Source organism: Leptopilina heterotoma, unplaced genomic scaffold (assembly GCF_015476425.1).
Source record: "Leptopilina heterotoma isolate Lh14 unplaced genomic scaffold, ASM1547642v1 Lhet_247, whole genome shotgun sequence".
In the NCBI taxonomy this organism is placed as follows: Eukaryota; Metazoa; Arthropoda; class Insecta; order Hymenoptera; family Figitidae; genus Leptopilina; species Leptopilina heterotoma.
Window position 1 is genome coordinate 1,188,894 of NW_025110963.1, and position 72,089 is coordinate 1,260,982.

At 33.2% G+C, this 72,089-nt stretch overlaps 6 protein-coding genes across 6 annotated transcripts; all 6 read left to right on the forward strand.

Annotated features, from left to right (window-relative positions):
- The first annotated feature begins 40,283 nt into the window (after positions 1-40,283).
- Positions 40,284-42,106, forward strand: LOC122503199. The gene is made up of 2 exons (XM_043613656.1): positions 40,284-41,605; positions 41,994-42,106. Exon 1 carries the CDS (start codon positions 40,336-40,338, stop codon positions 41,581-41,583), a length of 1,248 nt encoding a protein of 415 aa, XP_043469591.1. The 5' UTR covers positions 40,284-40,335; the 3' UTR covers positions 41,584-41,605; positions 41,994-42,106.
- Positions 42,050-43,306, forward strand: LOC122503206. The gene is made up of 2 exons (XM_043613664.1): positions 42,050-42,585; positions 42,667-43,306. Exons 1-2 carry the CDS (start codon positions 42,050-42,052, stop codon positions 43,304-43,306), a joined length of 1,176 nt encoding a protein of 391 aa, XP_043469599.1.
- A 75-nt stretch (positions 43,307-43,381) lies between these two features.
- Positions 43,382-43,780, forward strand: LOC122503207. The gene has a single exon (XM_043613665.1). The coding sequence runs from the start codon at positions 43,382-43,384 to the stop codon at positions 43,778-43,780; it is 399 nt and encodes a 132-aa protein (XP_043469600.1).
- Positions 43,781-44,245: 465 nt separating this feature from the next.
- LOC122503208 lies at positions 44,246-45,430 on the forward strand. The gene is made up of 2 exons (XM_043613666.1): positions 44,246-45,130; positions 45,194-45,430. Exons 1-2 carry the CDS (start codon positions 44,246-44,248, stop codon positions 45,428-45,430), a joined length of 1,122 nt encoding a protein of 373 aa, XP_043469601.1.
- A 17,515-nt stretch (positions 45,431-62,945) lies between these two features.
- On the forward strand, positions 62,946-63,362 carry LOC122503209. The gene has a single exon (XM_043613667.1). It carries the CDS (start codon positions 62,946-62,948, stop codon positions 63,360-63,362), a length of 417 nt encoding a protein of 138 aa, XP_043469602.1.
- Positions 63,363-68,212: 4,850 nt separating this feature from the next.
- LOC122503210 lies at positions 68,213-68,887 on the forward strand. The gene has a single exon (XM_043613668.1). The coding sequence runs from the start codon at positions 68,213-68,215 to the stop codon at positions 68,885-68,887; it is 675 nt and encodes a 224-aa protein (XP_043469603.1).
- The last annotated feature ends 3,202 nt before the right edge of the window (positions 68,888-72,089 follow it).

Genomic DNA, 72,089 nt, shown 5'->3' on the forward strand with positions numbered 1-72,089 from the left:
ACACGCAACAAATTTAACCGTCATAGGTGGCGCCACATTCTATGTCGTTTAACATTGGTTAATTTAACACGCAACAAAAATCACACCAACTTTTTTCTAGTGTAAAACCTTTGCAGCCTCTACGCGGCACATTCTGGGGTCATGATTCGTTTTATCAGCTAATGCAAAGGATATAGAATAGAGTACAAAATTTGATCAAAATCGGGATAAAAAAAAAATTACGTCCCTCATTTTGAATTCATAATTTTTTTATTTTGAAAGACAAATTTAAATTCAGCGACCCAAAATATGCCTAGATACTGAAATTGATAAAAATCCAAATGAATTTTAAAAATTATGTCCACTATTTTGAATTTTTAAAAATGAAGGTCAAATTTGAATTTCGCTACCTGAAAAACCCCTAGATACTGAAATTAATAAAAATCCAAATGAATTTCAAAAAGTATGTCCGCCAATTTGGATCCTGCATTTTGAAGTTTTAAAAATGATGGTCAAACTCGAATTCAGCATCCTGAAAAACCCTTAGGTACTGAAATTGATAAAAATCCAAATGAATTTCAAAAATGATATCCGCCATTTTGAATTTTTCAAAATTAAGGTCAAATTCGAATTCACCAACTCCAAAAACCTTTATACACTAAATGTGACTTAGATTGAAAATAAATTTTCATAAATTTTACTTGTTTTTAAATTGTTATATTATTTAAAAATAATAAATAATAATTTATTTATTACTTAATTTAGGATCATTGCAATCAATAGTGTGTTAATAATGATATAAAACAATTTATTTTATAATTTACATAAAAAATTGCATTTATTTTGCGCTAAGAAGTTTACTACCCAACGGTCGTTAACAGGCATCGGGTAAACAGAAAAATAATTTTTAAACTTCAAACATATTTTTTTACAAAATTTTCTTGAAAAATCTACATCATATCATGTTTTATATTTTTTAAAGAATAGTTTTTTGTAGGAAAAAATTATTTCATATTGAAATTTTTGTGTATAACTTTGCCGACCTGCAATTTCTAAGAAAAAATTACACGTTAATGTCTTCAAGTAATTCCCATTCTGTAGAAAATAACCTTTAAAGTAAGCTTAAGATCATTAAAAGTGTTCATGTTTTCAGAAATTATTTAAATTTTTATAAAACATTGACAATAATGATTTTTTAAAAATATCTTACACAGAAATAGAATTGTTAAATCTCAATACTCAATAATCTAATTCTTTTCACTTACAGTACAATTCAACACTTCTTATTTTGGAAATTTCATATTTTAGACATTTTGGGCTTTGGGAATTTTGTATTGTAGAAAAATAATTTTTAGATTGTGTATGGATTAAAAAATTCAATTTTAAAGTTCTAAATGTTCTTCGCATGCTTCATAGTGATAGAACACTACTGCGCATGCGTTATAGTAATAGAACACTACTGCTCATGCGTAATAATGATAGAACACTACTGCGTATGCGTTATAGTGATAGAACACTACTGCGCATGCCTGACATTGACAGAACACTTCTGCGCATGCGTTATAGTGATAAAACACTACTGCGCATGCCTGACATTGATAGAATACTACTGCGCATGCCTGACATTCACAGAACACTACTGCGCATGCTTGACATTCACAGAACACTACTGCGCATGCCTGACATTCACAGAACACTACTGCGCATGCGTACCATTGATAGAATACTACTGCGCATGCGTATATGTATGTACAATGAGTATGTATATATACGATACGATGAATAAATGATAAAAGTCGAACGACTGAACGATGAAGTACGGAGTTACACGACCGACGGACGACAAAACGACAACGAATATGTTAATATTATAGGAGATAATATTATTAAGTAACTAATAGTATTAGTTTATTCATTTGAAGCATTTAAAAGTTTAAAAAGCGAGTTGAAACTTTTTTTTAAGAAATTGTTTAAAATTTTCGACAAAACAAAGTATCGAAGCTTAATATGAATTACATGTCACACTACACTAAGAAAACTGGATATTAAAAATCTTAATATACTAGATATTAAGAAAAGATGCTAATGCATATCATCCAGATGTTATGGTTTAATATCCCAGATGTTAAAAAGTATAATCTATAAATGTGAGGTTATGTTTGAACAGTCTTTTTCTAATATCTTAGATATTAAATTTGAACATGTAAGATGTTTACATATTTCACTGTCACATATATTGACCATTAATATCTAGATAATAAAGCTTAATATCCATTTTTCTCAGTGTATTTATTATGAAAAAGTATTAAACAATTGGTGCTATTAATCCATTGTACCGTTGACACAAATGGAAATTAACTCTTGTTCCTGTTCTCAAATTGAGTAAGGTAATTTCTGTTTTTTTTTTCTAATGAAAGAAGCCATTCTCGAATGGAACACCAGTCTTGAGATTATATTAGGGGTTACCATTCTCCTCACACTGAAAAAAATGATAATGTCAATTTTGACATACATGTATGGTTAGGATGTATGGCTGAAACAGCAATACTGTATTGCTGTTCTTAAAATACAGTATTGGTGTTCTTCACATACATATTACTGTCTCTCACATACATATGGCTGTTCTACACTGCGTATGGCTGAAACAGCAATACTGTATGGCAGTTCCATATCCACCAATATAATATGTGAGAATTGGCTATATTTATATGGCAGTACCAAAAAAATTTTTTTTTTCAGTGATACATATATAGGATCCAAAATTGGTAAATACTAGGAAAAAATCTTCAACATTTGATAATTAACCTTTAAACTGCTATGCCGGTCTGATAGACCGCTACAAAAATTTTCTTTGCTTCCCAATGGGAAATTTACAACTGGCGGAGTACTGCGCCAGCACTGGCAGGACTGGCAGCTACGCTGACAGACAGCACTGGCATAACTCTGGGATGATAACGCTGGCGAAGTACTGCCTGCCAGTGCTGACAGACAGCGCTGGCGCAGCACTGGACCAGTGCTGGCTGAGAATATTGCCGAAATAAATACCGTATTGTTATTAATTAGTCGTAAATTAATAATTATAAATAATTTAACAACAAAATGGTAAATAATATTAATAAATAGTTATTATTTATAAAATATTTCTTTTCTTAAAGAAATTGTATTAAAGATGGAGACTAACAATGGATATAGTAAATGAAGTAGAAAAAAATTGTTTATAACATTTAAAAATTAAATAATAAACAATTACAGTAAGTGTGCATTAGATTTTCACATTTCAGTACCTAACGATTGGAATCTAGAAATATCGCAAACCTATGAAAATAAACAAAATTGCTGACGAGGGGAATCGAACCTACGGACTAACAGACTAACGCTCTAACCACTATGCTAACGACACATATGTGTACAGTAAAGTATTAATATCTCAGTATCATTCAGACATACAATTATTGAGTCAAAGATGAGAAAAAATAGGGATACGTTAGAAATAATAAATTGAAATAAAATAAATTAAAGTAAATTTTTAATAGGGTCAAACCATTTTATTTCGCCTAATGTATTTTTGACCTTTATAAAAAATTTCAATATTTCGGGAAAATATTCTTATATGTTTTGGGATTACGAAATGCACAATGATTTGTAAAAAATAATTTCATTTCATATAAAAAAAGATATTATAAATGGAGAGTACATGAAAAAAGGTTACATTGACAGGCATTACAAAATATTTAAAAAAGGAGTAATCTCTTTAAGAAATATAAAAAGAGCGATTGATATTTATTTTAAAAGACTGAATTTGTGATTTAAATTTGATAAAAGTATCAAATAATTTATAATAAACTGTAAAATATGTTATTTAAGTTTCTGTATGAAATGTCAAAAATCGATCATATTTAACAATTTTTTTTGACAAAGCAATTCAATTTTAGTAAATCAGAATTATTTAAATAATAAGTATTTTAAATACACTTTAATATTATTTAAATACTTTTTTGATTATCATCTGAGAAATATAAAAAAATTTACCTTAAAAATTAACCATTCTTCATTTTATCGGGATTTTGAATGTTTGTAACTTCGTTGGAGAAAAACCGATTCATGCCAAATTTTTGGAGCATGTAGATAGAAGCAATATCTTCCTGCTGCTAAAATTTCGCGATGGGTTTTGCACTAGTCTTCAAAAGAAATTGATTTAAAAAAAGTGTTTATTTTGAAGGTTATTGACAAGTATTATAGCTGACTTGAAGTTGGTTTGTTTTAAACTGACTTTAAAAAAATCGTTTTATTTTGAATTTGACTTTTATCGCAAGTAGCAAACCAACTTCAAGTTAGTTAAAATACTTGTCTGTAACCTTCAAAACAAACAATTTTTTTAAATCAATTTCTTTTGAAGACTAGTGCAAAACCCATCGCGAAATTTTAGCATCAGGAAGATATTGCTTCAATCTACATGCTCCAAAAATTTGGCATGAATCGGTTTTTCTCCAACGAAGTTACAAACATTCAAAATCCCTATAAAATGAAGAATGGTAAATTCTTAAGGTAAATTTTTTTATATTTCTTAGTTGATAATCAAAAAAGTATATAAATAATATTAAAGTGTATTTAAAATACTTATTATTTAAATAATTCTGATTTACGAAAATTAAATTACTTTGTCAAAAAAAAAATTGTTAAATATGATCGATTTTTGACATTTCATACAGAAACTTAAATAACATATTTTACAGTTTATTATAAATTATTTGATATTTTTATCAAGTTCAAATCACAAATTCAGTCTTCAAAAATAAATATTAATCGCTCTTTTTATATTTCTTAAAGAGATGACTCCTTTTTTAAATATTTTGTAATGCCTGGTCAATGTAACCTTTTTCATGTACTCTCAATTTATAATATCTTTTTTTATATGAAATTAAGTTATTTTTTACAAATCATTGTGCATTTCGTAATCCCAAAACATGTAAGAATATTTTTCAGAAGTATTGAAATTTTTTATAAAGGTCAAAAATACATTAGACGAAATAAAATGGTTTGACCCAATAATTAAATTAAATTACTTTACTTATTGCATTTAACATTTTACGTAATTCTTAAATTACGTGGTAATTTTTTAATAATTTTTTATTCATAGTAAGAAGTATAATAGTATTTTAATAGGAACCAAATTATTATTGAGATTAAAGTTTAAATTTTGTTTATAATTTTAATTTGTTTAAATAATTTATTATTTACAAAATTAGACAATTATGTTAAATTGTTATTATTAAATTTAATAAAAATAAAAAATGAACAACTGAAAAATAAAATATTAATTTTTTTCAATAAATTTATATTTATAAACATTCATAAACTTTTTTTATAATTTTTTTCAACTTTATGTCAAAAAAGCAATGTTGGCAAAAAGCGTTGTGAACAATAATTTTTCTATACTCAGCCAGCACTTACCGCCGTGGCTTGTCCAAGCTTTGGCGAAACAAAAATTCTGTACACGGAGAAAAATGGAAAAATGATTTATGCAGTCAGTGTAGTACTCCTTTATAGAATAATATGTGACAGGTACACACTATAGTATTAGAAGTTTCACAGCTGAACACTTTGGGACTCAACACAAGTAATCCCATTCATCAGCTTTTAAACAAGACTGTTTATATAGTCTAAGAGGGAATAAGAGTATAAAAAATTGGAATGAGAAATTTCTTTCTCATGTAATTGTTAAAAGAACGCGGCAGTGTACAAAACACAAGTCAATAATAGAAGCGAATATTGAACAACTAGTACTCAGTCCAGTTCTTTCGAAAAATGAACGCCGTGCACATAAAGTAGATACCTACTCGAAAACCACAAGTTATTCTGTCTCTCTTACACTAATGGTCGTTCACTTATCTTACCGTTTCACTTACTCTTACTACTCTCAACTATTATGCAGTGCAGTTAAGTTAATTAAATTATTAAATATTGCTGTGAGAATAATTAATTATACATTTCATTCAAGGTCAATTCACTATTTTGTACACGGAAAAAAAAGAATAATCAAATTTACCATGAGGAGTGTCAAACTTGAAAAAGGTTAAGAAAAAATTAATGTTTTTTATTTATTTATTATTAAATTCTAATAACCGTATAAAATTTAAACTATTTGACAATATTATTAATTCAATATTATGAATATTGTTGACATCCATACTTACATTAATTACAAAGTAAAATCCACGCATGATCTAATTTATTTCATTGGTAAGGGATGTTTCTTAAATAAGAAATTTTCCCCATCGATTGCGTAGCCGAAAGGCTTAATGTAAAAGCGTGCGATTTATAATTATGCGTATATAAGAATAAAACTTGTGAATTAATGAATATGAATATATAAAGAGTGCATTTAACATATTTTTCTTCTTTTTAATGATTGGTTATTGTTTTTTTAATATAAAATTGACGAAGTAAATAAAAGGAAACACTCGTTTCGCGTCGCGTCGGCCATTTATTTTGACAGGTTCCGCGCCTGCGTTCCTTTATTGTGAAAATTTCGAAGTAGAGGACTGAGTCCAGTTTCTCCACTATGCACACTGCAGCGCGCCTTATAATCTTCGCCTGTGTTTCAATGCTCTTTACAGTGACATTTGGAACTAAGGCCCTCTACACACTATACGCAATACCCTAAGATGCTTGATGAAAAAAATTAATGTACTTTTACTGGACTGAGTCCTGTTTTTTCAATATTGACTCCCAGTTTTTCAAACTCTATTTTTCTCAGTGTACTGCGTTAGCACTAATTGTCGAGGCTCGGCTAGACTACGCCGAACAATTATCTGAGTACTAAGCCAGTGGTGAACATCGGCACTACACTGGCATTTCCCATTGGGTTATAACTTTTTTTCAAAGTATTATAAGAATTTGAGCTTTTCAGTAGCTTCATATTTTATAAAAATCTGTTAGGTGACAACTTTTCAAAATTTTTTTTTTAAATTCGTTAAATTTTGTATTGTAACATATGTAAAAATAAAAATAATTAAATCAAAATAATATGGAAATTACTTTTTTATGTTAAAAATTAAAAAATATTTACAACAGTTGTCTTTAGAAAATTATAAACTACTAAAAGTTTAAGATAAAGATAAAGATGTTGCCCAATTTTTATGGCTCCAATTGCTGTTAATTCGTTTTATGGATTATATAATATAGTCGACTTTGGAGGGGACCATATGTTATGTGTATGTAATCGTTGATTCTCAAGGTTCTCCTTCCTTAGTTCTTTTATAGACATATTCGAGAGCAGTAAATGGTGAACTGAATTTCGCATGAGACTAAACGAGGATGAGCATGTGAGTTGAAAACGCGCTATAGTCCTTGAAACATTCTCAAACTCGAAAACCCACTTAGCGTTCGGGACTCGAAGATTAGAGGGTAGACCTCCACAAAACCCGTGGGTCTGCTATCTATTCTGAGAGACAGAGAGAGACAGTGAGCGGCGCAAGGAGTCAGAGAGGTATAGGCCGCCGATAAGAGGGCGGCTGGATGGCTTTTAGAGTGTCGCGACAGACTAACAGACAAGCCAGAAGATTTGCAGAAGAGAAATTCAGGAAAAAACAAGAAATAAAAAAGGAACAAGTAGATAACATTGAATCATAAAACAGATCAGAAAATATATATATTGCATATGCGGCTCTAAATAAATATATCTCGGAAACCTTTTTTTATCACTTCTCTGGAAAAACAACAAAAGGTTGAAAATTTTTAGCATTCCTTCGTTAAATTTAATTTTCCGTTTATTTTACAAATAAGTTAACTATTAACTATAATAATCTGATAATTCTGCCTTTCATTCATTCTGTCCGCAGTTTAAAGTTAGTTTTTGTGTATCTTTTTGATTTTTTTTCTTTAAAAAATATTGTTTGACAAATCGAAAATATGCATGGTACTTTTTCATGATTTATATAATAACATAATTACAGAATTTAGAAAATTTTTTAAAAATTATGATTAACAAATAAAAAATATACCCATTTTGTTTATTACCCAGTGGGAAATTTCCAACCGGCGCGGATCCTCGCCTGTACCGACGCCGGAGTAGTGGTACTGGCTGGGAACCGCCTGCCTACCGCCCGAGGACTGGTATTCTACCAAAAGATGACTTGGCCAGGAGCTGGCTGGCCATCCGTCTCGGAACTAGCATTCTACCGCCCGCTGACCGGCCGGGAGAAGCCGTTCCGTGTATAATTCAACCGGCTGGGACCCGGCACTGTACCGACTGCGGATCTTTCATTTCTTAGCCAGATGTGCGCTGGCAATGCTGGCATTCTACCGCCTGACAACCGGCTCGGATCAAAATGATAATTTCAACAAATATCAATAAAAAATAATAATTAATTGCAAAAGATAAATACTGATAACAATTTATTGATAGTTCACTTTACACATTTTTTTATACACTTAACGGTATTTTTTTATATTCACATTTGAAAAATCCTAACGCTTGGGGGTACGAACCTACGCCTAACCGAATATTTACGCACCGAAATCTCGCATGCTAACCACTATGCTACGCTCGCATGGAACTCTCAAATCTTAAATGCTTTCAAGTCTCACTAGCTAAAATGAAAATTGTAAAATTACTACGCGGCAATAAACAATTTTCAAATACGGACTGATGTTATACCGGTATTTATGAATATTTTAATATTTCGTTTAAAAAGGAACTTGTTAAAATTGTTATTTTATTATTATATTTTTTAATATTTTATTACGTAATTATTAATAATTGAATGAAATTTGAATGCACAACACATTTTTTTAATTATTTAATTTGCAGAAAAGTGTCAATAAATAATTACTTAATATATTGTTTAAATTAAAAAGAGATTATTAATTAATTAACAATAAATAAATAAATTAATAATCTGTTTTTTATATATTTATTTAATGTGTTATTTATTGTAGGTATTATTATATATTGAACACATTTTCTTTCAAGTTAATATTATTATTTATTAAAAATTATTTATTTAATTGCACATTAATAAAGTTGGATTTTTATAAATATAATGAAAAAATTAAGTTTCTTATATTCTTCCTTTGCATCAATACAATTAATTTATTTATTGGTTAAATAATAATAATAATAATAATAATAATATTATTATGATAAATGCAATTAGTTATTGTAATAATTAATTAGCTATGATATATATAATAAAATTAATTTATGATTATACTGATAATGTGAACTATAACAATAAATGACGAGATCCGCAGTCGGATCCGCCCCAGCACCGAGCCAGTACAGACCTAACATCCGTCATTCTTCCGACGCCCTTAGAAAAATGAAATCCGCAGGCGGAACAAATCCAGTACCACGCCAGTACTGACGAAAGTAGAAAGGCGGATCCAAAATTCTGAGCCTAATCTGTTCCGCGCCGGTTGAATTTTGGGATCCGAATCGGTACAAAACATCGGTACTGGCGGTCCGCACGGGCGCGGATCCCAGGCGGTTGTAAACTCCGACATTCGTCCGACTTTTCCTCCTGGGATGTTTTTGTTTGCTGATGATTGCAAGATTAAGTGGATTAAAATGTATATTTTTGGTAGAGATGTGCAAAAAGCTTGAAATGTCGATGCGAGCCAAACCTAAGCCGGCTCGATGTATCATGTACTCGACATTTCCGAGCACTTGAGTAACTTCAAGAAATCGAATAATTCGAGTTCTCGGGTAAATTCGAGGACTCGATTAAATCTGAGCACTAGAGTGAATTCGAGTACTCGAAACTATTCGAGCTTTTTACACAGCTCGGCTCGGCTCGAAAAATGAAAAGCTCGAAAAAGCTCAATCAAGCTTCAAGCTTTTTGCACAACTCTAATTTTTGATCTTGATGATTAAAATTGTGAAGTTATTTTTAATTATACTAACTCTCTTAGCAGAAACATGATTTGCAGAAGCAGCTAAAATATTTTTAAAGTATTATTATAAAGTTGTTGATAACAACGGATTTTTATACAAGTTATAACATTTTACAAAATCAATAACAAATTCTTTAACACAGTTAAGGGAGCGTTCACAAATGATGTCACGCAATTTTTCGGGATTTTAGACCCCCCCTACACTGTCACGCTACTTCATGCAATTTCACTTGCAAAAATACATTGTGTCACGTTTAGTAGAGACCCCTTCCCTGACCCCAAAAACGTGACATCATTTGTGAAAGCTCCCTAAGCTGACTGACCCAAAAACTTAAAAAAAAAGTAGTGTCTGACGAAAATAGCTAGTTTACGAACTTAGCTTTCATTTTTGCACCAACTTTAAGTGTGTTAAATTTAAAAACGATCGGATAAGTTTTTCAAGAGTTATCGTGGGAACAAAATTTTTGATCTACAGACAGACAGACAGACAGACAGACAGACGGACTCGCCGGACCATGTTTTTTGGGTTCAGGGGACCCCAAAACGTCCAGATTTCATGAAATTAGCAAAAGTCAATTTTCGACCAAAACTAATACTTTCTCATATGATGAGAATGTAAAAATCGAATTTGAAAAATTTTGGTATTACAATACTTCCTCTATGAGGAAGTAATTTAAAATTTCAAAAAACAGTTAAAACTGTTCCTTTGTTCTATTGTAAACTACAAATTTTTATAAAAGTTTTAAGATATTAGAAAACCAATAAAATTTTTTTAACACAGTAAAGCTAGACGGGTCCAAAAACTTAAAAAAAAAAAAAAAAAGTTTTTTAAAAAAATGTTATAGAGAAAAGTTGTTTGTATTTTTCTAATCTAAAATAAAATAAAGTTAAAAATTCTGAAATTTAAAAAAATTGAGTTTTCAAAATTTTGAAACTACCGTAGTTTTTGTAGTTTTCAACGAAAATGGCTGGTTAACGAACTTAGCCTTCATTTTTACACCAAGTTTAAGTGTGTTGAATTTAAAAACGATCCGATAAGTTTTTCAAGAGTTATCGTGGGAACAACATATTACCGTCTACAGACGGACAGACAGACACACAGACAGACGCACTCGCCGGACTATGTTTTTCGGACTCAGGGCACCTCAAAACGTAAAGATTTCATAAAATTAGCAAAAGTCAAAATTCGACCAAAACTAATACCTTCTCATGTGATGAGAATGTAAAAAATTAGTTTTTTGACAGTTTTTAAAAAATAACTCGAAAAGTTTTGGGTTTAGCAAAAAGTTGTCAACAGCAAAGTTGTAGCTGATGCAAAACCGGGAAAAAAAGTCTGTGGTAGCAAAATCGCATATGCAATAATGTCGGAGATAATGGAGTCGGAATATTGAATTTTTTTCAAAAAAGTGCATAAAAAATATAAATAGAGAGTGGTTTTTCCGAAAATTACGACTTTTTTGTGTACAATTATGTTTTTCGAGTATTTTAGTGTGAGAATATGTCAAAATCAATTAACTGACTTTTATTCCTTTCAAAAAATTCGATTTTCAGTGTTATTTTAAGATTTTTTTTAGTTTTTTTGACCATTTAAGAGACTATAACTTCGAAAATTAAGTTTCTATGAAAAAATGTCGTAGAGAAAAGTTGTTTGTATTTTTCTAATCTAAAATAATATAAAGTTAAAAATTCTGAAATTTGAAAAAATTGATTTTTCAAAATTTTGAAACTACCGTAGTTTTTGTAGTTTTCAACGAAAATGGCTGGTTAACGAACTTAACCTTCATTTTTACACCAACTTTAAGTGTGTTAAATTTAAAGACGATCAGATAAGATTTTCAAAAGTTATTGTGCCTACAACATTTTGGTCTACAGACGGACATACATACAGACAGACGGACAGACAGACAGACACACAGACAGACGGACTCGCCGGACCATGTTTTTCGGGTTCAGGGGACCTCAAAACGTAAAGATTTCATAAAATTAGCAAAAGTCAATTTTCGACTAAAACTAATACTTTCTCATGTTATGAGAATGTAAAAATGTTTATAAATTCTATTTGTCAATAATTACAATTTTTAATTGGAAATTAAATGGAAAATTTTTGAATTTTTAGAAAATAGAGGAAAAAAATTATACACAAAAAAATGTTCTGTTACATTTATTTACGAATTTCTGTAAATGTAAAATTATTTGAAAACAAATTTAGGACTCTTTTGTGATCTAAGTATTGTAATAGTGTAGTGTATTTGTGGTTTGTAGGATCAATAATTTAAAATGAAAAAACTAATTTTAAGTTTTTAGACGTTTTGATCCTAGTTTGGATCCTCATCAATAATTTTATTAATTCTGCAAAGTACATATCTTTATTTTTTAATATATAATGGTTATGAATTAATTGTATATGTTACGGTCATTGTCGATTATTGGGCATTGTCGACAATGCCCGGGCAAAGTCGACAATGCCCGGTCAATATCTAAAAATATTCATATCATTTAACTTTTCGGGCAATGTCGACATAGTAAAAATCCTTAATAAGTACCGGAATTCAAAGAAATCAAATTAAGCTCAATAGATGGCGCTTTACGCCAATAACTATGGATAATTATTTATTTAATTAATGTTTAAGGGAACCCGTACTCCATCCGGCGAGCAAATAAAAACCCTATCATTACAAAGTTTTAAAAAAAATTTTTTCTTTTTTTTTTATTAATTTATACACGGAAAAAAATTTCCTGTGAAAATTACAAGATTTCCTGTGCCATCGATGAACGGCGGTTGTAGTATCCACAAACGGCTGAGATTGGGAAATACACAAACCAGAATGAGTCTTGTAACAAACTTCAGTTTATGATTCAACAGCTTAAACAGTCACGCAGCAGACGACAAGCAGACGTTCACTTGAATTTTCTTGCGCATGCGTGGATTTCTTGGTGTTATAACAGATTGGTTTGTGGTACACACAAACCAGCTTGTTGGAAACACAAAACTCGCCTGCATAAAGCACAACTTAACCTATTTGTAAATTTTACGAAAAAGTTTGTGTTTTCTATAAGAAATTTTTTTCCGTGTAGAATCTTATTTATTTTAATTAATTACTAAATTATTATTATTGTTTATACCTATTTAAATTTATATTTTATGTGGTGGATTCCACGTCAGTTCAACAAACTTATTTTCATGACTTGTTGAGATTTGGCTGTACTTTTGTAAATTTATTACTTTTACAGTGATAAATAACTCCACAAAATATTTTTTCAAAATTTTAAAAATTACCAAAAATATGTCATTTTCAAAATTTTTGTCTTTTTTTTAAGTGCTATAACTTTGGTTCTAATTAACCGATTTTGGATTTTAAAAAAAGGATTTCTTTGGTTTTAAGTATATTTTAAGTTAAAATTAATATAAAAAAAAATTCAAAAAATTTTTTTTTTTGAAATTTTGAAAAATTAAAAATCCGTTTTTTAAAAACCATTATCTTTGATTTTTTTCTAAATTTTACTAAATGTTATGGCAAATGCGCTTTACATGTCCTGTAAGTTTCATCTTAGGATCTCAAAGGGATTCGGAGTAAAAAAATTAAACGTAACCACAAATTACGAACATATGGGGCAAAACTCCTCAAATGCCCAGGTAAAAAAATGATTTTTCTCTAAACTTTGCTAAAATGTTACTATTATTAGTAGAAGTGTAAATATTAATTTTTTTTGAATTTGATAAAATATTTTTTGAGTTATGGAGTTTCAAAATTTTGATTTTTTTGAAAATATCTTTTTTTCTATTTAATATATTTATAAGTAAAATTAATCAAATTTAAAGTATGAATAGTGATTTTTAAAGGGGTTTTCACGGGCTATAAGCTGGTGATAAAAAAAAAGTTGTTTTCTGTCAATTTGACCTTGAAATTCAAGGTCGAATTCTTAATTTCAATATACAGTAGAACCCGGTTAATACGATCCCGTTTAATACGATTTCCCGCTTAAGACGCTCATTTATGGTGGTCCCTGCAATTAAAGACATACATTTTATATCCCACCTGATACGTTTTCCCGCATAAAACGCATTCTTAGTACGGTCCCTACAGAATCGTATTAACCAAGTTCTACTGTATCTCAAAATTGGAGTTTTTTATTTTTTCGTAACCTATCCCAATCGAAAGCTTACCTTTTTTTATATGAGCCATGTAAAAATCAGAGTGGGACCATGGAACTTTTTTAAGAAATTTATTATAAATCATCATATTCTATGTAAAATAATGATAAATTATCATTTTCCTCAAAAATTCTCATGGTCCCACTCTGATTTTTACATGGCTTATAAAAAAAGGTGACCAGCTTATAGCCCGTGAAAACCCCTTTAAAAATCACTATTTATACTTTAAATTTGATTAATTTTACTTATAAATATATTAAATAGAAAAAAGATATTTTCAAAAAAATCAAAATTTTGAAACTTCATAACTCAAAAAATATTTTATCAAATTCAAAAAAAATTAATATTTACACTTCTACTAATAATAGTAACATTGTAGCAAAGTTTAGAGAAAATTCATTTTTGTAACTGGGCAGTTGAGGAATTTTGCCCCATATGTTCGTAATTTGTGGTTACGTTTTATTTTTTTACTCCGAATCCCTTTGAGATCCCAAGATGAAACTTACAGGACATGTAAAGCGCATTTGCCATAACACTTAGTAAAATTTAGAAAAAAATCGAAGATAATGTTTTTTTAAAAACGGATTTTTAATTTTTCAAAATTTAAAAAAAAAAAAATTTTTTGAATTTTTTTTTTATATTAATTTTAACTTAAAATATACTTAAAACCAAAGAAATCCTTTTTTTAAAATCCAAAATCGGTTAATTAGAACCAAAGTTATAGCACTTTAAAAAAAAGACAAAAATTTTGAAAATGCCTTAGTTTTAGTAATTTTTAAAATTTTGAAAAAATATTTGGTGGAGTTGTTTATCACTATAAAAGTAAGAAATTTACAAAAGTACAGCCAAATCCCAACAAGTCATGAAAATAAGTGTGTTGAATTGACGTGGAATCCACCATGTAACACTGTTGAGAATTATACACTAAACACTTAGAATTAAGACGGAAAAATATCGCACGCACGGGGGATCGAACCCTAGACCTCGAGGACGCAAGTCGAATACACTAACCGCACAGCCGCGCAAGCTTGGAAGTGATTTTACTTAAACTTCCTTTTGAATTATGGGAATGATATATACAGTGCTATAATAATGAATTCACTGTATATTATATTTATTTAAAGAAAAATTATTGTAAATATATGTTTTATATATTATATACATTTTAACAAGATATATATATATATATATATATATATATATATATATATATATATATATATATATATATATATATATATATATATATATATATATATATATATATATATATATATGGGTGATTCTCCTGAAAGGGACCCTTTTTTGGTTGAATTTCCAAAAAATCAAATTATTCTTTTTTTGTTACTTTTCTTTCATAAATAAGTTTAAAAAATGTTTAAAGATAAAAATATAAGTTGCGCAAAATTAATTTTCAGAAATAAGACCTCCAGGAACATTTTACTATCATGTGTTCTAGAGGTTAAGTATAATTAATTATAACTTTTAAATTAATTATTTTGTAAAAAAAACTCGGTAGGAATATTTTTTTTATATAATAAATTGTTATGTTTTAATTTATTGCACTTTTTGATTGTATATTTTATTTTTATTAAATTAATAATTTAATTTGAGGGTTAAATATTTCAAAACAATGATAAAAAATTAAAAACAAAAGAAAACGGCTATCAAATATAAAAAAGGCTTCGGAGATGAATTGATAATTTAATGAAAAAATTCTCATTTTTTCTAATTTTAAAAATATTACAATTTTTTAAACAATATTTTTAGTTTTAATCATCAAATATTTTCACATCGATTACATATTATGTTTAAAACGTTAAAAAATATGATGTTATTATATAGAAAATGAGGCTTCGGAGATGAATTTAATTTTTACTCTCATTGATAATACTATTTTAATTAATAATTTAAATAACTTTTTTTACCTTCTTTTAAACAAATGTAAGTAAAAAATAATCCTTATATTCTGAACTTTAATTTGATATATATCATAAATATGTTGAAATTGTTTAAATACGTTAAAATATAATTATAAAATATACATTCTGTTTAACCAAAATTCGATGACAAAATTAAATATGTTTTTTAAATAGGAAGAAATTTAAATATAAGCAATAGAAGATTATATAAAGATAGATAAATCTTCGTAGATTATAAATAAATTTTTCAAAAAATTTAAACTTGATAAAATATTAATGAAAAATTAATTTAAATAATGAACCTCATGTTGGAGACACGTGAAGTGGTCCCTTTCAGGAGAATCACCCATATATATATATTAATTAATAGGTATAGTATAAAAATATGATAAAAATTATTAATTTAATTATTTATTAATTATTACTTATTTATTATTTTTAAATTATTTAATTATTTATTAAAATAATAATAAAAAATATATATTTATACATTTTTAAAAAATAAAAACAATTTATTATTAATAATACATAATAGTAAAAATAATTAATAAATAATAATTTATTATTATGATATACCTATTAATTAATAATAATTAATAATATATTAATTAAGTGTCTGATCTTATTGTTGATGAATAATGTTTTTAAAAATCTTGGAAAATATTTTAATAGTTAATAAATCAAACGATGTTGTTACTAATAGTGGCCGGTTTAATGCCATTATAACAAATTTTGTTTGTTTTTTAACTCCTTCGCAGTACTGATTTGGTGTTATGCCAGTTTTCTGCCAGTACTGATTTTAATACTTTTTTAACTCCGACGTATTACTGATTCGGTTTTGGAGTCAGTATACTCCCAGTCCTGATCGGGTTCCGAAAGTCAGTACCGACGGTCAGTACTGAGTCAGTACCATGCCGGTGTTTAACTCCGTCCTAGCTCCGGACATTTCTACTTGGGTTGTACAATTGTTAGTGTATTAAAGTAAAAATGTATCACAAATTTATCTGTATTTAATTCTAAATTGTTTATCAAAGATTTAGTTCTGAGTAAGTTTTTAGTTTAGTTCATATTTTGGGGCGCAGAGCGGCGGATGATTATCTGCATAACGTAAACTAAAGATCGAACAAAGAAGTTCGGTATAAGCTAATACTGTCCACTTTTTGTCATTACGTAATAAGCCCCTTTGTATGAGCAGTTGGTCTGCCGAAAAAGTAAGTAGAGTAAAGATCTAATGTATCTTCCAAGTGTTAATTAAAATAAAGACTTTCTTTAATTTAAATAATTTCACGCATTGTTATTTAAACTTTACAGAGTTTCTATTACATTTTGAACAATAGAGAGTGAGAGAGCGATAGAGAGAGTGACTTCAAATTTGTAATCAGCTACTCCAAAAACCCCAGAGTACACAGAAAATACACGGTTTGTAAAAACATCCGCACATATGTGCAGTTAAAAAAATTGAATAGTTTGTTTTATGTATTTAAAATTACTACTACACGTTATGATTGTGAATGACTTAACAATAGTGAAATAGTATAAACTACTGCTAAAAATAGTTATTTTTAGAATTTCTGTAGTACACTGAACAAAAAGTGCTGTTGAATCAAATATCTCCATGCTATTGAATTCCCCGTCATTGATTCAATGACACATTTATTAATCGAAAAGTATATTGCTTAAAATGAAAAAATGAAACTGTTTAAATTAAAAGTACGGTACTGTAGAATTAATGATATTGTGCAAATTGTTTCTATAGTTCATCTATATATAGCAACAGAATAATTTATTGCTTCTTTGACATTATTCATTTGAAGCATCTAATAGGTAAATTTGAAGAAAATGCGTGTAAATTTAAATCAAATAAAAAATTGTTTGCTCTAAAGAAGCGCGCTCTGAAAACGAAAGCATATGCTTTCGTTTCAATGAGTGGTGCTATTGCGGACTGCCTATAGCATATGCTATAAAATTAAGAACACTATGTTTTGAGACATTGACAGGTACTAAATTTATTGAAATACTTACCCACATATATTTATATGTTTATTAAACCTGTCGTTTTTGAGATTCCAATATAAAAAAGTATTATTTAAATTCTTTTAATTAATTAATGACTAGTTAAATATAAATTCCCTATATAAATTCCCTTATATACGCGAAAAATCTCGAGCACGGTATTTAACCACAAAGTAAGTGCCCAACGTTGAGAAGCGGATGTATTACATTGCAGCGCGGCGGTTCTCGTCTATCACGGAAGTTAAGCGTAGTTGGTCGCGGTTACTAAATGGATGGGTGACCGCTTGGGAATAGCCGTATTTTTCTGACTAAAAAAGACAAGTGTGTTTGAATGTGTATGTGTGTGTGTGTGTTTAGCCGTTGGGAAAAATGAAAATAATAATAAAGATGTATATGTTAGTGTGAAAAATTGAAAAAAAGATGTGTATAAAAAGTGTTGTGTTAAAGGTGTGAGAATTAATTATAGTATATAAAAAACATGTGAACAAAAATTCCCTTTTTTCAATTTATCGTTGGTATATATTTAACCACATAAAAGAATTGAATTAACAGTATGGTGTTATTCAATCGATAGCAACAACTAAAAAAATTAAGAGTACAAATTTTTGAATCATAAAAATGATGCTTTTAAATTTAAAAGTTATAGTCATTGACTCAAAAGCATATACTGTTAAATTAAAAAATTTTGTTTATTGATTCAAAAGGATTCACCTTCGAATTAACATAGTATGCTGTCAATTTGAGAAATATGCTTTTGTTTCAAAGAAAGTGATACTATCGAATCATTAGAATCGGTGCTTTCAAAACAACAGCATATACGTTAGGCAGCCCGTTATGACACTATTCAATGAATCAAACCCATATGTCATTGATTCAACAGCATTTTTTTCTCCGTGTAAAAATGTACATTTCTTGTTATTTGCAAAATAAATCAAAACTTACTGTTTTCATAGAGTAAAAACAACTGCTGGAACTTGTTATTTTTGTTTAATGTAATTGAAAGAACCAATTCTTACTAAATTTTAATAATTTATTTCTATGGCGGTAAGAAACAGTTCTTTTTAACTACAAAAGTCATAAAAGTAACAATTTTCAGCTGTTATTTTTACTATATCAAAAAAGTAATTCTAATTTGTTTGTAACTAGTAAAAAGTGAATAATTTTACTACAGAAATTCTGAAAATAACTATTTTCAACAGTACCCAGATAAAAATCATGCATCGCACTTTGTCGCACTTTGGGCGCAGGACATGCGAGTCACGCGGTGCGTGCATAATGAGACGCATTTAACAGTCACTCGTTCTGATTTTGTTGCACTTGAGGCACATGACGTGCGAGTCACACCGTGCTTGCTCAATGAGACACATTTTGCTGTCACTCGTGCTAGTTTTGTAGCATGCGTGAGGGCATAAACGTTATACTTTGAAACGAGGGGTTGATAGTAAAAGTGGTAATTAGGAGACGCATGCTTATTCCTGAAATCTTTTTTAACCAAATAGTTATTTGATATAAAACTACTTAACTTAAAATTCACATAATATGCACATTATTTGACATAAATTTCATTTAACACAAAAACCATTTAACATAAATATTATTTGTCATAGAATTCATTAAACAGAAATATTATGTTACATAAAACTCAGATAACTTAATTCCTATTTGACATAAAAATTATGTAACATAAATTTCTATTGACATAAAAATCATTTAACATAAATTTCTTTTGACATAAAACTCATTTAACGTAAATTTTATTTGTTATAAAATTCATTTGACATCAATTTCATTTGGCATAAATGTCATTTAACGTAATTCTCATTTGACATAAATATCATTAGACATAAAATTAGCTTGGCATAAATTTCATTTGACGTGAATATCATTTAACATAATTATTATTTAAAGTAAAATTAAATTTATATAAATTTCATTTAGCATAAATTCCATTTAACATAATTCTCATTTGACACAAAATATACTTGACTTAAATTTCATTTGGTATAAATCCCATTTAACATAATTTTCATTTGACATAAAGTTCACTTGATATCAATTTCATTTGACGGATAAGTCATTACACATAATTCTCATTTGACATAAAATTCAGATGTCATAGATGGGTCAAATCATACCTAACAAATCAAAGTTGTTCCTCAGTTCTCCGATTTTTGTGAAACTTTGAGAAATTGTAAAGGAGTATATGCAAATAAAAATTCCAAAAAAGATTTTCGGAAATTTTAAAAATTTGTGGTTGTTCAGGGTTTTCAATTTTTTTTTGAAATTTTGAAAACGCAATATCTCAGAGACATATGGATGGATTTTAATGATTTTTTCAGGGATTACTTATTATTTACAAACAATTAAAATGAAAAAAATTGCAAAAAATTTTTTTTTTGTTTTAAATAAAAAATTTTAAAAATATTGTGTAAACAAATTTTTTGTTTATAAGCGTATCTTTAATTTTATTCTTATAGCGATATTTTGATTCCTTAGGATTTCACGAGTATTTTGACATAAAGAAATCGATGGAGACTCTTAAACTTTCGGAGATATTGTATTTTTTGTCTTTGCGCGCAGGGCCAAAAAGCGCACTGAAGCAAAGGCTCTGTGTACAAGGTAACGGTCAAAATTACCTAATACTCACGTAAATTTCAAACAAATTGAATTCTTTCTTTTTTAAATCAATTAGTAACATTTTATTAATAAATAAATAATAAATGAATCATATTTAAATAATAAATAATTAAATAATAAATAATTAAATAAAAAATAAAACTCGTAAATTTCAATCGAATTGAATTCTTTTTTTTTAAATAATTAGTAATATTTTATGAATAAATAAATAATATGTTATTAATAAATAAACAAATAATTTGTGTGCGTAAAATAAAATAAACAAATTAATGTAAATTAAAAAACAGTTCCTAGCAGATTATTTGACTACTTTTTAACTACTCTGATTTGTTCAACAAGTCCTACATTAAATTAAAAAACCTGTTTTAATCATCAAAAAGTAGTTAAAATAAATCAGATAAATAGAAAAATAAAAAAGTAATATATGATGGAAAAGGAACATTTTATTCGTTTACATAAAGCGAAGACGTAGTTCGCGAATCGAATAATTCTTTATATGAAGAGTGCGCATGCGTAGACTCGACTCGGATAACTTCGTTCAGTCTCGTGACGCGATTGCGCGTCCGGAAGAGTAGATTTTCAAAGATGGGTTTCTAAGAGTCTCATTTTTAAATCAGCATTCGTTCGAGCTCCCTCTATGTTTGTAACGAGTGATAATTGTAGAACTAGGTGTTTTTAATAGTCTTTTTCGTAGTTAAAAAGAAATTATAAATTTAAACCTAAGGGAAAAATTAAAAAGAAACGCAAAGAAACTTATTTACATTTACTTAAACCTAAAAAAACAGAAAACTCAAATCAAACAAACAAACCTTAAACCACAAAAATGACACTGAAAAACATGCAATAAAACCTGAAACTATGAAAAAGACTATTAAAAAGACCTAGTTCTACAATTATCACTTGCTACAAACATTGAAGGTGCTCGAACGAATGCTGATTTAGAAATGAGACTCTTAGAACCCCCTCTTTGACAAATCCACTAATCCAGACGCGCAGTCGCGTTACGAGACTGAACGAAGTTATCCGCGTCGAGTCTACGCATGCGCGCTCTTCATATAAAGAATTACTTGATTCGCGAACTAGGTCTTCGCTTTATGTAAACGAATAAAATGTTACTTTTCCATTATATATTACTTTTTTATTTATCTGATTTAATTAAATTCTTTTTGATAATTAAAACAGGTTTTTTAATTTAATGTAGGACTTGTTGAACAAATCAGAGTAGTTAAAAAGTAGTCAAATAATCTACTAGGAACTGTTTTTTAATTTACATTAATTTGCTTATTTTATTTTACGCAGACAAATTATTTGTTTATTTATTAATAACTTATTATTTATTTATTCATAAAATATTACTAATTGATTTAAAAAAGATAGAATTCAATTCGATTTAAATTTACGAGTTTTATTTTTTATTTAATTATTTATTGTTTAAATATTATTCATTTATTTATTTATTTTTTTTTATTTATTTTAATAAAATGTTACGAACGAGAAAATATTTAAATAATTAATATAGTTAAATTAACTATATAGATTATTTTGGGCTTTTGAGATGGCCTTATTTTCAAGTTTGTTGGAGGAAATCAAACTGCCAGAGCGTGAGCTCTGTTTATCTTACTGGGATTCGTTATTCCTAGTTGCAAAAATTCAGAAATTAATTAGGGAGGGGGAGTAAAGAGAATATAGGAAATTAATAGAAAGAAAATTAAGAGTAATAGTTATGATTTATTGTAATTCAAAAAAAGAATCCATCCGCCCCTCAAACAATACAAGAAAGGAGGATGGGGTAAAACTAACCAGAACGATACAGTTACTTACCCGTTCTGGAACCTTAAGTCTACCGCCAGAATTCTTCCGACGGGCGAAGATAGTTCACCACACACACACGTGCACAATTGTTTTTAGAGTTTATTGTATTCTTAAATTTTTCAAACCTTTGAAAACAGGGCGGACGCGGTAACTTCTCGAAACCGACCGGTCTTTCAACAAGAAAATAAAATAAAATATTAATTTAAATAAATTTTCTTTACTGTTTCAAATTTAAAAAAAACGGCCTCCGTGGACTTCGGAGTAAGTTGGTGTTTTTATTTTCGTCCGACCGAATTACTCGTGTAAGCACACAATTAATTTGGGTCCTCGGTACCGGACGGGAACGTTATGGGCAATTTAAAAATTTTTAATCCGACAGAGTTATTGTCTCTCTGCTTATGGAAACCGAACTGAACAATTTAGATGTCTAATTAATGTGCTTTTATAGTTTTACTTCCTTAAGAAATATGGAAAGGTGGGGACAGGGCGTTGGACCTGTTGCCATGCCAAAACTGCTGGGCTTGCATTTTACAGGAATCGGTTCAATGCACTATGTTGCAACAACTTTATTCCCTGAAGAGAATATTTTTAATATTCTTTTAATTATTATAATAATTTTAATTTTTGTTTTTGAATTAATCTTTCAAAAATAAGATTAATATCAGCTGGAATAATGGACACTTCAAAGATAGAAGTTCCATTCTATTTTGTAACCCTAAAAAAAAGGTTGTTACAATTCCAACGTTAAATCATTTGTCAATAATTATTTTAATGTGCATTGGAACCTTCCGCAAGTTTGCAATTTATGGCGGGCAAGGTTTATAAGCTAGGTTGGTACAGGGAAACGAAAGATAAATTATATTTTTGAAAGAAAAGAAATAATAATAAAAATAATAATAATAATAATAGCCTAAACGTTCCCATCTTTATATATTGTATAGTTGTTAATTGTATAAATATTTTTAATTAAGGCCGGGCCATCATTCACCCTATTTTTAAGGTTCGAAAAATTAAAAGATGCATTTAAAATTGAAGGCAGACGATTATAGTAACATTCGCCGTTAGTGTGAGAGAGAAAGAGCGATAGGATAGAAAGAGTACACTATACTCCGTAAGAACAATATGCCTGAGAGAGAACGCTTCGATGCTATACACAATCTTCTTTCTCTCTCGCACAATGTCAAGGGGAGCGTGGGGAGCGCGGGAATCCGTGCTTTCGTTGCTGGAGTGACATCTGGAAGAGGTCAAATAAATGACCTTGGAATTCGGAATAACAGCATAGTTTCTTGTTGTCTCGGTCCGGCAGTCAGCTGCTACTTCGGATTGTTTTTGTGTAGGTTTTAGGATATTTGAAAAGTGGCTAGCTCCACTTGAAATAGGTTTTCTACATAGGTACAGTATGATGCATATAATAATTAGCATCGAACCTCCGTAAGCTCCATAAACAAGGGTTGTATGTTTATTTTTAAATTGTTTCTGGACTGCTAGATCTTCTAATTCTTCTTCCAATTCGTATAGAGCTCCACTGGCATAGGGGCTAAAAGAAGGAGCTTTGTGTTCCGAGGATGGTCTTGATTCTTTTGGAGAAGTGTTGTTGTCGGTGTGAGTTGGCTCTCGCTTTTTGTTGACATTATCCAGGAATCTTTTCAGTCTTGCTGTGAATTCGCTATCATTGGTTTCTTTGCAAGGATCCAAGGATTCTAGATAGTTAAGATATTCTTTATCGCTCTCTCCGTCGGAAACATGAGTCTTCTTTTTAGGTGTTCGACCCATTCCTTCATAGTCCCATGCTAAGGTTTGGTTGGATTGATTCAAGTTGCTGAACTCACCACGTTTCAGAGATTCATCGAATCGCCTAATTGATCGATCTAGTGAATTTTCTTGATCTTCAGGTTCTGCTGGATTTTGCTGTGGTTCCTGATCGGTTTCTGATTCCGTTTCGGAACTTTCTTCACTATCGGGAGGTGGTGGGGGTATTGTTACAATCACATGTTCTTGAGAGATTTCTTCCACATCTTCTTGATCTGTTGATTCACTGGAAGAAGAACTGGAGTCTGAAGGAGGTTCTAGAAGGGCGCCTTCCCTTGCTAGTCGATCTGCATTTTCGTTTCCATTTATTCCATCATGACCAGGCACGTGTTCCCATATAACATCCAGACCTTTCATTGCTTTAACTAATCGTTCGTAGGCACTTTTATTTTTGACAGGTTTATTTTCGTTGGTTTTCCAGTCGTTTTCTTGCCATTTTGGTACCCACTCTTGGATTCCTTGGACAAGTACCTTGGAGTCAGTTTTTATCCTTAGTTGATTTATCCCTGCTCGTTTCGCCTTTTTGATAGCCGTTGTTGCAGTCTCAATTTCGGAAGCGTTGTTGGTTTGTCTACCTGTGGACCACTGAGAGACGTTAAGTGGGTGTCCAGGACCGAACCATACTCCAATCCCTGCACGTGGTCTTATTCCGCCATTGTCACAACATGCACCATCTACATAAACATCTGTGTAGGAACTAGACATAGGGGGGATACACGGGGTTGATAGTTGGTCAGTTGTTTCTTTTTGCGTAATCGGAATTTTAGGTGGGAGCTGAGGGGGAACACTAGGGAACACACTATGACTTGCACGGAATACTGGGGCGCCCGAATTTTCTTCTTTGTCGGTTTCTGTCGTTGATTCATCTGAAGAAGAAGAAGATTCGTCTTCCTGGTGACGGGCCTTCTCTCGTATTTCTTGTTTTCTTCTCCTCAATCTCTCACCAATACTACTCACATCTGGGTCTACAGGTTTCGAACCTGCAGGGGGAACATAAGGTTCTTCATCATGGGGCTCCTTAGGTTTGGTTGATCCTATGGGTCGTCCTCTCTTGGGAATGGTGAGTTTTGCAGATGACACTGCTTGATTTCTCGCAAGTATTTTTCTAGGCACGACTGGTATTTCCTTTGATGTGGTGGGCATTTTGGAACCTTTCGTGGAACTAGTGGCCTTGGGGTTTGATGATGAAGTAAAGGGGTTTTCTTTATTCGCATAAGGAGGCTTTTCTAGTCTTGCAGAAGGAACTTCTTTCTTTGGCGCCACAGGAAGTTTATAAGTAGGGTTAGGTTGTAGTGTTGAAACCTCTAAAGGGTTCTTGGGTTTAGGTTCAACCTTAGAAGAACTTGGGGTTTTCTGTTGGATTTTGCTATTGTCACGCGATTGACTCGCTCGTGCACTGGCACTAATAATTTTTTGTTTCGCACCACTACTTATGGGAAGGGCGCGAAGAAGGGGTGATTTGATTTCAGAATTCTCGCGTTGGTCATCTAACTTATTCGGATCTGTCTCTTCGGAAGATTCGGTCCACTCTGACTCGGAAGATGCAAGATTGTCCTTTTTGTCATTGTTATCATTTTTTTCAACAGGGTTGTTAGATAGAGCCTCGACTATTCTATTTATTTTTCCGGGTTTGTACTCAAATTTGTAACGGTAGTCTCGAAGTTTTAATCGCCATTTTTGAAGTCGCGTTCCTGGATTCTCGATATAACTTATCCAGTGAACCGGTTCACAATCACATGATAGAATAAAATCTTGATTATACAGGTAGGGCCTAAAATGCTCCACAGCGTATAACACCGCAAGGCACTCTTTTTCGGCTTCGAGGTATTTCCGCTCGTTAGCGTTTAAGATTTTTGAGTAGTACGCGACGGGAAGGTCAATTTTGTCATGTTCTTGGGTTAACATTGAGCCAATAGCATGTTCAGAAGCGTCTGTTGTGAGTTTAAACGGTTTCGTGAAATCAGGGTATTGTAAGATAGGTCTTTTACACAGGGCTTTTCTGAGTCTTTTGAAACTTTTCTGTTGCGCATCACCCCATTTCCATTCCTCTGTTTTCTTTAACAAATCAGATAGAGGTTTGGCGATTTTAGCGTACTCTTTTATAAAGCGTCTGTAATAACCTGAAAGGCCTAGAAAACTCCTGACTTCAGTTGGAGTTTTCGGTACAGGAAAATGCTTAATGGCTTTAATTTTTGCTGGGTTCGGTTTTATTCCATTTGCTCCGACAACGTGACCTAAATAGGCCACTTCCTTTTTTAGGAATTCGCACTTGTCGGGTTGGAGTTTTAGGTTTGCTTCTCGAAGTCTACTGTATAGTCTTCGGGCTCGCCTATCGTGTTCCTTGAGGGTATCAGAATAGATAATGATATCGTCGAGGTACACGAATGCTTCCGAATCAAGCATACCACCAAGAACGCTATTAAGAAGTCGCTGAAAAGTGGGGGGGGGCATTTTTGATTCCCATAGGCATACGCTTGTATTCGAAATGTCCGTTTCAAGATGAGAAAGCTGTTTTGTGTCGGTCGTCCGGGTGAGTTTCCACCTGGTGGAAACCACTAGCGAGGTCGAAGACCGTAAAGTATGTTGCCGTCCCTAATTTGTCAAATATGGCGGAAATATTGGGGAGGGGATAAGCATCCCCTATCACCCTCTCATTAAGCGCTCGATAGTCAATAACTACCCTCCATTTTCTTTTTCCCGAAGCGGCAAGTTTCTTTGGTACTATAAGAAGAGGGGAGTTATATGGGGAATTTGAGTTTCCGATAATACCACTATTAAATTGTTTTAATAATTGTTCGTCAATTTGTGGTAGGGCTTCATCTGGGGATCGGTATTGCTTTTTATGAATTACCTTATCGTCGGTGGTGGGGATTCTGTGTTGGATTAAATGAGTGCAACTTAAAGGTTCCCCGTTGAGATGAAAAATGTCGGCATATTCCTCGGCCCATTTATTTACAAGTTCTTTTTCTTCCAAATTTAAATGGGATACAAAAAGAGATTCTTTAACCTTTTGAACTCGCTCCGTGTAGGATAACAGTGGAGTTGAAAAATGGTCAGATTCTGAATCAGACAATTCTTCGCCCTCCAGTTTGCAAAAATCAAAAGGGATTAGTTCTTGGGGAGGCAATTCTATATCGATATCCTCTTCTGTAGTATTAACCCATTAAGGACCAGACGGACGAAAAATTTCAATTGACTTTGAGGACCTCGTTTTTTATTAAAATGCGTATATAAAAATTGACACATACCATTTTTAATGTAAAATTTTCTCCTCTTTCAGATTCTGCTGTTAAAATTTGTTTATACCAAATTGTTAAAAAGTTATAAACAATTTTTTCAAAAAAACACGATTTTTCGAGAAAAAAATTTCATTTCAGACGTATTTTCACCTAAAAAAAGTAGGTGGATACTCTCAAAAGCTCAAAATATCGCGTCCATGGACCCTCAGCTACAAAACCCTGAAGCGACCAATTTTTTTTTTCAAAATGGCGGACGCTAATATGACGGCTAAAACTAAAAAAAATGACTCACATATGAAACATAGTGCTCCAACTTTTTCAAGTCACTAAAAACGCCTAAAACTCGTTACTCGGGGGTTCTTGGGGTCGCTGATTACGAATATGATGTCAGTTTTCAAAAATTCAAAATGGCGGATCCAATATGGCGAACGAGTTCATGCCTTTTTTAGGTAGCAGTTGCACCCGACTTCCTGATGAATTTCTTGCGTTTAGCGGTTTGGCTACGCCTTAGCCCATATTGGCCTAAGCTCGTTGCAAGAATCTCACCGGGAAAAACCGTGAGCGTCCTGCATTTGTACTGTGATAATTTTCACGCGTTAAATGTATATTTTTTCAGGGGGAGAAACCTTTTTTTTTTTCTCCGTGTATGTGTGCGCTTAAAGTGTTAAAATGTCGAATTTGATCAAAACTCTTCACTCGAGTGTTTTTGGGATCACTGATTATAAATTCGGTGTAAGTTCTTCAAAATTTAAAATGACAGTTCCAATATGGCAGAATTTTAAAAAAATTATCCTGATTGACCTAAAACTGTATACTTCTGGGTTTTCAAGGTCACTGATTACAAATCTTATGTCAGTTTTTTAAAATTCTAGTTCAGAGTTTTTGAGGTCGCTGATTTGGAAACTGACATTATATTCGTAATCAGCGGTCCCAAAAACCACTGAGTAGAGTTTCAGGTCAATCCAATTAATTTTTACAAAACTTATCCGCCATATTGGATCCGCCATTCTGAATTTTTTAAAACTGACATCATTTTCGTAATCAGCGACCCCAAGAACCCCCGAGTAGAGATTTTCAGGTGAATCCAAATTTTTTTTTCAAAACTGATCCGCCATATTGGATCCGCCATTTTGCATTTTTGAAAACTGATATCATATTCGTAATCAGCGACCCCAAGAACCCCCGAGTAGAGTGTTTCGGGTAAATCCAATTAATTTTTACATAACTCGTCCGCCATAATGGATCCGCCATTTTGAATTTTTGAAAACTGACATCATATTCGTAATCAGCAACCCCAAGAACGCCCGAGTAACGAGTTTCAGGCGTTTTCAGTGACTTGAAAAAGTTGGAGCACTATGTTTCATATGTGAGTCATTTTTTTAGTTTTCGCCGCTATATTAGCGTCCGCTATTTTAAAAAAAAATTGGTCGCTTCAGGGTTTTGTAGCTGAGGGTCCATGGACGCGATATTTTGAGCTTTTAAGAGTATCCACCTACTTTTTTTAGGTGAAAATACGTCTGAAATGAAATTTTTTTCTCGAAAAATCGTGTTTTTTTGAAAAAAATTGTTTATAACTTTTTAACAATTTGGTATAAACAAATTTTAACAGCAGAATCTAAAAGAGGAGTAAATTTTACATTAAAAATGGTATGTGTCATTTGTTATATATGCATTTTATTAAAAAACGAGGTCCTCAAAGTCAATTGAAATTTTTCGTCTGTCTGGTCCTTAATGGGTTAATCGCTACGGCGTGACACACTCCATTTTTGCTACTTACTACGGCCTCGCCCAAGTATACACTTTTAGGGGTGTTAATTCGAGGGAGATAACCATGTGACAAATCTGGATTGATCACGTTTATAGCGATTGGATTTCGAGTTCTGGCTCGGATTCGCAAAACCCTTTTAAAAGGTTTGATATGAGGTTTCAAAATCTCCTTTTCGGCCAATGATTCCTTATCCACAAACGGGATAGGGGTCACTGGGTTGGAGAGAGTGACCAGGGTATTGTCCCAGAACGATATCTGGGCCCTTTCCTGTCGAAGGTAGGGCCGCCCTAGAATTCCATGTGTTGAAACAGGAAAATTATTTCTTACTACATGAAATTCAACAGGTGCACTTGCGATGTTAATTTGAATTGTACCAATCGTTCTCACTGTGTGATTCGTTATTCCCGTGATTTCTGTACTCTTGCTCGGGTCAAGAGTAAGGTCGGGATCTAAGGCACACAATTTGATTAGATTGGTGTCGGATCCTGGATCTACTAGAAACCTAATATCTGATTGTCTGAATTCTGGGGCCGTGAACTGCACTACTGGGGAGTCCTCGGCCGTGACTCCTGCTCGTAGGACCTTACGGTATTGTCCTTGAATTGGACACTCCGTTGACGCTGTGGGTTTGGACTCGTCGGCGCGTCGGTATGTCGAGTCTGTTGAAAGTTTAAATTTCCTGGAGGTCCAGAAGATGCTGCACGCGTAGGGGCCGCATTAAACTTGAAATTTGAATTTTGTTCTTGATAGTTGCGATGAGATTGAGGTTGTTGGTATTGTGGGGGTTGGAAACTACCGAATTGTGACATCATCGAACGATAAAATGTTGCAAGTTGCTCAGGTGTAAATTGCAATACATCATTCGCCGATGTTTTCTGTGGTCTATGTGACTCAAATCCTCTATCATTTTCCGACCTACGCTTTTCCGGATTAGAATTATTTTTCTCGGCCTGTCTTGTATAAGGACTAGGTGATCGTGGATGTTCTTCGGCGCGAGCAATATGATAAGACGTACCTCTAGATCAGTCTGAGTACTTGTGCCTTTCTTCAGCACGAAGGGCATGCTCAAAGGCTTCACTAAGGTCTGCCGGATTTCTCGTGTCCACAAAAATAGACATTTCCTCTGGCAAGCCTCGAATGAATGCCTCAAGGGCGCAATCAATGATTGGCTTCATCATAATTTCGCTTTCAGAAGTATCCTGACAACGGACGGCCAAACCTTCTATTAATCGATAGCGTGCGTTATATTTTGCTTCTAAAGAATGTTTTGCCCCACTCAGTAGACCTTGTAGGCGGTCGTTATAATCACTAACCGTCTCTGATTGTTTTAGTCTAATGCTCATAATATTATCTAAATACCATTGATACTTCTTTGAAGAAGCAAATCTTTTCTTTAAATGGGACACTAACTCGTCTAATCTATTGAAACGTTTATCCCTTACGCTTTCTGTAGCCGCACCCTTTAATTTACTGAGGACGGCTTTGATGTATCCAGGCTCGGAAGTTCCTGTCAAAAACACAGCTCCATTAGCTACGTTTTGTAGGAATTCCTTCAAAGGTGGATTGCGTCCATCAAAAATAGGGATGTGATAAGTGCATTGTTGTAGCGTCATACACTCTAGGACTGAAGCCATCGCGGCTGTTGTATCAGGATTAGCAGGGGCAGGGGGAGGGGTCAAATTTGCGAACGTGCTTCCGCACGTTAAACCGGCTCCTTGTGGCCCGGGGTCCGTCATTTTTAGTGCAAGTATATATATAAAAAAATTGTTATTCTCGATAATTATTCTTCACCACCGCGGAATATTCCTGTTAATTTGCGCGGGATATTTCGAGGTAAAAGGAAATGATTTGAAAAATTTTCAATTTTGATTTTCGGAAGGTGTTTTAGTTAACAGCTGATTATAACGCGTCGTTATCTGGTTCAAGGTCGAAAGGTTAATGACCAATCGACCTCTCGGGGTCCTAGGGTCTCGTTTAATCCATATACCAGGCGCGGGGGTGGGGATAGCAATATTATGGTGGGACATATCCCTTAATTAAAAATTTTGTTTCCCCTTTTTTTTATTATAATAAATTTTTTTTTTCTTACAAGTGGTGAACAATAGAAATTGGAGAAAATGGAAGAAAAGAGAAATTAACAAAACGAAAGAAAAGCTCAAATTTAGTTTTCCCTTTCCCTATTTTCCAAAGTCAGTTTTACTCGACGCTCGATTTCTTTTCGTTTGTTTATGAGAGCTAATTCGGTATTAACTTCGTTTGTTACGTATTCTAGACAATCATGAAATTCTTTCCATGAGCTTAGGGAGTTTTCCGAATTTTCCGACGAGGTTTCAACTTGATTTTCGGGTTTGCGTCTTAACGCTATAAGGCTATTTATATTTTTGTCACTTAAAAGTTCTTTTTCTATTTTAGTGTAATTCCTAATTCTTATCAAGTTCCTTAGTTTCTTTCCTCCGTAAACATTTCTACATTTATGAGGCATTGCAAAACATTCTAGACAAATCAAGATAAACTAAAGGAAGTTAGATAAAAAAATTGAATATAAAAATTTTAGGAGGAAGTGAAAGAAAATACCCCCCCCCCTTTTTTATTTAATCAATCACAATGACGTCATCATTGTAATTTACCGTAGTGTCGCTGTCAGAACTGTCGCTGTCAGAAATCAAAATAGGGGTGGGCACAATCTTGATCTTTTCTCCGTTGTAATTTTCGATACGTTTTACTCTCAACCGTAAGGTGGGGGTATCTGTAAGAATGTCAGCTGAATGTACCAAGGTCAAAGAGAGTTTTCTCAAATCTCGACCATTTATTACAGTGCCCCTACGAAATGGGAACTTTGGGTTAAACACTATAAAATAGTGTAATTTCTCTGGAAGATTATTTTTAACATTAGTGTTAGTCAAGGAGGAAAAGGTTTCAGAAGGAATTGTTTGAGAGATAGCAGAATTTGAAATATTTGCCTCTACTGAAAATTCTTCTTGTACCCTTTCTTGTGTTTTAATAGAAGTAGGAAGTGATTTGATTAAAGTTGTGTTTGATTTTCTTTTTGGTCTATTCTTCCTGCGAGTTCTTTTTCCTCTTTGTCTAAAATTATTCGACATTACGATTTATCATAGTGACAAAAATTCTTCTCATTCTTTCACAACAAATAAAATATTTTTAGGATTATTTTGTAATAGAATTTCGGAGATTTGTCTTCCAGTGAGCGAATCACGGAGACTTGTCGTCACGGACTATCTATAACAAAATTAAAAATTAAAATTAAACGTCTAGTTTGAATTTTTAATTTTATAAAAAAAAATATTTCACTTGAGAGAGAATAATTAGAGAATTTGTTTTAAGAATAAAAAAATTAGCAACGCCTTATTCTCTCCATATAGTAATATATTATTTTAAAATTATTTTGTGATAGAATTTCGGAGACTTGTCTTCCAGTGAGCGAATCACGGAGACTTGTCGTCACGGACTATCTATGACAAAATTAAAAATTAAAAATTAAACGTCTAGTTTGAATTTTTAATTTAGGAGAAAAAAAATATTTTTACTTGAGAGAGAATAATCCGTTTAAGAAGAAAAATTAAACAAATTCCTTATTTAGGAATAAAAATTAAACAACACCTTATTCTTTCCATAGAGTGATATATTATATTTTCTTTTTTTTTAGGATTATTTTGTAATAGAATTTTGGAGACTTGTCTTCCAGTGAGCGAATCACGAAGACTTGTCGTCACGGACTATCTATAACAAAAATTAAAAATTAAACGTTTAGTTTGAATTTTTAATTTTTGAGAAAAAAGAAAAAAAATATATATATTTCACTTAAGAAAGGATAATTAGAGAATTTACTTAAAAACAGACCAAAACACTTATTCTCTCAACAAAAAGGAATGTATTATTTAGGATTATTTTAAGAGTAGAATTTCGGAGACTTGTCTTCCAGTGAGCGAATCACAAAGACTTGTCGTCACGGACTATCTACAATTAAGGTCCCAAAATTGAATTAAAATAATTTTTAATTCTATTTCAACATACCCATTGTTAGAAAGAAGGAGGTGATATAGAGAAATTTGAAAATTTAAAAATAAGAAAGAATTATTAAGTGAAAATATCGAAAGGAGACAGAAATCCCTTATAAGAAAAATTCCTCCCTTAAATTCTGAGGGGTAGCAACGTCAGGAAAAATCCCACCGCTGCCACCATCAGTTTGTTACGAACGAGAAAATATTTAAATAATTAATATAGTTAAATTAACTATATAGATTATTTTGGGCTTTTGAGATGGCCCTATTTTCAAGTTTGTTGGAAGAAATCAAACTGCCAGAGCGTGAGCTCTGTTTATCTTACTGGGATTCGTTATTCCTAGTTGCCAAAAATTCAGAAATTAATTAGGGAGGAGGGGGTAAAGAGAATATAGGAAATTAATAGAAAGAAAATTAAGAGTAATAGTTATGATTTATTGTAATTCAAAGAAAGAATCCATCCGCCCCTCAAACAATACAAAAAAGGAGGATGGGGTAAAACTAACCAGAACGATACAGTTACTTACCCGTTCTGGAACCTTAAGTCTACCGCCAGAATTCTTCCGATGGGCGAAGATAGTTCACCACACACACACGTGCACAATTGTTTTTAGAGTTTATTATATTCTTAAATTTTTCAAACCTTTGAAAACAGGGCGGACGCGGTAACTTCTCGAAACCGACCGGTCTTTCAACAAGAAAATAAAATAAAATATTAATTTAAATAAATTTTCTTCACTGTTTCAAATTTTAAAAAAACGGCCTCCGTGGACTTCGGAGTAAGTTGGTGTTTTTATTTTCGTCCGACCGAATTACTCGTGTAAGCACACAATTAATTCGGGTCCTCGGTACCGGACGGAAACGTTATGGGCAATTTAAAAATTTTTAATCCGACAGAGTTATTGTCTCTCTGCTTATGGAAACCGAACTGAACAATTTAGATGTCTAATTAATTTGCTTTTATAGTTTTACTTCCTTAAGAAATATGGAAAGGTGGGGACAGGGCGTTGGACCTGTTGCCATGCCAAAACTGCTGGGCTTGCATTTTACAGGAATCGGTTCAATGCACTATGTTGCAACAACTTTATTCCCTGAAGAGAATATTTTTAATATTCTTTTAATTATTATAATAATTTTAATTTTTGTTTTTGAATTAATCTTTCAAAAATAAGATTAATATCAGCTGGAATAATGGACACTTCAAAGATAGAAGTTCCATTCTATTTTGTAACCCTAAAAAAAAGGTTGTTACAATTCCAACGTTAAATCATTTGTCAATAATTATTTTAATGTGCATTGGAACCTTCCGCAAGTTTGCAATTTATGGCGGGCAAGGTTTATAAGCTAGGTTGGTACAGGGAAACGAAAGATAAATTATATTTTTGAAAGAAAAGAAATAATAATAAAAATAATAATAATAATAATAGCCTAAACGTTCCCATCTTTATATATTGTATAGTTGTTAATTGTATAAATATTTTTAATTAAGGCCGGGCCATCATTCACCCTATTTTCAAGGTTCGAAAAATTAAAAGATGCATTTAAAATTGAAGGCAGACGATTATAGTAACATTCGCCGTTAGTGTGAGAGAGAAAGAGCGATAGGGTAGAAAGAGTACACTATACTCCGTAAGAACAATATGCCTGAGAGAGAACGCTTCGATGCTATACACAATCTTCTTTCTCTCTCGCACAATGTCAAGGGGAGCGTGGGGAGCGCGGGAAGTCTTCACTCAACGCGTTGAGTGATGCCTCTCGTCTATTCTCCATACATATGTATATATATATATATATAGTTGCGTTTACATATTTCATTATTTTAATTCCAATAATTAATAGTTTACTTATTTAATATTCTATTTGTAATAAAATAGGCAATATGCATATATGCGTACGTACACGCATATATTTAATTACCGTTGTTGTTGTTTCTAACAAATTATAAAATTTCATAAAAAAAATAATATCCTATATTAATCGATATAGTTTATTACTCGTGTAGGTTCCAAGGGCTTGCTTCATGAGTTGAATAAAATTTAAAAATATAAAATTATTTTAGTGTCATTGCCTCGCGAGTTGCACCATTTCGCTGACACCGAAATTCCTTAGTGCAACATGATCTTTGACTTCCTTCAACTTGGTTCGAAGGAAGTTTTGAGAAAATTTTAAATAAAATAATTTTCGACATCTTTTCTTTTTAAATTAAATATGGGCGTAACAAAAATGTTACTAATTGATTTAAAAAAGAAAGAATTTAATTCGTTTGAAATTTACGCGAGTATTAGGTAATTTTGACCATTACCTTGTACACAGAGCCTTTGCTTCAGTGCGCTTTTTGGCCCTGCGCGCAAAGACAAAAAATACAATATCTCTGAAAGTTTAAGAGTCTCCATCGATTTGTTTATGTCAAAATACTCGTGAAATCTTAAGGAATCAAAATATCGCTATTAGAAAAAAATTAAAGATACGCTTATAAACAAAAAATTTGTTTAAACAATATTTTTTAAATTTTTTATTTAAAACAAAAAAAATTTTTTTTGTAATTTTTTTCATTTTAATTGTTTGTAAATAATAAGTTATCCCTGAAAAAATCATTAAAATCCATCCATATGTCTCTGAGATATTGCGTTTTCAAAATTTCAAAAAAAAAATTTGAAAACCCTGAACAACCACAAATTTTTAAAATTTTCGAAAATCTTTTTTGGAATTTTTATTCGCATGTATTCCCCTACAATTTCTCAAAGTTTCACAAAAATCGGAGAACTGAGGGACAACTTTGATTTGTTAGGTATGATTTGACCCAGATTTCATTTTAAATAAAGATCATTTGACATAGAAATATAGGCGCGAATTAAAGTAAATTTTATGTCAAATGAGAATGATGTTAAATGGCATTTATGCTAAATGAAATTTATATAAATTTAATTTTACGTTAAATAATAATTATGTTAAATGATATTCACGTCAAATGAAATTTATGTCAAGCTAATTTTATGTCTAATGATATTTATGTCAAATGAGAATTACGTTAAATGACATTTATGCCAAATGAAATTGATGTCAAATGAATTTTATAACAAATAAAATTTACGTTAAATGAGTTTTATGTCAAAAGAAATTTATGTTAAATGATTTTTATGTCAATAAAAATTTAAGTTACATAATTTTTATGTCAAATGGAAATTAAGTTATCTGAGTTTTATGTAACAGAATATTTCTATTTAATGAATTCTATGACAAATGATATTTATGTTAAATGGTTTTTGTGTGCAATGAATTTTATGTCAAATAATGTGCATATTATGTGAATTATAAGTGAAGTAGTTTTATATCAAATAACTATTTGGTCAAAAAAGATTTCGGGAATAAGGATGCGTCTCGTAATTAGGAGCAAAAGTGGGATAAGTGACTTGGGCGCAAATACGGGCGAAAATGATTTTGTAATTTATGGATTAATTAATTATAATTAATGATGAAAAAATATTTAAAATAGTAAAGAAAAACTTTAATGTTTTGCAAGTCCTTCGTGTAATAAACTTATTGATAAATATTTTAATTGTTTTAAACCATTTTTGCTACCAAGTCACTTATCCCACTTTTTCTTCCAATGTTTTTTAAACCACTTTATATCAGCCCCTCAAATAATCTTATATTACATTAAACCAATAAAATTTATGAATTTATGAAAATTACTTTAATGATAACTTGTAGAAATTTTTAAAATTGAATTATTTAATAATTTACAATTTAATATAAAATTTATATTTTATTAATTTATATAATATGCATATGAGCCATTCCATTATATTTCGACTAAAGTCGTTGCCGACTAATTTAAAAAAATTATAATATTTTGCAGGAATGATTTTAAAGATATTAGGATCATCGAAGAAAAAGAATTTTTTAAATATTTTTTATATTTATTATAAAATAATCATCTTATTATTATTGCCCAATTTTCGTAATTTTTCATTTTTCTGGGCAGAAGTTATTTACATTTTAAAATCGTGAAAATAAGCAAAGTGCCAGTTTTAATTGCTTACTTTTTAACATTTGTGAAGAAAAAAGGAAGAAAGTGATAAGAAAAACTAAAAGTTATTAAAAGTTTCTTTACATTTCATAAGGTTTTATTCAATTTAATGATTTCTCTTTCTCACATTTAGCGAATGAAATTTGCAAAAATAGGTTATTTGCCAGGTGAACTTTAAAATAATTTTTTATTTAATATTTCTTAATTATAATTGTTTCTATCAATTCATAATAATAAAATAATTCATTCATAATAAATTCTAATAATTTTTTTACGTTTTCATAGTAAAGTATGTGTTTTCTTTAATATTTTCTAATAGACAGTTTTTACGACTTTATATAGTTTAGATGCTTATTTTACAATAAATATAAAAAATATTTAAAAAATTCTTTTTATTCGATGATCCTAATATCTTTAAAATCATTCCTGCAAAATATTATAATTTTTTAAAATTAGTCGGCAACGACTTTAGTCGAAATATAATGGAATGACTCATATATATAATATTTATTATAGATTGTAATTCATAATTTAATTTAAATAATTATAAATTACTAAATGTTTTGAAATTACTACAAAAAATTTTACTTAAAAAAATAAAACTTTACTGTAGAACGTTATTATCATTTATTTATCTAAAGTTGATAATGAAGGCAGAAAAATATTTGACTTTATAATTTTTTAATATTCGCCGTCTCACCGATGCGCATGTGCGCAGGGTGCGCAGCCAATTTTCCCATTATGGCCGAAAATGTACTTGTTGATGTCCGTCTCGAGTCACATGACGTCCAGTTTCGCTCTGAGCATGTGTTTTTATCGTTGGGTGAATGTCGTGATTGTTTATTATTTATAAAAAGTGCGTGTGCGAATCACAGTTTTGTTTCTTTTATGTTTTATAAATATTTGTTTTTGTTTAAACTCGTTTTTACATTGAAAAATTAAAAAATATAACGGTAATATCGAAGAAGAGCATTTAAAGTTGATTTGCTTTGAAAAGAAAGACTCTTAGACGCAGTCCAAATTGTTAATTTATTATATTATACAGTTGACTTTTGTTGAATTTGTGTTGAAAAGTTTATATTTATAACGAATTATGATCTCAGCTAATGTTTATTATAGGTTATTTAGGAGGTTATGTATGTTCAAGACTAAAGAGAAAAGTGTTCAGTATTAATGCCATGTTTATATTATTGAAATAAAAAATTTTAATGAAATATTTTTAAATGTAACCTTAGCTTTTTTATTTATTTTTTTACCATATATTTATCATAAATAATCCTTAAAAAACACACGAGACTCGCATTTTACTCTCATGCATCATGCACCTTTATGACATGCGAGCGTAATGCGTCTCATCTGTCTGCATCAGTGAAGGCACGAGTGCGAAAAGAAACCTCATACATGCGAGCGATATAAGACGCATATTAATCTCAAATTGTTATCTGGGTACTCTTAACTACTGCACTATTGTTGAGTCATTTAAAATCATATACTGGCTCTATATTTCAACTAAGTCCTTTATCTAGAAAAATTAATTACTGCAACTAACTGGAGTAGTTACTACCCGTGTTGAAATTTATCGTGGAAGTATATAAGAAACTGCCTAGTTGCGCTAGATTCTGTCTATGAACTTAAAGGGAAATCTGGGCAGAAGCGAACTAGGAATGTAACGCTAGAAACATCTAGAATAATATACAGACTGGCTGTCTAGTCTCTTTCTATTAAAATTGAACGTTTCTGGACAAATCCACGATATTAAAATATACCATTCCTATAAAGGTTGAATATTTATATACGTTAATAATAATGAACATACATATTATGTATATTTAAAAAATCTTTATTATTGCAAATAAATTACAAAACTATTTCTTACATATCACAATTTTTCATTCCGGTTAGATTATTATATTTCACATTGTTGAATATTTTCTAAATATCAGGTTTTTAATTTTTGGAATTTTCCACTCACATTTTTTTAATCTCGACACCAGACTTATATTTTTCACACTCTTCGGTTTTCGTGCAATTTTTATACTCACACACTCTTAAAATCTCATTGAAAACAAGACGACGCTACACATACACTCAACTGTACTTCTCGTGACACACTAACACACTGTAGCGCGTCTAAGGAACCAGACAGTAGCTCATTAGCATTCTCAAAGACCAGATCTCGTCGATGTTAATTTATTAAATTAAAAAAAATCAGTTTAGTTTAAATTACGATTCAAAGTAAATTCTCTTTTTATTTTCGGTTTTCAAACTTGAAGTGTCTCGCTTTAGTTTCGCCAATAAAGAGTGTTAATTTTAAAACCAAAAGGATCATTTCGATCTTTTCATCGAAAACCACACGGCGTGGTCACGCCATTTTGTACAGGCCTTTAAAACCATTGAATAAAATTAATATTTTTGTGTATAATTCGTGCATTCAATTTTTATATAAAAAAGAACCCACTTCTCATCGGTCAATCTCAAACATTTGGTCCTTCGTGCCGGATAGTGTTCTGTAAAGAATTGTAGTGCGAGTTTGAACAAGTGAAAGTGACAAAGGCATTAGTGCGTAGTGGTGGGGACTCACGAGCCCGGTACAGTGTATCGCACCGGCGAAGCTCTCTACGAAATTCAGTGTCGGCCATCTTTGCACGGTCCGTCTCCTCTCTCTTTCTTCGTCTTTCCGAACATTTCCGAAGTTAAACGAACAGTCCCTCTCATTCTCTCTCAACTCTTGCGATGAGCACAACACAGAGCGATACAGCTCACTCAAATGACTCAACTCACTCCTCTCAACAAAAATTGAATATAGTTCCCGGCGAATCGGACTCCTCTGAAGTAAAAGATGTCATCACCACGATGGAAAAGCTCTCAGTAAAGGAGGAAATCTCCACAGAAAAAGTTCTTCAAGAAACTTTGAAGAAAATTACACAAGAAACTCCAAGCACCTCGAATCCTAAAACTCATCACGGAAAAGGGATCATATCTCATGCTCATCTCTTGAATCAGTACTTAGAATCAACTTAAAACAAGGTACGACTCCACTACAAGGTTGTTACTCAAATGAGTCGACTTAATTTAATGAGTGAATCACTTGATCAATTCAAGACAATGTCTCATCACTACTCATTGAGTAAAGTTAACTCAATGATATCAATTTTCAATGATTTATGGAAAGAATTCTCACAAACGCATAAGGAAATTGGAGAAAATTGCACCGATGAATTCTTTGAATCCCCATACATCACTGATGACTGCTTCGATCAAGCTCTCAAAATCTACATGGATGCCAAAATGCGACTAAACACTCTGACGGAACATCTCACACAAGCGAAAACTATTTCAACTCAACCAACGGAATCAAATCAAAACACACGGAGACATCTCCCGGAAATAACGCTACCTCAGTTTTCAGGAGAATACTCCGCTTGGACTTCATTTAGAGATCTGTTCCAATTTCTAGTTGCTCAAAATTCTGACATCACTGCTGTAGAAAAAATGCACTACCTTCGATCGTCACTCATTGGGGAAGCATCTCAACTCACTGCAAATTTACCCTTGTCAAATGATTCATTCAACTCAGCTTGGGAATTACTCACTTCTCGTTATGAGAACAAACGCTTGCTCATTGCAGCACAGATGGACAAGCTCTTTAATTTTAAGGTCATTTCAGCCAAGTCAGCTGGTGATCTCAACGGTTTACTCACCAACACAACGGAATCACTCAATGCTCTCGTATCACTTGGTGCACCGGTTAACTCATGGGATCTGGTCTTGGTGTACTTTGTCACTCGTCGATTGGATACTCAAACTATAGAAGCATGGGAAGTGAAACAAGGATCAAGCTCAACCCCTCCTTCTTATCAACAATTAAAGGACTTTCTCACCGGCCGTGCTCGCACATTAGAAAACATGCAGCTTAACTCAACTCAATATTCTCAGGCAGCAAAATCAGCACCCACAACTTCATCACAAAAATCAACATCAAAACCAGCAAAGGCTCTTACTGCCTCTCACCAAGATAATGGATACGCATGCTCACATTGCCAAGGATCTCACTACATTGTTGTTTGTGAAAAGTTCCGGAATCTCAACCCTAAGGAAAGAAGAGAATTTGTCAAGACTCAACGACTTTGTTTTAACTGCTTAGGAAGACACTCAGCTCACGCTTGTCAAAGTTCCAAACGATGTCGGGAATGCAACGGCAAGCATCATACCATGATTCACACCCCGGAATCACAATCATCCTCCTCCAAGGACATCTCTCAATCACAAGTGGAACCTGCTCAAAAGGAAGATAAGTCAAATTGATTAAATGCCATGACAGCTCAAGGTAATGATAATTTCAATATTAGACCCATTGTGCTTCTCGCTACTTCTCAAGCTTTGCTGCTTCTCAATTCTGGACTCTCTTATCCTGTACGCTTTCTCTTAGACTCAGGCTCAAAGCTGTCATTTATTTCTGAACGGCTTGTCTCTAAACTTAATCTCACCCGACAAAATTCAAGTATTCCAATTGTTGGAATTGGAGGAACAGCATCTGGTAGTACTCGAGGAATGGTTTTAATCAAGCTTCAATCAACTCACTCTGCTCAAACACTATTGCTTAACGCTTATATCCTTTCCAAATTATCCTCAACTCTTCCTTTAATCACGCTTTCTGCTGAATCCATTCGCGAGTTTAAAAATTTGCAATTGGCTGATTCTTAATATTTTCGCAGCTCAAAAATAGACATCATCATTGGTGTTGATTATTATGGGCAACTACTCAAACCAGATGTCATTCAAGGGATTAACTCATCACTCACTGCTCAAAAAACTCTTTTTGGCTGGGTCATCCTCGGACCTGTTAAGGTTTTCTCACCAGAGCCCACTCACACCTGATGAACAAGAGTGTGAGAAACATTTTCAATCTACTCATTCTCGAGACTCATCAGGAAAATACATTGTTCGGCTGCCACTCAAATCACCACCAAGTCAACTTGGCGACTCATATGTTACTGCTCATCGATGTCTTCAATCAATGCTCAGGCGAATCTCAAAAAATAAGAATTTTGGGGATTTATATCATTCCTTTCTAAAAGAGTACGAGAAAGACACTCATATGATTCGTGCTCCATCTTTGAATTGCTCATCACCAGTTTACTATTTACCTCACCATGGAGTTCTCAGGGAACAAAGTACAAGCACAAGACTACGGGTTGTATTCAACGGATCAAGCTCAACAGACTCAGGGATTTCTCTCAATGACATTCAACACACAGGGGCGAAACTTCAAAAGGACATCTCGGATGTGTTACTCTGGACCAGGAGGTTCAGATATATTTTCTCAACTAACATCACCAAAATGTTTCGTCAAGGAAAAATCCATCAACTTGACTGGGATCTCTAAAGGATACTATGGATTGATGAAGATCAACAGGAAGTACCTTATCAACTCACCACAGTTAGCTACGGGACAAAGTCGGTACCATTTTTGGCTGTTCGTGTCAATCTCCAACTCATCGAAGATGAAGGTCATCAATTTCCTTTGGCGGTACCAGTACTCACCAACGGCAGATATGTTGACGATATTTATGGCGGAGCAGATCAACTCGAGGAACTCATCCCCATTGCTCAACAAACGGAAGAACTTCTCAATCGTGGCGGATTTCCACTGGCAAAGTGGCAGAGCAATCATCCAGATTTAGTCAAGATTATTGCACCTGAACAAAAATCTCAACAAACTCACTCATTTGAATACAACATTACCAAAATACTCGGTCTCTCATGGTGCACTCAAGATGACTGTTTTAAATTCACCACTCAACCAACAACTCAATCAACGGAACGGATCACCAGACGGACTATACTCTCAGAAGTGGCTCAACTATTTGATCCACTTGGCTTTCTTTCACCTTTCACCATTCGAGCCAAAATGCTATTACAAGATCTCTGGTTAGCAAAACTCGGATGGGATGACTCAATCTCGGATGAGATCAGCAACAAATGGCTCAAGTTTAAAAAGGAATTTTTTCAATTTTTAACAATCTAAATACCACGGTGGCTCAATCTCACAACATCCTCAACTGTTGAACTTCATGGATTCTCGGATGCATCTCAGTTCGCAATGTCAGCAGTCATCTTCATCAAATCAACCAACTCAGAACTCAAACCAACAATCAATCTTGTTTGTGCAAAAACCAAGGTTGCACCTCTCAAGAAGATCACCATTCCAAGGCTGGAACTTACTGCAGCGCAATTACTAACTCGACTGATGGTTTACACTCAACGGACGCTGGACTTATCTCATGCATCAGTTTACATGTGGACAGACTCACAGGTGACTTTAAATTGGATCCAAAGTTACCCATCACGTTGGAAGGACTACGTACGACATAGAGTATCATTCATCCAAGAACAACTACCTTATGCTCATTGGCGGTTCATCAAAGGGAAAGAAAATCCAGCAGATTGCGCATCTCGGGGATTGTCAATCACACAACTCAAAACTCACAATCACTGGTGAAAAGGACCCTCATGGTTAAAGGACTCATTGGATCAATGGCCATCCCCACCGATTATTAAGGACAACTCAACTCAAATTGAAGAGCGGCCAGGACTCTCACTCATGGCTTCAACAGATCCTCACACTCAAATCTGGAATTTAATCGAGCGTTAGTCATCGATCAACAAGCTGTTGAGAATCACATCAATTTGTTTCAGGGTCATCAAATCTTTCAAAAATATTCCACAATCATCTCTGGAAAATCCACTCCCTTCTGGCGATCTCAACATTTCACTTTACTACTGGGTTCGAGTCACTCAAGCAGCATACTTTTCATCGGAACTGGACAGTATGACCAGAAATCAGACACTCTCAAAATCTCATCCTCTCACCCGTTTAACTGCATAATATATCGACAACGAAGGCATTCTCAGAGTCGGTGGACGACTCAAACACTTAAACTTCGATGTTCATTACAAGAACTCAATGATTCTTCCAAAGCACGCAACGCTCACCAAACTTCTCATTTTTGAAGCTCATCATCGAACACTTCATGGAGGTACACAACTCACTTTGTCTCATATAAGGAAGCGGTTTTGGATCATCGGAGGACGGCAATCAGTCAAATCTCAAGTGCTCAAATGTGTAATTTGCGCACGTCAACGAGGAATACGTGCTCAACAGCTTATAGGACAATTACCATTGTCAAGAATCACTCCTTCAAGAGCTTTTCTCACAACTGGAGTTGTCTATGCCGGACTTTTCTCAATCAAGGCATGGAAAGGACGAGGAGCTACTTCCGAAAAGGGCTGGATCTGTATCTTTGTATGCTTCTCAACATCAGCCATTCATTTGGAAGCTGTAACGGATTACTCAACTGACAAATTCATCGCAGCATATAAACGGTTCACAGGACGGCGGGGAATCTGCAAAACTCTCTATAGTGATTGTGGCAAAAATTTCAAAGGAGCAGATAACCAACTCAAACAACTCTTTCAAGCTGGGTCAGAATCATTTGACAAATTATCTTATCTTTTCACTAAAGACGGCACCACTTGGATTTTCAACCCTCCGGCAGCATCTCATATGGGTGGAAAGTGGGAAGCAGGCGTCAAATCAGTGAAATATCACCTTAAGCGGACAATCGGCGAGTTGACTTTGAGTTTTGAAGAATTTACGACTCTTCTCATTCAAATCGAGGCGATACTCAACTCTCGCCCTATGGAACCACTCTCAGATGACCCTGAAGATTTCTCAGTTCTCACACCAGGTCACTTTTTAATCGGGGAATCACTCACTACAATTCCAGAACCATCTCTTCTCGACGAAAAACTCTCACCATTGCAACGGCACAAATTCATTCAACAAAAGGTGCAATTCTTTTGGACAAAGTGGTCTGCTAATTATTTACAACGGTAACAATCAACCTCAAAGTGGCATCATCCATTAAATGAAATCAAGATTGGCTCAATGGTTCTTCTCACGGACGAGAGATTTCCACCCGCTAAATGGCCTGTCGCTCGTGTTCTCAAACTTCACCCAGGCAAGGATGGACTCACCAGAGTTGTCACTATTAAGACAGCTACATCAAGGTATCAACGGCCAATTCACAAATTGGCAATTCTTCCCATCTTTGTGGACGAAACCACATCGGACGAGGACTCAACTTAATCAATCGACAACGCTGTTGGCCATGCGGGGAAAAATGTTGAATATTTTCTAAATATCAGGTTTTTAATTTTGGACATTTTCCACTCACATTTTCTTAATCTCGACACCAGACTTATATTTTTCACACTCTTCGGTTTTCGTGCAATTTTTCTACTCACACACTCTTAAAATCTCATTGAAAACAAGACGACGCTACACATACACTCAACTGTACTTCTCGTGACACACTAACACACTGTAGCGCGTCTAAGGAACCAGACAGTAGCTCATTAGCATTCTCAAAGACCAGATCTCGTCGATGTTAATTTATTAAATTAAAAAAAATCAGTTTAGTTTAAATTACGATACAAAGTAAATTCTCTTTTTATTTTCGGTTTTCAAACTTGAAGTGTCTCGCTTTAGTTTCGCCAATAAAGAGTGTTAATTTTAAAACCAAAAGGATCATTTCGATCTTTTCATCGAAAACAACACGGCGTGGTCACGCCACACTATGGGGAATTTTTGGAAAAAGTGTGTCAAAATCAAAGAACTTTTGAATGAAATCATTTAATCAAATGAAACCTTTTGGAGATTGTTGTTTAATCCCTTCCAATTATGGGAAAAATAATAAAAAATAATAATAATTAATTTTTAACCTAAAAAAGTGAGGTCAAAGTTGACTATATTTCGAAAAATTAGAGTTTTTTCTCAGTCCCACGCGAATGATTATTATGATTTAAGCACGAACCATGTTTTCTTGTATATTTTTGGGCGCTTTTTACGAATCTGCAATTGGTTTTTTAAAATTCAAAATGGCTGATCCAATATGGCGGAAATTTTAAACTAATTTCTAAAAATTCATCGAATTCACTTGAAACTCGTTACTCGGGGGTTTTTGGGGTTTCTGATTTCGAATATGAAGTCAGTTATTAAAAATACAAAATGGCGGATCCAATATGTCAGATCAATTTGGTAAAAATTCATGGGATTCACTTGAAACTTATTACTCGGATGTTTTTGTGTTCGCTGATTACTTATATACAGTTCTAGTTGATTTTACAGTTCTACAGAATTTTTTTGTATTGACAAACAAATCGGTAGATAAGCATTTGATTGTGCAAAATTAAACGTGAATATTTTCTACATAGAAATGATTTACTCTTAGTTAACAATTTTTATTTTTTGATTTTTTAATGTAGATTATAAAATCATTTGTTTCATCAATCTTGTCTGAACTTGTATAAATAGATCTTTTCTTTAACGTAACTTTAAGACTTAAAATACTTTTTAGTAATTCAATCATGTTTTACAATTTTTAAAATTAGTCACTATCAATATAATCTGTTGCGATTTCGCTTTCCTCACTTTCTATTACCTGGTTAATGATGCCTTGATTTACTTGTCTGAAAAAAATTTGTAACTGTAAATTTTTAAAGAATTTTCCATTTATTTTAAAAAATGTACTTTATAATTTAATAAACCTAACTAAATCGTACTTATAATTGAATTTAATCCATTATATATGTTAAAGTTTAAAAAATGCGAATGAAACTGTAATAGAAAACGAATCTGTACACTAACCCATCTTTGATAAATCTTATTAAATTTCTTGGCACATTATTTACATTGTGCATGTCTAATCTTCTTTTTAAAAAGATCATAAAAATAAGTGGATCTGTAAGGTAAATTGCTTTGTTAAATACATCCAAAATTCGATTTTCCCTTGAATTTTGACGTGCATGGGAGAGAAAGTTCTTTTTATAAAACTTATGCCACGATTCATTCGCATCTTCAGCATAGAATGCTATTGAAATAGGAAAATTTTTACAAATTTGACACCCGTGCTTTAATAACTTGTGGAGTGTTGGGTTCATTCTAGCCCATGGATAGAGTTCATAGTAATGACAGTATGTTTCCCAACAGAAATTTTCCAGATCATCTAATTTTAATTCTTTTTTACATTTAAAGGCTAGCAATATGAGCGCAATATTCGATACCAACTCTTCACTAATTTCTAATGCCTGCGCGAACATTTTGGGATCTTGAAAGCATCTTTTTGCTACGTTTCCAGTATTGGTCGTGCCATGTCCTGGGAGGATTTGATCAACTCTTACTCCAAACTTATCAAAAATATTCATTTAGACTAACAATTTTCTATCCGTAAATTGATCTATAAAATTTAAAAAATATAAGGTAAATAAAAAGAAATTATGACATTATTTTTCACTGATAATAATAATTTTTGCAATTAATTTTTTAAGAAATGACAATAATTCTTATTCATTTTAGTTCTTAATTATTATTTTTTGTTATTTTTAATCTGAAAATAATATTTGAAATATTTCTAAGTTTAAAAATATATCGATTGGAAAATTATTTTAAAAAATTGAGAAACGTTATCTAGATTTAGATTTTCAATCTGTTCTTCATATCTTGATTTTAAGTTATTATTTACCTTTAACACCTTTTTTCACGTCCCACATTTTTAAAGGCTTTCTATAAGACAAGTTAAGCAGGTGATCAAAGGAGTTAAGCTCGCAGTGTAGCAAACCTAAACCATATTTTAGTGAGGATTCTACAGGACTAAAATCATCTTTTAAATTACAGAATTGGTGGCTTGTTTTGAGGCACATGGGACATCTCGTTGATGCTTTATTACCAACAATTGTATTGATACACTTTCCATCGAATAATGTTTGCGACACATTGTATCTTACTGTAACGGTTTTTCCATTGCACATAGTAAACGTGTGTGATTTTAGCAATTCTATTTCCTTATTTAAACGATTAAACTCACGAATAGTCGATACATCATCCTCTTTTTCAAGTGCAATTCGAATTGGACGACAAAAGCGTGTACTCTGTGGAGTTGGGTTTGTCCATGTTAATTCATTTCGTCTACAGTTCTTTAGTTGTATAATAATCATGCTACTAATAAACAGAGATTGCACAGCATTTGGATTTTCATTCGTTGAGTTTTGGCACTTTTGATTTGGATTCACATGTCCTGAAGAACTATCAAATCCTAAACTGACCAATAACTCTAAATTACGCAAATCTCTTTTATCCCAATCACAAGCAATGGATTCGCATAAACGTTCAGAGGTTTTGTTTAGCAAGTCTGCCAGAGGTATTAAAACTTCAGTTTCAGATGAATGATAATTAAGAGGTTTGCAGTCAAACATAGCTTTTTGTACTTCTTTGTAACATGGATAAATAGAACTATTTCTTGCTTTACTGTCTTGTGCTAAAGCCTCATAACTTCTTTTGGAAAAATCAAATTCTAAATAAAAAGCTAATGCTGATTCATTTGTATGTTTAATAACTTCAGAGGTGCATAAATCATCATTTTGGTTATCTTCAGAAATAGATATTTTTTCCCCTATTTTCGCAGCCAATTTTATAGCAGGAATATTCTGTTTTGAAAATTTTAAAATTTCATTGGCTCTTCTATACGCTGTACTTTTTGACACATTTTCGTCATCCATTTCTTTTTTCTTTCTACCAGTATTTAATTTTTTTAGATGGACGACCACGATTTTTGTTATCCTTCTTCTTAGTTTTTCTTGTTCTCATACTAAATATGTAAAATTAATATTAAAAAATCTTATGTAGTTTTAGGGAAAAAAATTTAATAATTAAATTGACTTGCACGGAAATTATTCAAAACGGTATCATTTTTTAATTTAAAATTTATCAGTAATATGTGCCAAATTAACTATGAAATGAAAATTTAATAAATAAATCAAGAAAGGTTAGTGAAACTATAATGGTTGTATTAAATTAATCAAAGTTAAATTAAATTATAAACAATAAATATTATATGGCAAACAGCTTTCAGGTTAGTTAGTAATTTAAAAATTGTGTCCTAAATTTATTATGTAACTTACCTTTATCCGTATTTTCAAATCACCAATGATAAAAAGATTATTATTTACAGTTAAGTAATCCAACAGATTAAAATAATCGTTTAACAGTTTAAACCAAAAAATTATTTTCAGCAAAACAAAACATGAAGTACACGTCACATAGTAATCCTTTAAACGTTGTTCAATTATTTATCAAGCAGCACCAATCAAACATATATACACACAAACAAATACAGCAAATTAGGCCGTTTGATTTTTAAATAACCGACCTCAATATTGGATCCGCCATTTTGTATTTTCGAAAACCGACTTAATATTCTGAATCAGCGACCACAAAAAACTCCGAGTAATAAGTTTCAAGTGAATCAGATGAATTTTTACTAATCTAGTCCACCATTTTGGATCCGCCATTTTGTGTTTTTAATAACTGACTTCATATTCGAAATCAGCGAGCCAAAAAACCCCCGAGTAACGAGTTTCAAGTGAATCCGATGAATTTTTACAAAACTCGACTACCATATTGGATTCGCCATTTTGTATTTTTAATAACCGACTTCATATTCGAAATCAGCAACCCCAAAAACCCCCGAGAAACGAGTTTCAAGTGAATCTGATGAATTTTTACAAAACTCGACTACCATATTGGATCCGCCATTTTGTATTTTTAATAACCGACTTCATTTTCGAAATCAGCAACCCCAAAAACCCCCGAGTAACGAGTTTCAAGTGAATCCGATGAATTTTTAGAAATTAGTTTAAAATTTCCGCCATATTGGATCAGCCATTTTGAATTTTAAAAAACCAATTGCAGATTCGTAAAAAGCGCCCAAAAATATACAAGAAAACATGGTTCGTGCTTAAATCATAATAATCATTCGCGTGGGACTTAGAAAAAACTCTAATTTTTCGAAATATAGTCAACTTTGACCTCACTTTTTTAGGTTAAAAATTAATTATTATTATTTCTTATTACTTTTTCCCATAATTGGAAGGGATTAAACAACAATCTCCAAAAGGTTTCATTTGATTAAATGATTTCATTCAAAAGTTCTTTGATTTTGACACACTTTTTCCAAAAATTCCCCATAGTGCGCCAGTTTGTACAGGCCTTTAAAACCATTGAATAAAATTAATATTTTTGTGTATAATTCGTGCATTTAATTTTTGTATAAAAAAGAACCCACTTCTCTTCGGTCAATCTCAAACACACGTAATGTTATTGTTGTCTAGTTGATCATCTAAATTTTCAGAGTTGATATCTGGATAACTAATGTATCAAAAATAACTTTTTCCTCATCTTTCTGTGACCCTTCCAATCAAACACTTAATTATTATATTATTAATTATTAATTAATAGGTATATCATAATAATAATAAAATATTATTTATTAATTATTTTTACTATTATGTATTATTAATAATAAATTTTTTTTTATTTTTTAAAAATGTATAAATATATACATTTTTTATTATTATTTTAATAAATATTGTCCGGTACACACCATTAGAACTCGACTGTCGATAAACCGGTTGTACTCAGGAGAGGTTTTCTACAGTTTTCCTCTCCACTGGCAAGAAAACCCATTAGTCTAGGCAAATGCGAGTACTCCTAATAAAAGTCGGCTGGAGACGCAAAAATTAGGTTAATATATAGAATTTTCATATGTAGAATGGTTATGCTTAATCCAAAAAAGTATTTCTCGGGGACTCTTGTCGAAGTGCGTAAGGCCAATAGGGCAGGAGTATAAACAATAAAAAAACCAAAGAAATCCTTTTTTTAAAATCCTAAATCGGTTAATTAGAACCAAAGTTATAGCACTTTAAAAAAAAGACAAAAATTTTGAAAATGCCATATTTTTGGTAATTTTTAAAATTTTGAAGAAATATTTGGTGGAGTTATTTATCACTGTAAAAGTAATAAATTTACAAAAGTACAGCCAAATCCCAACAAGTCATGAAAATAAGTGTGTTGAACTGACGTGGAATCCACCACATAAAATATAAATTTATATAAGTATAAACAATAATAATAATTTAGTAATTAATTAAAATAAATAAGATTCTATAAATTAATGAAAAAAAAGGAAAATTTTTTTTTAAAAACTTATTTCAATAAAAGCAATTTTGCTAATTATTTACATTTTTATTGTTACTCATAAAAGTTTATTTACTACAGAAATATTAATAATAATTATTAGTATTTAATAAATTACTCCTTTTTCTTTAATAATCAAATAACAAATTAATATAAGCTTTTAAAGGTAAATTTTGTTTTAGGGAACGCGTTACAGCATTTTCCAAATTTGTTAAATTTTATCTGCGAATCAGTAATCAGGCGGTGTTCTGCCAGTGATATTTTAATACTGACTTAGTACTGACTGACGGTAAAAAATCAGTACTGGACAGCGTTACCAGCCAGGGATTTCCCAGTACTGATTTAGTACTGGAGTCAGTACTGGGTCAGTACTATGCCAGTATTACATTTCTACTTGGGTATATACTTAGTAAGGATATAAAACTTTTATCTATTTTTATCCATCAGTTTTTATCTTCTTCTATCTTTCTACTTTTAACAAGGATAACAACAAATAGTTAAAATAACTATTTTATTAGTTAAATTCACTGTAAAAAAGGTAGTTTTTACTGCATTTTACAGTTAGACTAATTATTCTGTCATAGTTCTTTTTACTAAATAATGTTACGGGCGCCTCCTAATAGTAAAAAAGTAGTCAAATTTACCAGGTTTTTCCTGTGTGTAACAAGTTTCAAGCAAATCCGATAAACTTTTCAAAATGTCCGCCATATTGATACGCCATTTTGAATTTTAAAAATCTGACTTTGGTTTCTTATTCAGCAACCCTAAAAACTTTTCTTTACCAAGTTTAATTAAACTCCATTAAAATTTGTTAAAGTTATTTAAGTCTTTCATTACTACTTTTTGAATGGTTGATTTCTTAACTTTTATGATTTTATCATACGAGTATGGTTAGGACGTATATATAGCTAAAACAGCAATACTGTATTTCTGTTCTTCAAATGCAGTATTGGTGTTCTTCACATACATATTACTGTCTCTCACATACATATGGTTATTACACACTGCGTATGCCTGAAACAGCAATACCCCAAGTAGAAATGGCCGGAGTTAGGACGGAGTTAAACACCGGCATGGTACTGACTCAGTACTGACCGTCGGTACTGACTTTCGGAACCCAATCAGTACTGGGAGTATACTGACTCTAAAACTGTATCAGTAATACGCCGGAGTTAAAAAAGTATTAAAATCAGTACTGTCAGAAAACTAGCATAACACCAAATTAGTACTGCGAAGGAGTTAAAAAACAAACAAAATTTGTTATAATGGCATTAAACCGGCCACTATTAATATCACCATCGTTTTATTTATTAACTATTAAAATATTTTCCAAGATTTTTAAAAACGTTATTCATCAACAATAACATTAGACACTTAATTAATATACTAGCGTCATATTCCTCGCTCGCTAACACTCGCTCGGAAGACATTTTACTTATTTATTTCCACTTACATAAATTTTTATTATTATACCTTATTATTATAATATTTAATTTTTATTTCTACTTAATAGCATCTTTATTGTTAAATTACACAGGCACACAAAAAAATAAAAAAGTCAAAACCTAGACGTCACACCCTCCTATCCCCATGTTTTTGGGGTCGCTGAAACCGAATGTGACCATGAAAATTTTTTTCATCGGCCATTTTCCCGCTACCACCCCCTTACACCTGCTCCCGGGGGTTGGAATTTCAGTTTAAAAAAAGTGGAGTAGGGTGTCTATTCCTATGTTTTTTGGGTCGCTAAAACCAAAAAAGACTACCAAAAACAAATTCTTTCCTCCCTTAACCCCCTACAACCCCCTTAACACCCGAAAGGTGGGGGGTTGTAGGGGGTCGGGGGTGGAAAGGATTTGATTTTGGTAGTCTTTTTTGGTTTCAACGACCCAAAAAACGTAGGTTTAGACACCGTAATCGACTTTTCGTGAAAATTCGAATTTCGACCCCTCACCCCGAAGTTGTTAAGGGGGTTGTAGGGGGTTAAGGGAGGGAAGAATTTGTTTTTGGTAGTCTTTTTTGGTTTTAGCGACTAAAAAACATAGGAATAGACACCCTACTCCACTTTTTTTAAAACTGAAATTCCAACCCCCGGGAGCAGGTGTAAGGGGGTGGTAGCGAGAAAATGGCCGATGAAAAAAAATTTTCATGGTCATATTCGGGATAGGGGCGTGTAACCTCTGGGTTTTGACTTTTTTATTTTTTTGTGTGCCTGTGTTATTATATATAACTATAATTTATTTATTTAAGTGACAACGTACTTACAAAAATATAATTATTTTAATATAATTATATAATATTAATTAAATTGATTTAATTAATTTTAAATAATTGTTATTATTATGAAATTTGTTTTTTAAGTATTATTATTATTATTGGCTTCCGTTTCCGGTACCGTTTCGGTGTACACGCGTTTGGAAAGAGTTAAGATTTTTTTTTTAAATTTAATGGTTTTAAAAAAGGGTGGGTACTGTAGAGTGTGTAGTGTAATTGGCGATAGTGTAAAGGAAAGGTATGTTTGTATAGAGTAGTGAATGTATGAGTGATAAAAAAGGTAAAAAAGAGAAGTGTGTTTTGTGAGGTTAGGTTGCTTGAAGTGAGAGAGAGGAGAGTGAGACAGTGGAAAAATTTTGAGCATTGGGGTGATAAGGTAGATTTCTGGAATAGCTGAGTTTGACTCAAGTAGTGTTAGCGAGAATGAGAAAAAGGCGCGAGTATTTGAAAGGGGGATAGGAAAGAATGGAAGAAAAATAACGTGTGAGGATTGCATGGATTTGTTGGAATTAGTATGGATGTTGAAGGATGCGATGGATGAAGGAGCTAAAAAAGTGAAGGGAAATTTGATGGATATCTGTGAGGATAGGCAATCAAGGGACAAAGAGATAGTGGAAATTGAAGAAAGGTTAGAGAAATTGCAGGAAATGTGGAAGGAATGGGATAGTAAGTGGAAAAAGGAAAACGAAAGCATGTGGAAAAGAATGAATGGATTGGAAAAATTTATAAAGGAAGTGAAAGAGGGGACTGAGAAAGTTTAGGGAAGTGAATATGAGAGGTTAACCCTTTGCGGCATAGTGGTAACCCAGATTACCAGCTTTTATATTCTGAAAATATCTGTTTATATACAGTCTTTTTCAAGTAAAATCAAAAAATCTTTGTTTATTAATAATCAAAATATTGTTGAATGTCGACAAATTGATAGTAAATGAGGTTATACATGAAATTATAAACAACTATAAATAAATAAATTAAAGAACAAAAAAATTTTTTTTTTAAATTCAATGGAAATTGATTGAAAGTCTTTACTCGGGGTTTTTGGGGTCGCTGATTACGAATCTGAAGTCCGTTTCCCAAAATTCAAAATGGCGGATCCAATATGGCGGACAACGAAATCAAAAATTAATTATAATGGCTTGAAACTGAATACTCGGGGCTTTTAGGGTCGCTGATCACGAATCTCAAGTTTGTTTTTAAAAATTTAAGATGGAGGATCCAATATGGCGGACGAATTTCTTATAATTGATCGAAATCGCTTGGAAATCGTTACTCGGGGGTTTTTGGGGTCGCTGATTACGAATCTGAAATTACTTTCAATAAATAAACGTTAATTTATTGAATAATTGTACCGTCGGCATTTGCGTTACCCGATGTACACCGCGGGGAGGTTGCACGATCGGGTTTTGTACATCGTTTAGCCCTGAAAAGGGCAGTTTGGTAAATACTGTTCAAAACTTTATAATAATAATCAAAATGAGCTGTTTATTTCCTAATAAAATTAGCTAATTAATTAAAATCAGCGGATTTTAATTGCTATTATAAAGTTTTGATGTGTCTTGCTTTGGAGTCATTCCATTATATTTCGACTAAAGTCGTTGCCGACTAATTTTAAAAAATTGTAATATTTTGCAGGAATGATTTTAACGATATTTAGATCACCGAACAAAAAGAATTTTTTAAATATTTTTTATATTTATTGTAAAATAAGCATCTAAAGTATATCAAGTCGTAAAAACTGACACTTTTTCATCTATTAGAAAATATTAAAGAAAACACATAATTTACTATAAAAACGTAAAAAAATTATTAGAATTTATTAAGAATGAATTATTTTATTATTATAAATTGATAGAAACAATTATTAATAAGAAATATTAAATAAAAAGTAATTTTAAAGTTTTCATGGCATTTTCATTTGGCAGTAATTAATTCATCACTAGATACACTCACTGGAAAAAGATTCTCTTTGGTCCCGAAGCTATTTCTCGAATTAATTAACTTTAAACTTTTTACTATTTTTATCAGGGCTGTTTCTATTTCAATTCATGCAGGGCGAATAGGTTGAAAATTCTAAATCAAGTTTAATATGATTTTTCTCGTTTTTTAGGACAAATAAAGAGATACGTATTTTTTGGTTTGGCGAAAAAAAAATTTTTCGCAGAGTTATGAGTATTTGAAAATTTTAAGGCACATAGTGATTTTAGAGCTAAACAGCTGAAAAAATATTTTTAAATCTTTCTAGTTTTTACAGAAATCAATATTTTTCAATTCTGTTTCTTGATTTTAGTAGTGTTTTTGATACTCTTTCTTTACAAAGTTGAAAATTTGAAAAATTTTGAAAATTAACAAAATGGCGGCCATTTTTTTAAAAAATCAAAAAAGTCAATTTTCTCAAAAACATCATTTTTTAATTTTCTGCAAATTTTTGTGTGGTTTCTAGATGGAAAAAGAAACTTTTTCCAAAAGGTCTCATGTTCGCTAAAACTTTTTGGAAGTCGCTATAATTTTTTTTAGAAAATAAAAAAACTCATTATTTTGAGTAATGTGTCGACATATGACACGCTCCACGAGAAAAGGGACCTTATTTACTCTTGTCATAAGGTCCCTTTTCTCGTCGAGCGTCACATATATATTTTTCATGTATACAAGGGTGTTCATCTTTTTTAATAGTGCTTTTGACACTTTTTCTTTTCAAAATTGAAAATTCAAAAAATTAACAAAATGGCGGCCGTTTTTCAAAAAATATAAGATCTCAATTTTCTCCAAAACTTTATTTTCTTTTTTTCTGAAAATTTTTTTGTGGTTTCTAGATAAAAAAATAACCCTTTCAAAAAAGGTGACTTTTCTTAGTAAAGTTGAAAAATTTCAAAAATTAACTAAATAGCAGCCATTTTTAAAAATTATTAAAAATAACTATGTTTATTGTAATATTTATTAATAAATAAAATATTAAAGATTAACTTTACTAAGAAAAAGTCACCTTTTTTGAAAGGGTTATTTTTTATCTAGAAACCCCTAAAAAATTTTCAGAAAAATAAAAAATAATGTTTTGGAGAAAATTGAGATCTTATATTTTTTGAAAAATGGCCGCCATTTTGTTAATTTTTTAAATTTTCAATTTTGAAAAGAAAAAGTGTCAAAAGCACTATTAAAAAAGATGAACACCCTTGTATACATGAAAAATATATATGTCGACACATTACTCAAAATAATGAGTTTTTTTATTTTCTAAAAAAAATTATAGCGACTTCCAAAAAGTTTTAGCGAACATGAGACCTTTTGGAAAAAGTTTCTTTTTCCATCTAGAAACCACACAAAAATTTGCAGAAAATTAAAAAATGATGTTTTTGAGAAAATTGACTTTTTTGATTTTTTAAAAAATGGCCGCCATTTTGTTAATTTTCAAAATTTTTCAAATTTTCAACTTTGTAAAGAAAGAGTATCAAAAACACTACTAAAATCAAGAAACAGAATTGAAAAATATTGATTTCTGTAAAAACTAGAAAGATTTAAAAATAATTTTTCAGCTGTTTAGCTGAAATTGGTATCGACCAACTTCACTTCTTCCTCCATGTTCTCAGTCAAATATAATTATAATAGCAGCACAATGAGCACAAGAAAGGAAACAAAAAACCAACGGGCAAAGTCACGAAAAATAGGATACTGAAAATAATATAAAATACAAAAACAAATGACAATCGCAATAGAAGACAAGCTCTAAATTAGTATTATTTGACTGCACGAATATCCACGTTATTGGTAACAAAAAATAAAGAAAACACTTCTGAGTTAAAAGACACTGTATATACACTGAAATCAAATAAATGCTGCTAAAAAACGAACAAAAGACTGAAAGTGGAAAAAAATTCTTTTTACTAAAAGCACGTTCACGCACTAAGCAAGAAATAAAAAACAGAAACACAAATGAAAGACGAAAAACTTATACTTTTTCACAGAAAATAAGTTTAAATTACAAGAAATAAATAAAAAACACAAAGAAAAATTAGCCCTAATTCAGAATTATTTGACTGAACGCATACCTGCGTTGATGATAACAAACAATAAACAAAACATTATTCAGAGTTTGACAAAACAAATGAGAAGCGCAAAAAAGACAAGTTTTAATTGAACATTATTTTACTGAATGCATACCTACGTTGATGGTAACAAACAATAAACAAAATACTATCCATAGTTTGACGAAACAAATGACAAGCGTAAAAAATTGGACAAGTGCGAGTTGTACTCGCACTGCAATGGCGGGTTCCGTACACAAATATATTAAAACAATACTTGAAACATTTATCGGTAATTGGTAGAATTAAAATAAACAAAAAAAATTATATTAAAATTATTTGATAAAAAAATAACTAAAAAAAATTAAACTGTTGTATATGTAAAATTGTAAACAATAATAAGTAGAGGAACAAAATTTTGAAAATTAGTTCCTCTACTTATTATTGTTTACAATATTAGATATACAATACTTTAATTTTTTTTAGTTATTTTTTTATCATATAATTTTAATATATTTTTTTTGTTTATTTTAATTCTACCAATTACCGATAAATGTTTCAAGTATTGTTTTAATATATTTGTGTACGGAACCCGCCATTGCAGTGCGAGTACAACTCGCACTTGTCCAATTTTTCTTTTATTTTTAGTTAAGAAATTAAAGGGAGAAAACAATCTCTCATTTATTCTCTTGAAATTTCGCTCGTCCTTAAAATATTTAATGCCACGTGTTATAACTAAAAAAAAAAAAATTTTGAAAAAAAAAATTAAAAAAATTTTTTTTTTAAAAGTTTCTTAAATAAATTTTTTGTCGTCAGACTGTAATAATACATTGGTGTACCAATTTTCAGCTAATTAGGTCAAATAATGTAAAAGTTAAAAAAAAAATTTTTCGAAAATTTTTTAGTTTTTCCTTGACAACGCTATGAACATTATTACATATCAAGTTCTCTATATTTTTCCTGTAATATTCCAGTGAAAATACACCAGCATGCAAAATTTCAGCTCTCCATGTCGAATACTTTAGAAGTTAAGGGGGGGGGGGAATGGTAACTTTTTATGCATTTTTGGCCAAAAATCTTGTTATTTCCTTGACAACGCTATGCCCATCACGTTCAATCACATGCGCTATATTTTTCCTGTAATCTACGAGTGAAATTACATATCTGGACAAAATTTGAGCTCTTTAGGTCAAATAGTTTACCCGCTAGGGGGGGGACACGATTTGGCTACGGACACAAGAGTCTCACCAATAGGGTTCCGCCAATACACCGTAGCTGTACGGAACCCTAAAAAGACAAGTTCTAATTCAGCATTATTTGACTGACCGCATATCTACGTTGATGGTAACAAACAATAAACAAAATACTATCGATAGTTTGACGAAACAAATGACAAGCGTAAAAAAGACAAATTCTAATTCAGAATTATTTAACTAAACGCATACCTACGTTGATGGTAACACACAATAAACAAAACACTATTCATAGTTTGACGAAACAAATGACAATCGCAAAAAAGACAAGTTATAAGTCAGCAATATTTGACTGAACGCATATTTACGTTGATTAGAACAAACAATAAACAAAACACTGTTGAGAGTTCAAAGACAATAAAATACTAACTGGACTAAAGCAAATAAATTTTGCTGAAAGCGAATTGCTTCGCTACTTACCACTGCTGAAAATAAAATTCAATTATTGTTCAAAGCAAAACACATCAAAACTTTATAATAGCAATTAAAATCCGCTGATTTTAATTAATTAGTTAATTTTATTAGGAAATAAACAGCTCATTTTGATTATTATTATAAATTTTTGAACAGTATTTACTAAACTGCCCTTTTCAGGGCTAAACGATGTACAAAACCCGATCGTGCAACCTCCCCGCGGTGTACATCGGGTAACGCAAATGCCGACGGTACAATTATTCAATAAATTAACGTTTATTTATTGAAAGTAATTTCAGATTCGTAATCAGCGACCCCAAAATCCCCGAGTAACGATTTCTAAGCGATTTCGATGAATTATAAGAAATTCGTCCGCCATATTGGATCCTCCATCTTGAATTTTGGAAAACGGACTTCAGATTCGTGATCAGCGACCCCGAAAACCCCCGAGTAACTATTTTCAAGCGATTTCGATCAATTATAAAAAAATTCGTCCGCCATATTGGATCCGCCATTTTGAATTTTGGGAAACGGACTTCAGATTAGTAATCAGCGACCCCAAAAACCCCCGAGTAACGAGTTTTAAGCGATTTGGATCAATTCTAAAAAAATTTGTCCGCCATATTGGATCCGCCATTTTGAATTTTGGCAAACGGACTTCAGATTCGTAATCAGCGACCCCAAAAACCCCCGAGTAACGAGTTTTAAGCGATTTGGATCAATTCTAAAAAAATTCGTCCGCCATATTGGATCCGCCATCTTGAATTTTGGAAAACGGATTTCAGATTCGTAATCAGTTACCCTGAAAACCCTTATAAGCATTTGTGATTTTTAAATTAATGTCATAATGTTATGCATGCCGCAAAGGTTTAAAGTGGAAAATGGGAGATTTGTCAAGACGAGTGGATGTAGTAGAAAATGAAAAAAGGAAAAAGAATGTAGTGAGCAGAGGTATGAATGTAGGTGTGTTGGAGGGTAAAAGAGCAGTGGAAAAAGTGTTGGCGTGGGTGGGGGTTAATGTCTTAGTGAAAGTAATACAAGCGTTAGAAAGGGGTGAATATGGGTTGCGAAAGTTATGGTTGGTGGAGTTGGGTAGTGAGGAAGAGAAAATGGAGGTGATGAGGGTGAAAGAAAGACTGAAAGGAAGTGTAATAAGAATGAATAGATGAGGATAGATGTTGGAGAGAGAGAAGAATGTTATGGCTATTGAGAGAAAGAGCGTGGACGGAGAGAATGAATGGGAAACAGGTAAGAATTGGTAAAGATTGTATTTGAGTGGATGGGGTAAAGTATGTTGTGAGGCTGGACACGGGTGGAGAAATGGAAACGTGTAAAGTGTAATAGACAGGGATAGGCTGAGAATGAGGTGAGAAGATTTTGCTTGGATGGATAGATGGATGGGTAAAAGTTGATGACTGGAGGGTGTAAGAGAGGTGAGAAAGGAGTAGAAGGTTTTGAAAAAAGGTGGGCGGATTAGGTTGAAGCCAGCATGGGCATAGAAGGAACTGGAAACGGAAGCCCGGCACTGGGGATAGGTTAAGAGCGTAAGGTTAAGAGCGTGGAGAGAGTTGAGTTTAGGTTAAGTTGTATTTAGAGAATGTTTAGTTGTAAGGATTTTTGTAAATATAGGTTAAGATTATTATGTATGTATTTGGGAGTCTCGAACCCTACCTATTGTAGAGAGAGTAAATAAACTAATAATAAAAATAATAATAATAATAATAATAATAATAATAATAATAATTTAAAATTAATTGAATTGATATTAATGTCGTGGTGTATTTCGTTAAGCACTACAATTATATATATAATTGCTATTAGGTTCTACTACTCATCTAAGTTTCGAATGTTTTATTTTACTTCTCTTTTTTTATATATACTCCTATGTATGTTATACAAAAATTGTAAAATGCTAACTGTTCCTTTATGGGCTTATTAGCCCTAGGAACGTATATTAATAAATAAATAAATAAATAATAATAATAATAATAATGAGGGTGAACTCTGTGAAGAGATACCAGGATGCACTCCCTTTGCGGAAACTTCCTGCTATCTTGGAGAGACACATCGACCTCCACGTCCGAACATACGTGTTCAGGTGCCCTTGGATATCATAGACGTCAATGCTCCATCAATGCTATAACGTCTATGTAACTAACGGAGGCGGTTCAGGGCCCATCCTGTCCAGATGGTAGTACCCTGTTAAGGCCCGATTGTCACTCGACACGGAACAAAGAAATAAAAAAAATGAATGAAATGGATAAAATTTTAAATGAAATACTCCAAGTGGGTACCTCGAAAGAGGGTAATCCCATTACCGATTCTGATCGGGTGCAAGCCCCGATAGTCGGTGCAGATGGCTCCAAGGATTTTGGAGGGAGCCAAATAGGTAGTCAGCTGACATGCTTCGAATCAAATGTTGCAAATCAGTTCCTGGCTATTCCCGGAATTCTTAAGAGCGTGCACCAGGCATTCAAGCGCCAAAAGAACGTCAGTCGTGACATCCAGGATGGCGTGGCCGTTTTGGAGAGTGCGTTCTATACAATTTGTAGGAATCTGCGTTTTATCCCTGAACCGTTTAGGGATTAGGAGCCACGGACTCCAGCTGTAGGAACTCCAAGGCAAACGAGGAGTGCTGCTGCAACTCAGAATATTGCAGCAGCTACAGATTCTAATAAGGGAAAAAAGGTAAACAATCGCCCCAGGGAAGGCGGAAGCCCGGATAAGAGTCTTTAACAAACGGCTCAAAGCGAAAAGAGAATTAAGCGAAAGGATGCTCCACAGCTTAATTCTGAGTCGCTAGTTGGAGCAAAAGAGGCGTCCTCAAGTAGTCCCAGCCAGACGTATGCTGAGACCGTCTTGAAAGACGGAGCGGACAATGAGGACGGCTTTAAGGTTGTTGGAAAGAGAAGAGAACGGGCTCCAAGAAAAAAGCTCCCAGGCGAGAAAAAATAGCTCTCAAAACACCCTTTGAAGCTTAGAACTACGGAAGCGGTAAAGATCACGGTAAGAGACCCAAAATCTTATGAGGGTATCTTGCCGCTGATAAAATCAAAAGTTAAACCAGAAGACACTGGTACCGTGATTCAAAAAATCAGGAGAACCTTTAAACAGGAGGTTCTTGTAATAGTGAAAAAGGGTGGAGATACCTTGAAGTTTGCGGAAGCAATGTCCTCGGCTCTGCATGGCGCTTGCCATGCGAGGTCACTGCTCTCGTAAATAAAAGGTCTCTGGAGATCAAGGAGCTGGATGACGCCACGACGGAGGATGAGGTGATTTCAGTTCTAAGGGATAAGCTGGGCAAACCTGATATGAAGATTGAGTGCCACCTTTTGATGCGCCTTAGAAGTACTAAGGTCGCTCTGATCCGCCTGGATTATGAGTAAAATGAAGGCGGCGGTTAGGCCTGAGGATACGCAGACGGAGATACTGTTGATTCGGAGGACCAAAAGGAACGATCTCCTTCTGGTTCTCAAAAAGGGACAGGGCGTCTTGGGTTTCGGCAGTGCCTTGACCGCTGCGCTTCAGGAAGAGGCAGAAGTAAGGACTGTGGTTTCGATGAGGTCGATATAAATTTTAGACCTCGACGAAACCATAGTCCAAGAAGATGTTGTATTGATGGTCCGGGGTGCACTTGGCAGGCCAGACTTAGAAGTTCTGTGTCAGCTTTTCGCTCGGTATGGAAACACGAAGAAGGCCATTCTGCGGCTTCCAGAAACGGAAGCGGAGTCGTTACTGAAGGCCAGGCGAGTAAAAATAGGGTGGGTCAACTGCAGAGTCCACGCTAGAGTGGAAGTAGAGAGGTGCTTTAGATGCCTCTATTACGGCCATCTGGCTGGAGGATGCAGTGGGCCGGACCGAAAGGAGGCTTGCTGGAGGTGTGGCGGTCTCGACCACAGGAAGAGTCAGTGCAAAGGGCTAGCCCAGTGCATTGACTGTTCCGATCGTGGAATGGACGACACAAAACATCCTTCAGGGAGCAGGGCCTGCCCGGTGTACTGGAAGATACTAACAGATCTAAAGTCCAGAGCTTAGGTTTCTCCAGGTTAATCTCAGGAAGAGAAAAGTCGCGCAAGATCTCTTCATGCAGACTGCCAGAGAGAGGAGAGCTGATATACTGCTTTTTAGTGATCAGTATAGGAAGCCAGAATCCTCTCTCTGGTTTAAGGATGCATCCAAGAGATCGGGTATTCAAATATGTAACCCGGACATCACCATTGGTGACTTTCTTGAGACCGACGCGGGTTTCGTTTGGGTGGAGGTGGCGGGAGTACGCGTTTACAGCTGCTACTTCTCTCCAAACGATCCTTTTTAAAAAGTTCGATGCCGAGGTTCAGGCTCTTGAAGAAACCATCAAGGCTTTCGGCGGGGATGTCCTTATTGCGGGAGACTTTAATAGTAAGTCGCCGGAATGGGGAGAGACTCGTCTAGACAAGAGGGGAACCTTAGTATCGGACATGGTCCCAGCAAACGATTTAGTGGTGGTGAACCGGGGACAAGAGTTCACGTTCAGGCGCGGGGTGTCAGGGTCTATCATCGATTTGACAATTGCGTCGCCCTGCGTGGCCCGTAGAATAGTTCGGTGGGGAGTGCTGGACGAAACGACTATGAGTGACCACCAGTACATAGAGTTTATAGTCGCTGAGAAAAATCGGGGAGGGAACACCAGGCCGAGGCTGGATGACGAAGCCAATTTCCGTGGGTAACAAATTGCGTGAGGCGAGGCGAGTTATTATTGCAGCGTGCAATTACTCTATGCCTCGCCGGCACCAAACAAAAGCTAGGAAGGGTGTTCTGTACTGGTGGAGCGACGAATTAGCCCGCTTAAAAAGAGAATGCAATGCAGCAAGGAGGAAATACACCCATTCAAAGGGAGACCTTCTGCTGCAAGAAGAGTGGCACAAAGCCTACAAAGTCGTCACTAAGAAATTAGTTTCGAGGCAAAGAACCCCTGGTCTTGACAATCCGATCTGGGTCCGAAAGATTATTAAGGCGCTGTTTCCCCATGTGGAATCAAGCCCTAGGGAGGACTTTTCCTCCTGTGTAGTGCAAAGGGAGGAGCTCTTCACGCTGGAGGAGCTTTAAAAGGTGTCAAAAACGTTGAGGAACGCCAAAGCGCCAGGCTACGACGGAATACCCAACGAGATCCTCAAAGAGGTAATCTGGTAGGCGATAATAGCATATCAGAGAATCAATTCGGTTTTAGGAAAGGCCGGTCGACAGTAGACGCGATCTTAGCAGTTCTCGAAAAGGCGAAAAAAGTCAAAGAGGGACGGAAGAAGGGCTTTTGCGCGCTCGTATCAATCGATATCCGCGTTCAATTCCGCGAAATGGGACATTTGTATGAAAGCAATGAGATGTAAAGGGGTACCAACGTATCTGTTGCGAATGATAGACAACTATCTTAGCGACAGATGGGTTGTCTACGAGAGCGATGCATGTCATATTAAAGAGAAAATGACATGCGGAGCTCCCCAAGGATCAAAGGTGGGACCGACCATCTGGAACGCTATGTATGACAGTTTTCTGAGGTTGGACTTACCCGAAGATACGTCTATATCCGGGTTCGCGGACGACGTGCTTTTTATATGTTACGACGACAATTTGAGACTGCTGAAAATAAAACTTGAAGATAGTCTGTGGCGAGCTGAATTTTGGTTATATCGGCATGGTCTGAAAATGGCCCTCGAGAAGACTGAAGCTCTACTCGTCACAGATAGGAGAGTTTATGAAGCCCCGAAGATTGAAATGGGAGGAACTGAAGTCGCATGGGGAAATAAGCTTAAGTACCTGGGAGTGTGGTTGGACAAACGTTTAAGTTTTGGCCAACATATTAACATCTCAACACTCAAAGCCACCGAATGCATGGGAAACCTCTCGAGGATGATGCCCAATATCGGTGGCCCCAGGGAAAATAAACGAAGACTAGTGGCGACTGTGGTTCAATCAAAGCAGCTTTATGCTGCCCCTGTATGGGCTTCAGCCCTTATGATCCACAGCATCTCTGACAAACTTTTCTCGGCCCAGAGAGAGCCAGCAAGGAGAATAACGTCAGCCTTCAGAACGGTGTCTGATTGCGCTCTTCGGGTGCTTGCTAGATTACCGCCAATGGATTTGTTGGCGATGGAAAGGCAAGAGAATTTCCAGCTCTCCAAACATCTAGTAGGCAACCCGGAGCGTAGAGAAAGACTCAAAGCTTTAATCCGCTTGGAGTCAAGAAAAAGACTCGTTCTGAGTTGGCAGGAGAGATGGGATGGGGAATCGAAAGGTAGATGGACTCATCGCCTGATTCCCCACCTCGCCACATGGTTGGAAAGACAACACGGTGAAGTAGGCTACTACCTTACACAAGCGATGTCGGGTCATGGTTGTTTCGGACAGTACTTCTATCGGTTTAAAATAGAAGCAGACGCGAAATGTGTGTACTGCAACGGTTCGGATGACGACGAAGCAGAGCACACTGACGACGCGGAGCACACGCTTTTTTCCTGCATGCACTGGCGTGAACTTAGGGAAGCCATGTTTTCGGCCGTGGGCACTAAAGTCACGGTCGAGAATATGGTTTCAATTATGTTGCCGAGCGCGGACTCATGGCGAGAAGTCGAGTCTTTTGTCATCGAAGTTATGAGGAGGAAGGAGAACGACAGAAGGGCGAGATTACCCTGGAGAATTCCTGCTGCTCGGCGGGGCGCTCGCGGAAAACGGAGGAGACCTTAATTGGAACTCCTCTCTCTTCGGCTGGCGCCTTGTTAAGGACTTGGATCTGGAAGTAGGTAAGGAGACCTCCACTGGCGATGTAAGCTTGACAGCAGTTCCACCAGGGGAGATATGTCTCAAAAGGGAGTGGTTTTTGGTGGGTCGGCCAGAACATGAGCGGTCATCCCCACATAACCTTGGAATACGGGCTCCAGGTATCTGACTTGGAAGTAGGCCTCTAAGGTTTTAGCAGATTTTCCACTTCCTACGCAAAAAAAAATTATTATTATTATTATTACAACATATGTAAGCTGTTACTTTACCCCTAACGAAAGCATTGTTGATTTTCAAACATAATTGGATAGTTTAGAGGAAGATGTACGAGATCTGGAAGAGAAAGTAATAATTGGTGGAGATTTTAATGCGAAAGCTATAGAATAAGGAATGCCGAAAACCGATTCAAGAGGAAGAAAAATCTTAAAGATGGCTGCAGGACTGGGGATGACAGTTGGAAATGAAAGAAGCACTTCTACTTTTAGAAGACCGGGGTGCAAAGTCACGATTCCGGATATCACAATGATACGAGATAACGCTGCATCGAGCTTAATAAATTTGAGAGTAAATAAATTGGAAGCGGTCACCAATATATTTTATTTGACATCGCTGAAGGCAAAGAAAAGCATCCACAAAATAATTGGCCAAGATGGAACGTAAATAAGCTTGACAAGGACAAATTCTTGATATCAATAGCCATGAATAAGGAAGCCGTCTTGAAATCCACAGAAGACGTTGAACAAACAATGAGGACTGCAATAAAAATAATAAAGCGCACATGTGATATAGCCATGCCTCGAAAGAAAGATATATCGCAAAGAAAAAAACCGGTCTACTGGTGGAATGATGAAATTGCGCAACTAAGAAAAACCTGCTTATGCCACAGAAGACGAGCAACAAGAAAGAGGATAAAAAATAACGAGGAAGCAGTAGCAGCCAGAATCGAATACAAATCAGCCAAAAAATTTCTTCGTAAATCTATAAGAAGAAGCAAGCACCAGTGTTGGAAAAATCTACAAAAGGGCGTGGATTCTGACCCTTGGGGTCTTGGATACACAATTGTACTTAAAAAATTGGGAAATACATCACCCTGTGCAATCCAGAACGCTTCATTTATGGAAAAGGTGGTAAATACTCTTTTCCCGACTCACCATATAACGGAACGGGATATAATTGATGAGGATTTAAAGGACGTACCTCTGTTTACCGTAGAAGAATTATAAACAGCTGTATATTCTATGAAAAGTAAAAAAGCTCCTGGACCTGATGGAATTCCAGCAGAAGCTCTCAAACTGATAGCAGAGGATTACTCTGATTTCCTGCTACATATGTATAACAGGAGCTTGGAAGAAGGAATCTTTTTCAGTCGATGGAAGGAGCAAAGACTAGTTTTGATAAGTAAAGGGAAAGGTGATCCTCAGTCCCCATCATCATACAGACTCCTCTGTATGCTAAATACAGCAGGGAAACATTTTGAGAGGTTGTTGAAACCAAGACTTTTGAAAGCCGTCAAGGAAGCGGGAGATCTTTCAAACAAACAATTTGGTTTTAGGAGAGGTCGTTCAACAATTGATGCGGTACAAGAAGTTGTAGGATCAGTTAGAGATGCACAGAAAGGGAATCACTTCTCAAGAAAAATTGTCTTGCTAGTGACCTTTGACGTTAAAAACGCCTTTAATTCAGCAAGATGGAACGACATGCTAAAAGCCCTGGAAGAAGATTTTAAAGTACCAATGTATCTTTTAGGAATACTTAAAAGCTACACGGAAAAGTTCTTGGGCGAGTCGCTGTACCTGTTGTGGTGGCGCTGAGTGACCAGTACCTATCGTAAAGTGACAGCCCCATTTTGGTAGCTCATTTCACCCACAGAGACTGCTGCTTTCCTACTGTGGGGCGTCAGAGCTCTCTTGTGGGGCATCAGAGCTCTCTTTAGAGAGAAAGCAGAAAACCTTTTCTGTGGGAGGCGAGTGAGAGACGTCTGCTCGCCCAAAAACTTTTCCGTGTACCTTAACCAGAGAATTCTGTTCTATGAGACATCTGAAGGGAGACAAAAGAAGAACATTACAGCAGGTGCGGCACAAGAATCGGTTCTAGGCCCAGATCTGTAGAATATTACCTATGATGAAAGCTTAAAAATGAGTACACCGGAAGATACCTTTTTAGTAGGCTACGCAGACGACATAGCCGCGCTAATCACGGCCAAAAGCACAGAGTCAGCACAGAGAAAACTCAATCAGCTTATGAAAAGATTATTGCCATGGATGCAGGAGCATGGATTCAGTTTAGCTATGCAAAAAACAGAGATTGTAGTTCTCACCGGGAAAAGAATAAGGTTAAAAATTCCTTTTGAGGTCGGTATGGAAATTGGCACAAGTAAAAGAGTGGTTAAACATCTAGGAATAAATTTAGACAGTAGACTCAGTTTTTGGGATCATATAGTACTTGCATCTGAGAAAGCAGCAAAAGTTAATCGGGCTCTGGGTAAATTAATGAGTAATACTGGTGGCCCGCTGCAAAGTAAAAGACGATTATTAATTGTTGCTTCACAAGCTATTCTCCTTTATGGTAGCGAATTATTCGCAGAAGCACTGAAGAAAGAAAAGTATCGCAAGCGCATGGCGGCTACTCAGAGATTAGGTGCTTTAAGAATCGCGAGCTCCTATCAGACGGTTTTTGAACCAGCAATCATGGTAATTGCAGGAGTTACTCCTATAGATCTGGTGGCAATGGAAAGACGAAAAACTTACCAAAATAAAACATCAGAAGACCAAAAGCTCATAAAAAAGCAGCAAAAGAACGCACAAGGGTAAACTGGCAGGAACGTTGGAAAAATGAACACAGGGGAAGATGGACCTTTAGACTAATTAAGGATCTGAATACTTGGGTAGACCGGAAAGTAGGTGAAAAAAATTATTATATTACTCAATTTTTGAGCAATCACGGCTATTTTAAAGCTTACTTGCACAAAATGAAAAAGGTCGAAAACGCAAGTTGTATTTATGGTGATGGAGACAAAGACGAGCCAATAACCTCTTACCCCTGAAGAAATGCGAAAGCGGATACCGGGGTTTTTAGTGCGGTATGAGCGAGTGCCTAAAGCACAACCGCTTAGTCCCACACTGCCCTGGTGACAGGGCGTGCGTAACGCATTTTTACCTCCTCCTCTCTTAAAAAAAATTATTATTATTATTATTATTATTATAAAAGTTTTTGGAGACAAAAATTTTGTTTGGAAATATTACAATGTAAAACAAACATTAATTTAATTTTTATAATTCTTAAATTTTTATTAGTTCCAATGTTTAAATGTTTTTTGTTGCGCATTTGAAAAAATCTTTTTTATCAGAAAAAAGTATTAAAATACATTTTCTTTGTTTACAGACAAATGAAATACCTATTTTGATTTTCTTAAAATAAAAATAGATTTTTTATATGGGAGAAAAATAACTAAATTTTCTATTGTTTAAATAGTGTTAATTTTTTTTATGTCAAAATTAAACATTTTCAAATAATTATTTTCTATAAATCCTCGTTCGGTTGTCTTTCAACTTATTTTTTTCTATTTATTTGATTTAAGTAAATATTCACTTGAGGGCAGTTCCATACGAAAAGCAAATGGTGGATTACCGATTTTTCTTAAATTTGGTAATTTAAGAATTTTTTATTCTTTATTTTGGTAATTCACTTGTCTGTAGTATTTGGGATACTAAATAACTGTGCCAAACAGTTTCGCAAAAAAAAATTTTTGCAAGATATTTAGATTTGAAAATTGGAAACTGAAAAAATGATTTTTTTGAGAATTTCTATTTCGAAAACTATTGATTCTACGAGAAATAGTACATTGTACAACTAGTGGCGAAAGTGTGATTTTTCGAGAATGAAGTTTGCGGCTCGAGCGTAGCGAGAGCAGCAATCACTCGAAAAAATCATTCTTTCACCACGTGTTGTGCACAACGTTTTCTCCAACGCCTTGCGAGGAAAAATTTCTTCGTGAGTTTCGTATAATTTTAATTTAACGTGTGCTTATGTTTAATATAATGAAAGACGAATGTTTGAGTGGGGAAGAAGTTAGATACAAAATAAATCTCGTTCAAAGAACAAGAAAAAAGAATAAATTCATGATTTACTTTCGCCACGCTAAATTTACTTTCGCCACGCTGAATTTACTTTCACTACGCCAAATTTTACTTTCGCCACGCTCTTCAGAGCACTTGAGAAAAGTTCTACTTTCGCCACACTCTTCTACCAAGAAAAGTACTCTTTTCAGAGCAAGTGCTGAAAAAAAGTCATTTATTCAAAATTGTAGAGAAAATGTGAATTTTTTATAATATTAAAAAAAAGTTAAGAAAAGTTAAATTTTCAATAATTTGTTTAACAATAATTTTTTATTGTTAAAAAATATGCTAAGGACATCATGGAATTTCCTAAAAAAAATTATTTTCTCCAACACTTGCTCTGAAAGGAGTACTTTTCTTGGTAGAAAAGTGTGGCGAAAATAGAACTTTTCTTAACTGCTCTGAAGAGCGTGGCGAAAGTAAAATTTGGCGTGGCGAAAGTAAATTCAGCGTGGCGAAAGTAATTTTTAGCGTGGCGAAAGTAAATTTGGCGTGGCGAAAGTAAATCATGAATTTATTCTTTTTTCTTGTTCTTTGACCGAGATTTATTTTGTATCTAACTTCTTCCCCACTCAAAACATTCGTCTTTTATTATATTAAACATAAGAACATTTTAAATTAAAATTATACGAAACTCACGAAGAAACCTTTCTTCGCAAGGCGTTGGAGAAAACGTAGTGCACAACTCGTGGTGAAAGAATGATTTTTCTCGAGTGATTGCTGCTCTCGCTACGCTCGAGCCGCAAACTTCACTCTCGAAAAATCACACTTTTGCCAGTAGTTGTACAATGTACTATTCTCAAAATTTAAGCCTTCTTTAATAAGTGGTTAAATTTTTAAAAAAGTGCTTTTTGATGTTTTTGAAAAAAAAAATTTTGAAGTTTGCGCTACGAGTTTTTGTGCGTTGGGCTAACTAAGGCCGCAGTCCCATGGCAGCGTTTTGCGTCGCGTTGTAATGAGAGAGAATGCAGCAAACGTATATTTGCGTCTTTTTCTCTCCCATTACGACGCAACGCAAAACGCTGTCATGGGACTCCACCCTAAGCAGCGCCTATATCAGTGTATTTTAAAAGATGATATGACCTTTACTGCTCGTCTCTAATACATTTATTGATTATATACGTATATATTATTATTATAAACAGTTTAACAATAAGGGAGAGTCTCCAGTTGTGAGACACCTCCAGTTGTGAGACAGTCAATTTTTTTTAACATGCAATATTAAAAAGCCGATTGGTTTATATAAAAACATTTCTTTTTACATGAGCCAACTTTTTCGTGTAAACCGAGGCGGAAATATAAACTGTTTTTGTTAAATACCAACACTGTGTGTGATAATTGACTAAAAAGCGTTTTTTCAAAAAATGCAAAGTACTTTTTTTCCAAGTTAATTAATTGGAAAAGGTAAATGTAATGCATTTTCTTTTAGTGTTTTCCTTATATTTTGTGATGCAATATTGCATTGTTCCAATCTACGGTTGAAAATAATTTAATTTTCCTTTTTCAAAATATCGCCGATTTCTGGGTGTGAGACACAGCATATCACCAGTTGTGAGACGGTGTCAACACTCATCTGGGCAGCATAAAAATACGACTTTGCAGGCATACTATTTAAATATTGTTTTGATTTTTTTCTAGTATTTTTGGGCATGTCAAGTGGAAAAAAGTCAATTGATTCAGAAGAAATTAATTTTAATGCTCTTGTTGAAGCTATTAAATTGTGTTTATTTGATAGTCATATTTTGTCGAATAAATATTATTATTTAGTATATAATAATATATATTATTAATATATTTCATTATTTCTACTAAACATAACGTTTTATGTCAAACTTATTAAATTTTAGCAACTTTTAATGAGTGTCTTACAACTGGAGACATTTTTTTTTTAAAAAAG

What these genes read in the sequence shown, in the direction of transcription:
- LOC122503209 (XM_043613667.1), top strand. Translation starts at nt 62,946, where the DNA reads ATGGTCCGGGGTGCACTTGGCAGGCCAGACTTAGAAGTTCTGTGTCAG.
- LOC122503206 (XM_043613664.1), top strand. Translation starts at nt 42,050, where the DNA reads ATGTCATTCAAGGGATTAACTCATCACTCACTGCTCAAAAAACTCTTT. An exon ending in GTGTTACTCTGGACCAGGAG is followed by an intron (nt 42,586 to 42,666) that starts GTTCAGATATAT and finishes GGATCTCTAAAG; the next exon opens with GATACTATGGATTGATGAAG.
- LOC122503210 (XM_043613668.1), top strand. Translation starts at nt 68,213, where the DNA reads ATGAGTACACCGGAAGATACCTTTTTAGTAGGCTACGCAGACGACATA.
- LOC122503207 (XM_043613665.1), top strand. Translation starts at nt 43,382, where the DNA reads ATGTCAGCAGTCATCTTCATCAAATCAACCAACTCAGAACTCAAACCA.
- LOC122503199 (XM_043613656.1), top strand. Translation starts at nt 40,336, where the DNA reads ATGAGTCGACTTAATTTAATGAGTGAATCACTTGATCAATTCAAGACA.
- LOC122503208 (XM_043613666.1), top strand. Translation starts at nt 44,246, where the DNA reads ATGATTCTTCCAAAGCACGCAACGCTCACCAAACTTCTCATTTTTGAA. An exon ending in ACAAATTCATTCAACAAAAG is followed by an intron (nt 45,131 to 45,193) that starts GTGCAATTCTTT and finishes TCAACCTCAAAG; the next exon opens with TGGCATCATCCATTAAATGA.